The sequence below is a fragment of the Homo sapiens genome, chromosome X, assembly GCF_000001405.40.
Source record: "Homo sapiens chromosome X, GRCh38.p14 Primary Assembly".
NCBI lineage: Eukaryota > Metazoa > Chordata > Mammalia > Primates > Hominidae > Homo > Homo sapiens.
This window is the reverse complement of record NC_000023.11, coordinates 143,687,820-143,759,908: the sequence shown is the minus strand read 5'-3', so window position 1 is coordinate 143,759,908 and position 72,089 is coordinate 143,687,820. Positions and strand designations below refer to the sequence as shown.

General features: G+C 39.4%; 1 protein-coding gene across 1 annotated transcript, besides 1 other annotated feature; it reads left to right on the top strand.

Moving 5' to 3' along the window:
- Positions 33,328-33,829: an enhancer, noted in NCBI's record as "H3K4me1 hESC enhancer chrX:142809175-142809676 (GRCh37/hg19 assembly coordinates)". NCBI's record gives its function as "activates a minimal SCP1, AML or CMV promoter by ChIP-STARR-seq in primed H9 embryonic stem cells {active_cell/tissue: H9 hESC(primed)}" and the evidence as "EXISTENCE:reporter gene assay evidence [ECO:0000049][PMID:30033119]".
- SPANXN2 (SPANX family member N2) lies at positions 39,157-47,954 on the top strand. The gene is made up of 2 exons (NM_001009615.3): positions 39,157-39,318; positions 47,410-47,954. The coding sequence occupies exons 1-2, from the start codon at positions 39,241-39,243 to the stop codon at positions 47,872-47,874; spliced, it is 543 nt and encodes a 180-aa protein (NP_001009615.1). The 5' UTR covers positions 39,157-39,240; the 3' UTR covers positions 47,875-47,954.
- Positions 47,955-72,089: the final 24,135 nt, after the last annotated feature.

Here is a 72,089-nt window from a genome sequence, read left to right as displayed (position 1 = left end):
AGCTACAGCACTCTTTCTTGAGGAAAAAGTGCCTTGGCAGAGTTGATCCATCTACTCCTTATAGTCAGTGATTCTGCACCCTGCACCTGGGAACCAGGTCTAAAGTTGCACACTTCATTTTAGGGAAACAATGCTGTCATGGGGCTGTTCCATCTACCTCTCCCAGTCCCTACTGCACCCTGCCCCTTGGGGTCCAACCTAAGTTACACACCCCCTTCCTGGGAAATGGTGCCTCGGTTAAGTTGCTCCATATGCCCTTCAAAGTCACTGCTACACCCTGTCCATAGGGGCCTGAGCTGAAGCTACACACTTCCTCTAGAGAAATTTAAAAACAATAACAACAGCAACAACAATAAATAACCTGCCAGTTGCTGCTGCACCCTACCCTAACCTTGCTGGTGCTGAAACAATGCCAGTCATTCTGGGAAAACTTTGCCTTGGCTGTCCATTATAGTCACCCCCCTCTGTGCTTGAGCTAAAGAAGTATTCTGCCTCCTGGATACAAAACCATGGCCACCCAGAGCAGTCATCCCCTCCCACTGTCTAAGTTGAAGCAGCAACCTGACTCCCTTGAAAAAGTACCTTGGTCTCCAAAAGTGGTCACTCACCCTGGTACCTAAGCTGAAGCAATGCCCTGTATCCTAGGGAAATGGTGCCTTGGCTTCCAAGAGCAGTCACGCACACTGAGCCTGAGCTGAAGAAGAACATTTCCCTAGGGGAAGTGGTGCTTTGGCCTAGCTGAGCAACTATGCATCCGAGAGCTGAGGTGACATAGCATCCCACATCCCAGGGCAAAAAAAAAAGCAGTGGCTGAGCTAAAATACCCTGTCCCCCAAGCCAGACAACTCTAGTAACCTTCATCCCTGAAGCTGGACTAGGCCCCCGGAGTCTGAGCTTCTGAGAAACCTCTATCTGGGTAGAGGAGTAATCACTGTGCTACTCCGAGCTCCCGCAGGTGTAAACAATAGCTGTGCTCTGCCATTCTGAGGTTCTTGCTACCACTACACCTGGCCTCACAGAGAGTCTAGGATATAGCAGCACCCCACCATTCCAGGGACTACAGTTACCACTAGCAGTGCCCCATCCCTGAGGACCTGAGTTTCCACTGGGCTCTATTGGCTCAGGTTCCCAAATTGCAACCACACCCTGATCCCCAGGTCCAAACATCCAGAATGCCCATTTATCCTTGGAGGCAGACCAGTGCTGTGCCCTGCCGCAAGTGACGGATTTGCAGCAATAACCCAGCCCTGTGGACTAGGAATACAAACGGACTGAAACCAAAAATTGGTCCTTAGTAGTAGCATGTTGAAAGATTCCTGCTATAAAAGCTACTATTAATCTAACTGGAATTCCCTTATATATGACTTGATCCTTTTTTCCAGTTCTTCTTAGAATTCACTCTTTGTCTTTAATTTTTGACAACTTTATTATAGTGAATCTCAGAGAGAACGTTTTTGGATTGAATCTATTTGGGAACTTTTGAGCTTCCTGGGTGTGCAGCATCTAGGAGTAAACTAAAAGTGGAATTTATAATTAGAAGAAAAGCAGAACACAAAAATTTGAAAAATATGTAGATTGGCCATGTGGTAGAGAAGAGAAGAAGATTCTCAGGTAATAAATCCAAGGATTTTGTGGATCAACAACTTGCTAAAGAGATTAGCACAAATAAGAGGGAGCCAGGTGCTGATAGGCAAGACAATGATAAAAAGTCCCTAAAGGCATTTCAGAAATCTTCAAGTTCACCCCTCCCATCAGAGGCGCAGAGGCGTTAAGAGGACAGAATGGTTTTGGCGTCCAGGCCTGGGGCTGCTATCGCCTTGGATTGCCTTGGGAAGCTGCTCCCTACATCCTCACCGCTCCAGCACCAGCCATGGTTTAAACGGTCCCAGGTACTGCTGGTGCCCCTGCTCTAGAGAATGCACACGGTAAACCTTGGCAGCTTCCACCAGATGTTAAGTCTGCAGGTGACCAGGATGAAAGAGGCTTGGTGGCTTCCAATTATATTCAGTTAGTCATCAGAAAACTTGAGACTTTGGGAGAGTGAGAAAGCAGCATCAGCTCTCCTACCTGGTATTGGGAAGTGAAGAGTTTGAACGCAAACTTAAATGTATTCTAAGTTTGCTTCTTCTATGAAGTAGCTTCTTGTATTGAGAGGTGAAAACGTGCTAGCAGCCCTCGCTCGCTCTCGGCGCCTCCTCGGCCCCGGTGTCCGCTCTGGCCGCGCTGGAGGAGCCCTTCAGCCTGTCGCTGCGCTATGAGGGCCCCTCTCTGGGGCTGGCCAAGGCCGGAGCTGGCTCCCTCTGCTGGCGGGGAGGTGTGAAGAGAGAGGCGTGGGCGGGAGCCGGGCGGGGCTGCGCGCCGAGGCCGGCCGGCGCGGTTTCCAGGTGAGCGCGGGCTCAGCAAGCCCCGCACTCGGCCAGGCTGGCGCCTGCTGGGCTTGATCGGAGTCTGAATCCGGTGCGTGGACCACCGTTCCCTCTTCCCGGGATCATTGGCCATGATAGCAGGTCTCCGTCTCTTTCTCGCTTCCCCTCTTGATTGTCTGGGACGAGCTCACTTTGGGCTGCGGGAGTGCCCGGATGAGATAGGCACGTGGATATGGTAAGTAAGGCTCTGAGGAGTCAATTTTGAAGCATGAGTTTTTTACTAGGATGCCCCCAGAATACTACTGCCCCCTTTCCCCTATTTTATACACTGAAAACTATATTTTAAGATTAAATGGAGTGCGAATGCACTAAGAAAGTTCATTGAGGCACAAACCAATATCAGTTCTTAGGTAAAAAATGCTAAAAATTGTTGTGGTTCATATGGACTATTGATTTCATCAGCAGAAAAAATACAGTTTCATTCATTTGAAAAATCACATTCAGTGCTCCATGGCAAGAGTATTACAACAAATTCTCTTCAAATTCTCCATGTTTGGTGTTCATAACCCACAGGGTCAAGATAGTTAAAGTTGGAGCAGTCCCTTTGTCAGGGAATAGAAAAAACTTTGGGAGGAAGTCCAATAGAGTTAAAGAGTCCAGTGATTAGAAAACAGGAAGCTGCCCTCTCAAGAATGCATATGCACCAATAGGGTCTAGCCATCAGGTATAAACAGAAATCTAGTTTAGACGGATAGTCAGTACCAGAGAATTCTGGCATTATGCAGCCGGTATCACAGACATTATTGAGCCAGAGGGCTAAGTCACAACAGCCACACTTCTGGAAGGATTAAGTGATACAAAGTGAAACTCTAATTCCTAATTCTAAATCCTATAAAGCTTGAAGGAAAGCAAACAAGTGAGGAACATACAAACGGGGAGAAAAACCATGGATCCAATTACTGAGTATAAGATAACAGTTTTATTTCCAAGGTGAACAGGCAGGATCACAAAGTTTGAGCTTTAGTAAAAAGGAAAATGTCCTTTCAAGAATACAAATGTACCGCACTTTGGGAGGCCGACACGGGCGGATCATAAGGTCAGGAGATCGAGACCATCCTGGCTAACACGTTGAAACCCCGTCTCTACTAAAAATACAAAAAATAATTACCCGGGCGTGGTGGCGGGTGCCTGTAGTCCCAGCTACTCGGGAGGCTGAGGCAGGAGAATGGCGTGAACCCGGGAGGCGGAGCGTGCGGTGAGCTGAGATCACACCGCTGCACTCCAGCCCTGGCGACAGAGCAAGACTCCGTCTCAAAAAAAAAAAAAAACTGCAAATGTACCAAGAGTGTCAGACTCAGAAAGAATGGTAATATAATGCCATTTCCTGCTAATTCAGAAGTTCAGACTTCATTGGTAAGTTTAAGTTCAAGACATTTTGTATGTTTTTCTTCCTTTATCCAGAATACATGTGATTAAAGTTTATATAGATTACGATCTCCACAAGCAACTTAGTTTAAGGCTCCTCATTTTTCCACCATTAGTAGCTAAAAAAGTGGTTCTCACATAATTTATCTGAGATGAAAGTTAACCTCCACCATGAAAAATTTTCCAAGATGTCTCATTGTAAGACAAGAAAATAACATTGCTCTTAGAAAATGAGGCCAAGAGACAGTAAAATCAGCACACAGTGGTTCACAGAAGAGATTTTAAAGTGAGTCATTTTGAAGTGAATCTGACCCCCAGGTCCTTAGACTTGACTGAAGATATTAACACATTTATAAAGAGAGTGCCCCTGCCAAGAAAGTGTAAAAATGAGACAATCTCTGACACTGAGTCTGAAGCCCAGACACTGGACTATAGCGAATTCATTAAAGTTATTTCTCTCAATAGGGCTTCTATTGGAAACACTGAAATATATATTGAGCTTTTCATAATCACACACACACACACACACACACACACACACACACACACTCCTACTTGACACAGGAGTAGTATACTTTATCAGCAATGGTTCAGAAAGATTAGTTTAAAACTTGCATATTGGAATGTGTTTTGCCAAGGCTGACATCCACAACTCTTTTAACTTTGTGATGTTAGATACTCAGAATAATAGTCTTAGAGTCTTAAAAATAAAATTAGCTAAGTGAAAATATTGTTCAGAACCCTTTAGAATCATTTTCTGAAGTTTGCAGCTCATAGTTTTCCTCTAATTAAACTCTGCCTGTTCTATTCAGCTATTTAAATTACACAGAATTTGATGTTCTGTCAAATGCTCTTAAGGATAATGTAGAATTTCTCCCACTAATTTCCATCTTTCATTCAACAATTCTGTTCTGCTAACACAATGTGATGCCAGAGAAAGAGGTGCTTTCTTGTAGCTTTCTTAGCAAAGGGCAATGCATGAACAGAAAATGGATTGTAGGAAAAGTTACTGTGAAGACGTTCAGCAACCGTATTTCTTGTAACCCATCAATTTAAAAAACCCAAAGAGTTTGCTAGAAAGAGTGTGTACTTCTACAAACCTGAAACTACTCATTCAAAGACAGCTCTCATTTCTGAGCAGGAGGGTGCTTCTAAAATCATCAGAAGAGAGTACTCCCTGTAGCTTCCAGCTGAGAGAGACAACAGGCACTTAGCTTGCCATTAAGGGCCCTTGGTACAGTTTAGGGCCCTCAAAATAGTGACCTAGCAAACTGGAGAATGGATAGGTAGGAAAAGGTGAAATCTCGGCCATGCAAAACTAGTAATTAAAAAAATAAAAAGGAGATCTTGCACTGAAACGCACTGAAGAAGCGACACCTTGTGCTGAAGTGATATACTTCGTCTGTGATAAAGTCGAGGGCAAAAATAACTTTGAGAACAAGGATGGCATGAGAGTTTTTGTGAAGCCTCTCTCTACCAACAAGCATCACATCTCTTTTATAACTTTACCTTTTATTCTGTTTTCTTCTCCTTTCTGTTTCTTATTCCCTCTTCCTCTTCTTTAGCATTTTCCTTTCTACAACTTTCTGGCTTTCCTTCCTCTCTGTGAGTCAGCCTTGTCAAGTGACCTGAGGCACCAGACACAATGTAGCTTAGTTGGAGATAATCACACTAAAGTAACCACTGATCCATCCCTGAAATTGTGCATGACCCTTGGCAAACCTAATATGTGTGACTAAATGCATGACGGTAAACATGTGCAGACACGTTCACTGAGTCTTCTAGAAATGTTTGAATACTCTGTGCCCCATTTCAGGTTCATTTTCAGATGAAAAACGAGTGTCCCTGATTTCTGAATCAGTGCCCTTGCTGGAGCTGAGATCTCACTGGATATCCTGGTGTAAGAGCCTCACATTTCTGAATCAGGATTGTTGAGTTCTCCTATTTCTCTTTCTAACACTGTCTCCCTTAACCTTGGAGAAGTTTGTCTGTGGGCTCCAATTTTCTCATGTAAATTAAGGGAGTTGACAAGGAAGGAAAATAAGTTTCACCTTTTTAAGCAATCCCCACTGATTGGAAGACGTTGTTTGAGTCACTGTATTCTGAGTATCCTGGTTCAGTATGGTCACTGTCCTCTATCATGATTGCATTATAACACAACAGCTAGGTGCAGGGGTTAACAGCACTAGATTTGGAGTCAAACTTTTCTGGACCCAGTTATCAACTCTAACCATTATCATGCTACTTAACATCTCTAAGCCTGTAAAATAAGACGAATATTTCCTACATTACAGTTTTGCCATAAAGAATGCATTAGATAATTCATATAAAGTTCATAGCATAGCACCTTCACAGTGTAAGCCCACAGTATATATATATGTATATATAGCTAATTATCTTTATGGAAATCAGTTCACTTACAAGCAGAGGATTGTGGAGTGCTGCCTTGCCAGTACGATCTCTACACTGAATACTTTCTAAGGTGCTTTCCGTCTCTGGAGTTACACTTTCATGGGTACCAAAACAGCACAGATTGTGTGATTCAGCAAGTTTGATGGAATTTATGTTAAGAATCAGTGGGCTGTTGACAGCTTTCTTTAGTTAGCTATGTCAATTCAGTTTGTCATCCAACTTTTGGATTTCTTTTAACTAATTGTTTCTCCCCACACAGGAAACAATTAGAACCAGGAGGGACCATAAAAAAAAAAAAGGCGATTTTGTTCAACGAGCAGATTAACTTAACACAAAATTGATTTATATCAGCTTATTATAATTAACTGGTTATCTTTTTCTGTGTCTAATGAATCTAGTATTTTTATGGTTTTCAGTGAAGTTACCACTTCCATTTAAACATTTCTAACTCTCACTCTTCTGTGGATTCTGGTAAAATAATCATGTAACAATTTTTTTTTAATGAGTGCTTGTGTGTCAGGCATTTTCATAGCCATTAGAGATACAAAATCATATAAGGCATTGCTCTTGGAGCATCACTTCCCTTCCAAGAAAGTCAATATTAGGTGAAAGTGTCCATGCTCTCTCTTTGCCTAACATTGATACACTGGATGCTCCCAGTTGAAATGGTGGCATCCTGAGATGGTGAACCATCCATTTAGCTGTGAACTACCCTATCCACCCTGTCTTACTCCCTATTTGTGTTGAGCATGCAGAGTGAGCAAATTATAAGCCATAGTTGTAATATATCACTAAAATTTTTGATTTTGTTACTTCAGCATAGTATCAATTACATTTATCCTTTTTTATAGAAAGGCTTTCCACCACATAAGGATCATACTCTGTCCTATGCATATGAATTACCTTCTCTTCATTTAACCGAGCATTTGAGGTTGAAGAATATTTAAAACATCATTTATGTAACATGGGGCACAGGCTAAAACACCAAGAAAAATTTAGTCCAAATATCAAATTTGTTTCCATCTTATGTGTATTTTGTATACAACAGGGCTTTTTACATAATTATTCAGTTTACCTTCTAATGCTAGTGAATTTTGTGCACTATGTTTAGTGCATTTAATACAAAAGTGGGTGCATTTTGTGTTATGATAAATACATCCAATTCTTCAAATGCTTTCCAAAGAGAACATACTATTTTTACTTAGTCAGTTGTAGAGCTGAGTAATACCTGTGTTGATAATAGAGGACTTGGTTATGAGAAATTGACTTGGGAGTAGAACCAAGTATATAGATGATAACCAAATCCAAATCATTTCTCTATAGTATGTTATTACATGTGTACTTATAAGCTACTTTTCCAGTATTATTAAAATAGTGTAATTATTCCTTCATAATTAGAAAATTTCTGAGTATTCAGAAACCTTGATCACCCTTTTGCAAAGAAAGAACATAAATGTATAAATAATTTGTAAACAGTAATAAATTTATAGACATATCTATCATTTTTATATATTAACAAGTTAATAAGTTCATAGTCCATGTTGATTTCCATGTGCTTTTAATTGATAAAACTCATTATTTCTTTAAGTATCAGGTGGAGATGTTCTCCATGAAATTATACTACAGGCTGAAATGGAAACATTCAGTAACATACCTGTATATTTTGCTTTTCAATACCACCATATGATTATTTAGATATATCTGTGCAATTGGTAACATTCAAAGTTCTCACATTCAACTCATGAAGCTTATAATCTTGTTGTGCACACATAAAAGGAAACTAGAAAGCAATTCACAACCTTATGCCTTTATTAAAACTGTTATTGCCTTGTATTAAGGTAAACCTCTCTTTACAAGTCTATCTCCATAAACAGTGTATGAGCTCCTTGAATTTTGCCTCATATCACTTCCTGCCTGCACTCCTGTTTCCACCTCGCCCAGTGTGTTATCTCACCCTGCATCCAGTCATCTTCAACACTTCAGTGGTCTTCCGTTAACAACATATGTAATATCCAAGTTCCTAATCATACCATTCAAATTCCTCCAGGACCTGGTCCTTGGTACTCCCCTACTTTTCTTTCTCCAACCAAACACCTTATGTGAGGTTTATAAAAGTGTGGTCTACAAATTTATCTTATGGGATTCAGTTAAGATATTACTTCCTCAGAGAATCTTTTTACAACTCCCCTTGTCCCTTCTTCATGTTTTCCCAGTTGCTAACAACAATTCTTGGTTTGATAGTATGAGGAAATGAGCAGAATCATGCCTTATTTACCATTTGATAGCTGTAGCCTTTGAAAACAGACAGCCAATGTTGTATTGAAGACAGATCACACCAGCTTCTGAGAGCCAATTGTATTCGTATCTTCCTGATTCTTTACAGAGTGACATCATTTTGGTGGATTGAAAGAAGTCAGGGTGACTGAAAATGCCACGCAAATTGGTTACATGATACATATCACATTTTTTCTTTCCAGAAAGCTTGTCATTTCAAGATACCAACATACCGCTGCAAAATGTTTGACTACATCAGTAACGTGATAAATCGTGAAAATATGTCATTAATTCAAACAAATGAAATAGCTCAATTACATCAAAATTTGAAAATGAAATTATTATTTTCTTAATTAAAATATGATGCTTTCCAAGTCACAGTTTCACAAATGGTTGGAGGAAAATTTGTATATTTTTTCAGTAATAGTTGCCTAAGAATTTGAGTAATTTTGTGTATAACAACTATGGTAATTTTGTTAATTTAGTCATCTTGATAACTGTATCAGATTAGTTGTGCAGAAATCTCATAAATGTCAACATGTACTTTCGTGAGAGAAGGTTGTTATGACAAATGTGAAAATACATTCATTTAGTCCTACCAAAAAGCAGTCAGTCTGTACCCAACCACCTATTTTTGAAGTTTGCTCCAAAGAGAAGTTTCAAGCCAATAGCCCTTCTACCAGATAGCAGTTTGCATAGATCTTGAAGTACTCAAATCTCCAGCTGTGCTGCTATGAAAATACCAGACTGGGACTGCTCTGATCAGGAGTTTTAGAGAAAATAGTTTTCTCTCTATCAATTTCCATGATATATAAATAGTGTCATAACAGGATTCAGATAAAATGCTTGAATGCAAACTATCAAATATATAAGAATCCTTCTAGTGAAACTCAACTGTTAAATATTTGCTATGATGTAGTTTAATAATTCCCAAACATTAATTGATGTTGGCCGGTCGAGATGCATCAGAATCACCTGAACAGCTGGTTACAAATACATATTATTTATGTATCCCATAACGAGAAGGTATATATATATATATGTATATATATATATATATATATATATATATATACATATATATATATAAATAAAATTGTATTTTGACATGTTCTCTAGACGCTTCCAGTATATTGATTGAAAGCACTAGTGTAGTTTTTGACACAATGTCCTCTCCCACAAATATTTTGTTCTAGTTTTCAAGTTTGTCTTTCTTCTATTTTAAAACATATGCTCTCATATCCGAGTAATGACCATGAAGAGATGCCAGAATTCATCAGTAACATCAACAAATAGCAAAAACAATGTTTTCAGTATAGAATACAAAGTATTGTGCTTACACGTGAAAAATGAGCGGGGAAATTGAAGCAATTATCTCAATAATTTGGCTTGCCTTTCACTTGATAAAATGTTCTTTCTGATGACCTGTCCACATAATAGAGGGATGGGTGCTGTGATAATTGACTTCTCCAGGTAATTTCCTCAATTCTTCTTTTTGAATATACAAGTTATTCTTTAATAGAATAAACAAAATCTGAGGCATTGGCTTTTGGTCATTATTGCTCTACAAAAAGCTTTGCTTATTTCCATATGATAAAACTACCTCTTGATTGTTTAAAAGCTAGAGACAAACTAGAATGTATTGACAGAATGGCAACTTAGTCTCTCAAAATATATGTGAGTACATAAACAAAAGTAAACCTGCTTTGTTAATTGATAGATTCATTTTCATATATACCCTTCTTTTCCTGAAAAAGATTTTACTTACCTCCGTTGAGTTTGCCTTTGTATTCACCTCAAAGACTGCATGGAGACTTTAAGGACAGCAGATGGACAGCATCACAGCTATAAGCCAATACTCTGCTCATCTTAGTAATGTATCATTCATTTAGAAAATACACACTTGTTTTAGAAACACAGGGTGTGTTTTCTTTAGTATCCATGAGTACATAACCATTCTCACTTTTCTATTTGGTTACACATTTTTTTAATGGAAAGCCAGAGGTTTCTGTGTTCCAAAACCATAGAATTGTTACATTACTCTGTTGTTGAATGCCTCTGAATGTCATTATAACAACATGTAATTTTCGTCTTAATTCATAAAACATTTTAAAAATTTATGCTAACACTTGGAAACCTGGGGAGTACCCTACTTCTGAAAACAAAAATAGTAACACTTAACAATACTACCAGTACTTAATACAGGGATTGCTTTGACTGTGTGTGTGGGGGAGGTTGAAGGTTGGATCTGCGTTATTGACTTTATCATCTTGGTTCTAATGTCTTGTCCAGAACCACTCATTTAATTACTATTTTGAAACACTCATAACACAACATGGCTATAACTGTACATCTGTTGGGCTTTACTTGAAATTATTATGAAGACCAGTTATAATACATGATCTGGTCTTCTTTTCTAAGTGGTGTCATTAATCCAAATTAAAATGCTTAGTTAATGTACTTTCTGCCATACATGGGAATTAATATATCTTTTATTGACAGTGTAGATGATTTGGGATGATAGGATCAGGGTAGATTACATTATATTTATTTTCACAAAACTAAAAGGTTAAAATAATATTACAAATACGTTGGAGCTTAAAGCGTCTCTATTAGACAGTCATATCAATACACGACATTAGAATGGAAAGAGCCCCAATGCAGAAGTTAAGAGCCTTGAGTTCTAATTTAGATTCAGTTACTATCAAGCTGTGTGACTTTGGAGAATTTACTTAACCCCTCTGGACATCAGTTTTCTTGATTATGATATAAGGATATTGAATTGGATATTCTCTAGAATCTTATCAAACTCTAGTGATTTCTATGGGAGAAAGTGAAATCACCAGCATGACAGTTTGAGGCCACAGAGGGCTAGAAACATGACAGCAAATATTTTCACAGGTTTATGTTAAAACATGCTGGAAATAATTGTTGAACAGGACATTATAGTGTTAGCTGTGTTCTACAGTTTCAACTGACAAAGCCCTTAGAATAAGAGCAAATGTATCTAGAAAGAAAAAACATAAAAGCAGAATTAGTTGAAAAATACTTATTTTAAGTTGATTAGGCACAAAAATACCACTGCAATCCAATTTGGATTTAGTTTACTAAAATAATTGTAATGTGATTCAGTCTAAAGTGGTGGCTCTTGCTGGACAAAGTCAAAGGTTAAAAAAAATGATACGACTTTAAAATAGGTCAAGAACTATGAAATGTATGGTTCTCATCTTAGACTGTGAAAGTGTGAAAAATGAGTCGGAATATAAATACAGAAAATGCGTATATAATTTGAAGGAGAGACTCAGCTGAGAAACATGAGATGTAGATTCAGAATGTAGCTCATCTTTGAGATTTAAATACTCACAATAAATTTCCACTAATTGGGAATAATACAATGGAGAAGCATTTAATACAAAGAGTCCTTTTAGAAAAATAAATACTTAGGCAGTGCTACAGAATGACTTCCATTCAGCACAAACGCATACAATAATTCATCAGTTCGCTTCCCTTCATAGATGGATCATCTTTCTGCTAGGTGAGATTGGTTAGAGCGGGAGAAACCTAATTCATTCAAAATGTCACTGGCCAGGTTAAAGACCTTCATACATTTATTCTGTCAGAGAAAACTGCTGGTGAATAAATGAAAGATAGGGAGTAAGCAGAGTAAAAATAACGAAAAAAATAAAGCATAATAAAACAAGTTTGTAATTTATAGCTGTATACAAATAAAAGATATTATTTTCCCTGCGATAGTTTGCTGAGAATGATGGTTTCCAGCTTCATCCATGTCCCTACAAAGGACATGAACTCATCATTTTTTATGGCTGCATAGTATTCCATGGTGTATATGTGCCACATTTTCTTAATCCAGTCTATCATTGATGGACATTTGGGTTGGTTCCAAGTCTTCGCTATTGTGAATGGGGCCGCAATAAACATACATGTGCATGTGTTTTTATAGCAGCATGATTTAATAGCATTAGGAGATATATCTAATGTTAAATGACAAGTACATGCGTGCAGCACACCAACATGGCACATGTATACATATGTAACAAACCTGCACATTGAGCACATGTACCCTAAAACTTAAAGTATAATAAAAATAAATAAATAAATAAAGACGTTATTTAAAAAGACCTTCATAGATCCCTTTGATAAGAAGATCCACCCTAATTTCAGGAAACGAAAAATTGTGAATCTCAGAAATAAAGTGACTGGCTTACTTGTTTTCCCCTCTTCCCAAGCTCATAGATTCTATTCAATGTTTTCATTTTATTGAATTATTTTTGATGAGATACGGGTCAGTCTTGACACTCTGGATGTGATTGAGCCCGAACTCACCAGAGTCTAAATGATATTGATCTTTGAACCACATTATTCTACCTTTAAATAATTTTTATCACCGTTTTTAGCCACCATCTTTGATGGTTTATGGTAGATTGGAATTGAAAACCTTCCTCTGCCACTAAATAGTCTTATGACCTTGGAAGATCGCTGTCCTAGGTCCTCAGTTCCCTCAAGTATAAAATGAACATTCATAAGATGCCGTTCAGATGCACAGCTCAATGGATTTTATCTCCTCTCATGTGGATCAGCTGTAGGCTTTTTTCTGTGTATTTACACTTCTGTAATCCTTTAGAGGATCCAGTATGGATTTATTCATGAGCAACATCCCAAAAGAAGCATGGTGTTCTAAATGAAAAAAAAAAAATCCAGCTATTCAAATTATCCACTATTTAATCATTTTCTCATTTAATAAACATTTACTGAGGCCCTACTAATTGTCATTGAGATAGTAGGTTTCAAGTCTAATGTAGGAACAAATAAGAAAATAAACAATTATAATAAAACATGACAAGGGCATGGTAGAGATACAGATCCTGAAGAACAGGTACTGCAGGAGCATAGAAATGAAGAAGCCAGACAATTTGGAAGTTTTCCAATTAGATACAATTTAAGGCTTTTTTTAAATAACCTATATCAATAATATATAAATTTCCATTTTAAAAAATCCGCAACCAACTGGATGAAGGGTGACTTTTATAGACTTATTTAAATGGAAAATTACATACACACATACACAAAAACACACACATTAATGTGGTAAGGCTACTGTGAATATTCAGCAACGTAACTGGAATCAATATATCATATATCTTTGAAAGTATCAATCATAAACAAACCAGAATGCACTAACCAGAAGCAATGACAAGAGGAGAGAAAAGAGAGCATGGCTGCACTATCTCAGAACCACGCTGAATATGCACTTTGAAAGGTATACTGATAATTCATTAAAACCACAAAGAGAATCTTACATTACGTTTGCTGGATTTGACTACCTTGCCTCATGATGTGACTAATTACCTGTCAAATTCAAATCTAAAATTATAAAAGACAAATTATAGAGTACCTCTAAAGAAAAAAATGTGGGGAAATTTCCACAGATCTTCCCCCACCCTCATTTGAATAACTAATAAACAAACACATTTGTAGATCAAGTTAAAGAAAGGAATGAGAACTGAATCTTTCAACAATTTCTACAGAAGTGAATGGAATGAAGAACTGAGATAATTAAGTAAACAATCTGGGAATAGAGACCTAGAAAGGCAGAATGAGTTTGGGTCTAGGTCACCTGGATGAGTGATCTATGTAATCACACTGCTTCAACAAATGCTCAGTTTTCTATTTTACTTTCCAGTTAATTTCATAGTCCAAAAATATAACCAAGACAGGGTCCTCATCATAAAAGTAAAGTGTTATATTAAAACAATTTATTCAGATGCTTTCAGGTCACAGTGACTATCCGGGACATCTTTAGACAAAAAATATTTTGTTTCCTTTACTTTCGTTAAAACATAGTTGTAATGTGTAGCTGATTCCTCTGATTCTCCACATCACGTCTGCTCAGCCCACATCTTATTTCACCTGCAGCTTCAGTGGACAATTTCATGTGAGCTCAGACTCACCTCATGCTGGCAGCACCTCACCTCAAAAGTTTGCCACAACATCTCTCTGCTTTCTTCCCAGGGCCTTCTCCAATAGCACAGGAATAAGAACATTCTTTCCACATATCAGAAATGGGAGATGATTAGCCTGAAGAGTAATTTTTAACCAGTGAGGGACAAGAGATGTTATATAGCCTCTGTTCATCAGGTGGAAAATTCTGGCAGTCATTCTGTGCACTTTTCAGGAAGTCTCAACACAATTGAGCCCCTATTGCCCACAGTGAAGGTCTCAGTTATATACCTTAGATTGGCATATTTGTTTTTCCACCTTCCTATCTTCCTCTCTCTGCTCCCTTACTCCTGCTCCTGGTGACTCCCAGATAAACTACCTGCACTTTGGTCTTTATCTTGGGCTCAGCATTCAGCAGAATTTAAGCTAAGATGGTGTGATAAATTGTTTTGTGTTCATCAGAATTTCTTCTTCCTGAGTTTAAATGAAAACAATATTTCTCAGTCTCCTGGAAGTAATGGTAAGGTACCTGTGACAGATTTCTGACTAGTGGAATGTCAACAGAAGTAACCTAAGCTGTTTTTATAAACCTCAAAGTATAAGGAGAGCAAGTTCAACATTGAAGGTCACTCACCATTCCTGTAGCACCCTGCTTTTCTCAACACTAGCTCGAGCACTTAGTATACTCTACAGAAATTGTTGCTTTGTTTATCTTTCCCCTTACTCAAACATCACTAGATTGTTAGATTTTCACACAGAGCCTGTCACAGAGGAAATTTTTAGTAAATGTTTTTGAATGCATAAATAAAGCCTAATGTCTGAGCAAAAGCTCACCAAAAATCTTAAGTCACTAAGAAGTTGCAAAAATTAAATCCCCTTACTTTACCCTATATCCATTCTCTTGATTATTTAGCCTTTCTCTATAAGCCTTTCTTATCAACAAGTATTTTTGCTCAAGTCTTTTTCCAAAACCAAACCAAACAAAAACCTTCCTGGATTCTTTTTTATAGCATCCAGGTTACAGGTTATCCTTCTTAGTCAATTTCACAGCCAGATGTCTTTAATGAGCTGTCTAAATTCAACATCTATGCCTCCTCACTTCCTACTCACTCTTCAACTTACTTCATTTTGGCTTCTGTCTGCACAAGTCTGTTGAAACTCATAAATGTCACTGAAGAATTCTATGACTCTGAAGTGAAAGAATATTGTACAATCTTCATCTTGACTTCTTAGCAGCAGCCTTCACAGTTGGCTATTCCCTTCTCCTCAAAACAGTGTTTTAACTTGATTCCTGTGATATCGCACTCATTTAAATTTCCTCCTTTCTAGTTGCCTTTTTCAGTCTGTTTTGGGGGCTCATCTTCCTCTCTATGTTCCTTGAAATAAGTATTTCTCTAGACTTTTTCATTTTCTCTTGGCACACTAGTATTATATGGCCTCACCTGTCATTTGTGCACTGATTATTCCCAAATTCATAACCATATTTCTGATTGCTCTACCCATTTACAGATATCTATTATCGTTCCATCTGCTGGATATATATATAGATAGATAGATAGATATAGATATAGATATAGATATAGATATAGATATAGATATAGATATAGATAGATATAGATATAGATATAGATTTTTTTTTTTTGAGAGAGAGAATCTTGCTCTGTCGCCAGGCTGGAGTGCAGTGGTGCGATCTCGGCTCACTGCAACCTCCACCTCCCGGGTTCAGGAGATTCTCCTGCCTCAGCCTCCCAAGTAGCTGGGACTACAGGCATGAGCCACCACGCCCAGTTACTTTTTGTATTTTTAGTAGAGACAGGGTTTCATCATGTTGGCCAGGATGATCTTGATATCTTGACGTCGTGATCCGGCTGCCTCGGCCTCCCAAAGTGCTGGGATTACAGGCATGAGCCACTGCACCCAGCCTGATATATAGTTTTAAATATTCCACAAACACTTCATGTGAACATATCAAAAAATGAACCCATTGTTTGTGCACTCAGACCTTAATCTACCACTCCATCTGAGTCTCCTGTCTCAGCAGATGGCAGATGAATGCCTAGTAAACAAAAGTAGAAAACTGATAAAACCCTATCCCTTTCTCTTCCAGTATCATAGGATCACTACATACTATCAATGCTGTTCCCTAGGTGTCTCTCAAAATCTATCTTTTCTTCACGTTCCCAGCAGACATCTCCTCATATTAGGTCATTATCATCTCTTACAAAGAATTCCATAATATTATACCTGGCTACTATGCCTACCTCTCATTATATTTCACTTATCTCTTCATAAGTCTGCCTTCTCCACTAGACTGAGTGCTCTTAGATAACAAATAATTTCCTTATGCATTTTTACAATTTAGAACTTGTTACAATAGGCACTTGAAACATGTTAGTTGAATAGATGAATAAAATAATGAATGGATTAAGGCTACTCTGTATTTTTCTCTAATTATTACATGTATGTATATATACTGCTTCTTTATATTCTTAGCAGCCTTATGTTCTTGAAGTTTCAAGATCTGAAAAATTTTGCCCTAGGGATTACTATCCAAAAATAGATAAGGAAGTTATACAACCTAATACCAAATAGATAAACAAATGATCTTGTCTAAAAATAAGCAAAGAGCCCAAATAGATATGTTTCCAAAAAGACATGCATAAGACCAATAGGTATATGAAAAGATGTTCAACATCACTAATCATCATGGAAATGAAAATCAAAACCACCTCACACCTGTAAGGAGGACTATATGAAAAAGACAAGAGATAAAAAGTGTTTGTGAGGGTATAAAGGGAACTTTTGCACACTGTTGGTGGGAATGTAAATTGGTATAGCTGTTACGGAAAACAGTATGACGATTACTCAAAAAATTAAAAATATAACTACCATATTATCTAGAAATCACACTTACGGGTATATATATGAAAGAAAGGAAATCAGTATATTGAAGACATATCTGCATTCCCATGTTTATTGTAGCATTATTCACACTAGCCAAGATAGAAAAACAAACTGAATGTCCATCCATGGATAAATGGACAGAGGAAATGTGGTATATCTACACAGTGAAATATCATTCAGCTATGAAAAAGAATGAAATCCTGCCTTTTGCATCAACATGGATGAATCTTGAGAGCATTATTGTAAGTGAAATAAATCAGATAGAGAATGACAAATACTATGTGACCTTATATGTAGAAACTAAAAATGTCAAACTCATGAAAACAGAGAGTAGAATGGTGGTTCGCAGGGGATATGGGTTGGGGGAACAGGGAGAAAGTTTGGTCAACATGTACAAACTTTCAAATGTGAGATGAATGAGTTCTGGGGGTCTAATTTATAGCATGGTTACTATAGTCAATAATACTGCATTATATACTTGAGATTTGTCTAGAGAGTCGACACTAAATGTTTTCACCACACACACACACACACACACACACAAAATGGTAAGTATGTGAGGCAATGGATGTGTTAGCTAACTTGATTGTGGTAATCATTTCACAATATATACATATATATAATCATCATCGTTTATGTCTTAAAGAGATACCAATTTTGTCAACCACTGCTCAATAAAGCTAGCGAAAAAATTTGTCTGCAACACACAAAATGACCTACATAATTTCTTGAGAACTGATGAATAATCTGGGCTTTCAAAATATCTTTTTAAAGACAATCACATCATCCCATTTTAAAAAAATCTATTGGTTCAAATAAACATAAATTTTAAGAAACCAAATATATTTCAGCTACCTTGAGAGTATGGGATCAGCCAGCTAGAAAAAAGAAAAATGATGAGTTAATTCTGTCAAACAACTTGAGAGTTTTTTGTTTTCTTTTAACAAAATATGCTAATTTGTTCAAATAAACCAGTTATGTTGGTACTGTCTAGCACAATATATTTGCTAGATGTCTAGTTCTTTTTTATTATTTTCCAATACTTCCGAAGTTTTGCCTTGCTTGCATGTAATCAATACATTATGAAGGTATTTTTTATTAAAGTCACTCAAGTCTTAATTATTTAATTTTATAATAATTTAATACATCGTGGACTTAACTCTCTTTTTAGGCTCTGTATGCAGAAAAATGCAATCTTATTTATAATGTTAAAGAAAAATATTAAGTGATAGTAAACTGCTTAGAGGAATAAATGCTTCCAAGGACTTTAGCAAAATCAACTTGAATACAAACAATGAGTCAGTTACAAATTATTATTATATATTAATTAAAATGAAACTCATTAAATGTTCTGTTAAACTATGCTTTACTATTATTTAAATTAATTACAGCAAGAAATTTATATAAACAAATTCTAAATACTGAAGACTTTTCACCAATTTAGACTGTCTCTCTAATGGGTCTGATTTAACAATGCTTTATTGTGTTTGAAAAAAATACTTTGAAAAAAAAAGGCACTCTTTATTCTGTGCACTACAGATTTTTATCTTCAGAACAGTTGGATTTTCTATATATAGATATGTGTATACATTTACTTCTATGGAAATACTCAGGCATTTCTACTTAACCTATTTTCAGTTTAGTCTGCATCATATATACCAGAGAGACAAACATTTGACCTCTTGTTCATAGGACTATTTTTATTAATAAGAAGTAACTGATTTAAATGAAATTTTCCCTTGTCTTCAGGTAACTTGCAAACATATTTCTTCCTCACAGTTAAATAAAAGAGACAATGAATGTGCCCTGGACACTTAAAGTATTTGGTTATTCTAAAGTAAGGTGACACTCTTAAAATTTAGATGACTCTTTCTCTATAGTAAGACTTTCATTCTAATAGGTTCAGATCTGATAACATTTGTACATGGATTCACATAAAAATCATTATTAAATATCAACTATATTGAGTAGTTTTGAACATTGTCTACAAGCCACATCTGCATAGTCTGGGGATTGTAGACTTTCTGCCAATAGTTGCTATTTAATTTGACCTTGGAAGAGTTCCAGCACATTAAGCATGACATTTATTTAAGTGTTAAATTTATACTATGCTTTTCTGATCAAAAGTTCAAGGAACCAAGTGCAGTGACATGATTTGCTATTATAAAACTAGTCTCATTAAAATTGTGATAACATGATACACATTTTTTTTTCTGTAGTGTCTTTGTCTGGCTTCGGCGTCATGGCAATGCCAGCCTCCTAAAATGAGTTTGCAAAAATTACTTCTACTTCAATTTTGGGGGAAGAGTTTGAGAATAATTGATGTTAGTTCTTCTTTAAATGGTTGGTAGAATCCAGCAATGAAGCTGTGTAGTACTGTGCTTCTTTGGTAGGAGATTTTTATGGCTGATTCAATCTCCTTACTCATTATTGGTTTATTCAGATTTTTTTTATTTCTCCATAATTCAGTCTTTGAAGTGTTATGGGTCTAGGAATTTATCGATTTCTTCAAGGTTATTCAATTTGTTGGTATATAATTGTTAGTATTAGTTTCTTATGATCCTTTGTATTTCAGTGGCATCAGTTGTAATGTCTCCACTTACATTTCTAATCATGTTTATTTGGATAGTCTCTGTTTCTCCTAGTCTAGATGAAGGTTTATACAAACCTTTATCTTTTATCTTTTTACCTTCCCCAAAAAAACTAACAGTTTTGTTGTTTTTTTCTATTGTTTTTCTAGTCTCTACTGTCTGCTCTGATCTTTGTAAATTGCTTCCTTCTGCTAACACTAGGCTTAATTTAGTCTCTTTTCCAACTCTTTGAGGTGTAACATTAGATTACTTATGATCTTTATTTGTTAATACAGGCTTTTATCACTATAAATTTCCCTCTTAAGATAGCTTTAGCTTTTGCTGTATCCCATAGTTACGGTGCAATGTGTTTCCATTTTCATGTTTCACAGAATTGTCTAGTTTCCATTTTCATTTTGTCTGTGACCTATTGATTGTGTAGGAACATGTCGTTCAATTTGCCATATTTTTCTATTTTCCAATATTTCTTCTGGTTTTGAGTTCTAGTTTCATTTCATTGTGATCTGAAAAGATACTTGATGTGATTTCCATCTTTAAATTTTTTAATATTTGTTTTGTTGCCTAACATATAATTTACCCTGGAGAATATCCAATGAGCACTTCAGAATAATATGTATTCTGCTACTGTTGGATGGAATGTTCTATATGTGTCTGTTAGGTCCATTTTGTCTAACATATAACTCAAGACAAATGTTTAATTATTACTTTTCTGTCTAGATGACCTAAAAGTGGGGTATTGTAGTCTCCTACCGTTATAGTATTGCAGGCTATCTCTCCTTTCTGATCATTTAATAACTGCTATATGTATTTAGGTGATCCAATATTCGATGTAGATATACTTACAATTGCTATGTACTCTTGATGAATTAGCCGCTTTATCATTACATAATGACCTTCTTTGTCTCTTTTTATAGTTTTCAACTTAAAGTCTATTTTGTCTGATATAAACATAGTGACTCTTTTCTGGTTTCTATTTGCATGGAATATATCAATCCCTTTAATTTCAGTCTATGTGTGTTCTACTACAAAGGTAAATAAGCAGAATATGGTTGGATCTAGTTTTTCAAAAAATTTATTCAGGCACTTTTATGTCTTCTTTTGCCTTTTGTAAAATGCCAAAGTCATGTTCTCTTTTATTTTATTCTTTTTTTAAATTTTATGTTAAGTTCTGTGTTCATGTGCACAACGTGCAGGTTACACAGGTAAACATGTGTCATGGTGGTTTGCTGCACCTATCAACCCATCACCTAGGTATTCAGACCCACATGCATTAGCTATTTATCCTGATGCTCTCCCTCTTGCCACCCCTCCAACAGGCCCCACTGTGTGTTGTTTCCCTTCCTGTGTCCATGTGTTCTCAGTTCAGCTCCCACTTATAGGTGAGAACATGTGGTGTTTGGTTTTCTGTTCCTGTGTTAGTTTGCTGATGATAATGGCTTCCAGCTCTCCCCATCCTCCTGCAAAGGAAATGATATTATTCCTTTTTATGGCTGCATAGTATTCCATGGTGTATATGTACCACATTTTCTTTATCCAGTCTATCATTCATGGACATTTGTGTTTATTCCGTGTCTTTGCTATTGTGAATAGTGCTGCAATGAACATAAGTGTGCATGTATCTTTAGATCAGAATGACTTATATTCCTTTGGGTATATACACAGTAGTGGGATTGCTGGGTCAAATGGTATTTCTGGTCCTATGTCTTTTTATAGGCAAATGTAATTCATTTGCATTCAAGGTAATTATTGTTAGGTGAGGACTTGCTACAGAAATTTTATAATTTGTTTTCTGATTGTTTTGTAGGTCACTTATTTCTTTCTTCCTCTCTTGCTCTCTTCCCTGTGGCTTAATAAATTTCTGTATTCTTTGAATGCTTTCTTTTTGTATTTTGTGCAACTACTATAGGTTTTTCCTTTGTAGTTACCATAAGGCTTACATAAAATATATTTTTAACGTTTAAGTTCAGGGCTACATGATCAGGTTTGTGTCATGGGGTTTGTTGTTCAGATTATTTTATCACTGGTATTAAGCCTAGTACCCATTAGTTATATTTCCTGATCCTCTCCCTCCTCCTACCCTCCACCCTACGAAAGACCCTGTGTGTATTCTTGCACTCTATGTGTTCATGTGTTTATAACAGGCTACTTTAAGCTGATAATAACTTTCCTTTAATTGCACACAAAACTTCACATTTTCACTACCTCTCTAACCTTTTATAACATGATGTCAACATTTACACTTACTTTTGTAATTTGTATGTCTTAACAATTTACTGTAGCTATAGTAGTTACTTTTAGGTTTTTCTTTTAATCCTCCTAGTAGGGATAAAATTGCTTTTAGAATTAGAGAATTTTGAGTGTAACTATGTATTACTTACATCAATGAATTTTTTCAAATGCTTTTGTCACTAATTAGCAGCCTTTCATTTAGATTAAATAACTCCCTTTAGTAATTTTAATCAAGGGGGCCTACTGGTGACAAACTTTCTTCACTTTTGTTTGTCTGGGAAAGTTTTAATTTTATCCTCATTTCTGAATGACAGCTGTGTCTGCAAAGTATTCCTGGTGGGCAGTTCCTTCTTTTGTTCCCTTCAGCACTTTGGATATATCGCTCTACTAACTCCTGGGAATTATCTGCTGATAAATTCCCTGAAAGTTTTATTGGGGTTACTTTAAATGTGATGTGTTTTTTATCTGCTGCTAATTTCAGTGTTCTTCACCTTTGATTTTTGGTAATTTGATTATAATGCCACTTGGTGCATCTTTTGGGCTAAATTTGATTGGTGACATCTGAGCTTCCTGTACCTGGATGCTGTCATCATTCCCCAGATTTGGGAAATTTTCAGCCATTATATACTTAAATATCCTTTCTAGGCCTTTTCTTCTCCTTCAATACCTCTTATTATGCAAAAGGCAGTTCAACTGATAGTATCTCATAATTCCCATAGGCTTTCTTTATTATTATATTGTGTTTCTCCTCTGATTGAATAATTTCAGATGTTCTGTTTTCAAGCTCATTGATTCTTCTTCTGTTTGATCAAGTCTGCTGTTCAAGCTTTCTATTGATATTTTTTTAGTTCAGCTACTGTATTCGTTATCGTTAGGATTTCTATTTGTATTTTTTATTGTTTCTAATATGTTGCCAAACTTTTCATTTTGTTCATGAATTGTTTTCCAAATTTTTTTTTAGTTTTCTACCATTACTTTTTATAGTTCCATGAACTTCCTTAAGATTATTCTGAATTCTTCGTCAATCATCTAATAAATCTTCATTGCTCCTGGGTCCATTTTTAGAGCTTTATTAATTTGTTTTGGTGGTGTGATATTTCCCTGATTTTTCATTATTATTGTGTCCTTATGTTGAAGCCTGCACATTTGAGAAAACGGCTGACTCTTCCAGCCTTTGCGGGTGCCCGTTGGTGGTGATAGATATTTACTATTTAGTCTGTCCTGGGTTTCTGTATGAGTTGGCAGTAATGCCTAACAGGCAGACCTTCGTGTCAGATTCTCTAGATGGGCTGGACCACCTCCTATGGTCTGAGGTTGAATGGTAATGCTGGCTGTATTCCATGGTCTGGTGAAATCAGTGACTATACTCTGCCACCAAATGATGTTATTGCCAGTGATCTGTAATTTTCTCTGATCAGGTAAGGTTGAAGGCCGTCATCCCTGGCTCAATGGTACTGTTATTTGGAATCTGTAGCTGAGCAGGTATGTGTGGTGGACTTCAAGACTGGTTGAAGTCTTTGGGGTTACTACTCAGCCACATGGGGTGGGAAAACCCAGAGGCTGTGGTCCGTGGATATGTTTAGACTTGGGCTTGCCTCCTGGCCTAGGGTAGGCTTCAGTATAGCACTGAAATTTGGTGAAGTCACCACTCTGCAGCTGGGGTTGGGTGAAGCCAGATGCTTTCTCTGTGGGTGATTGCTGACCTTCAGTTGCTTCCCAGTCTGAAAAAGATTGAATGTAAGCATTGGAACTTGGTTGGATTACCTATTCACTGCTAAGATTAAACATGGTCGCATGCTCACCGCACATGTAATCACTGACCTGCAAATGCTTTCTAACCTGGGGAAGAATTAACATGAGCCTCGGAGCTTAGATTACCTCTTCACTACTAGGGTTGAGTGGGGTCCAGATGCTCCCTCTATGGGTAATCGCCAACGTACACTTGCCTCTCAACCTGAGGAATACTTATCAAGAGCACCTAGGTTGTGTGGAGAACCTCGCTAGGGATTCAAACCTGTAAGACCAATGGACCACGTTTCCAGCAGCATGATGCTGTTGGTTAGCTTCTCTAGTGTGGTGCTTTTCTTGGCCAGAAGGCATAGCAATCATCTGGATCCACACACTGGTAACTGTGTGTCTCACCGGCATTCTTTATTTCTAACTGAACCCGGGTGATCTAGCACTGCTGGTACTCCTAATGTTGCTTGTGGGTTGAGACATGAGTGACCCTCCTTTGAAGGGCCTCAGCATGGTAGCGAAGCTTCATGGGCACCTCCAACTCACTTTTCCCACTGTAGAAACCATAGGACCAGGCAAGTTCTTTTTGTGTGGTGCTGTGCTAGCTAGGAAGAGGGGCAGTCTGATCAAAAATAACTATTTCTCTTATAATTTCATTGTGGCTTTTCTCAGTTTTGCATCCAAGTGGCTCAGTCTCATTGCCACATTCTGGGATATTTGGGATGGGATTCTTGCCTGTGGGTAGTTGATAGTTGAATTTCTGTGCTGGGGAGTAAAGCGCAAGAACTCCTATTTTTCCAATTTTCTGACATTACTGATCTTATTTTGCTTTTCCTTTAATTTTATATACATTGAATAATACATTATGTAGTCTTTTTAACTTCTTTCATGTAGCATAATTTTTATAAGATATATTTATGTTGTTGAGTTCACCAGTCATTTATCACTTTCAATATAGAGTATTTTTGCATTGTATGAATGAATATACCACATTTTGCTTATCCTTTCCCCAACTGATGAAAATGGCCTCTTCCAGTTTTTGGTGATTATGAATACATTCACTCCCACCATTCATATAGAGGTTTTTGTGTAAATACAAATTTTAATTTTCTTTACCAGGGAGTGGAATTGCTGTTGGGCCATGTGTTAAGACTATATTTAACTTTATAAGAAAATGCAAAACTGTGTTCTAAAGTGGTTGTCCATTCTGCATCCCCACCAGCAATCTATGAGAGATCTCTTCACTTTGCATCCATACAAGCATTTGTTATTGCCAGGTCTTTTATTTGTAACCATTCTAGTACATATTGCTGATATATAATTGAGGTTGTTTTAATTTGTATTTCCTTAATTAGGTAGTAGTATTTTTGCCCAGAAATGTGTATTCCATTTCTTTTGTCAGGCTGTTGTTAATACATGGTGTTGAGTCAATCTAGTCAGTAGCTGAGCTCAAAATGCTTGAAGGATTTTCTTGGTATTCCTGTTCCACCCTCAGCTTTTGGCAAGCCTCGTATGCCTGTGCAACAGAGTGTTCTCTCTCCGCATGCTTGCATTGTCTCAGCAGTAGACTGCTTTTCCTTGTTACTCAGTAAGAGGCTTGTGCTGTTGGCAGGGGAGGTCCTCATTCTTCAATTGCATCCTCAGTTTTTAACACTGTGCACATGAGCCTCAGAGATGGGGATTTCATAGTGCTCCTGCCTTCTTTACTGGTGACAGTCAATCTCTATCTTTCTGTCATATCAGTCAGTGTATTGGATGGAAGAAAGTTTTCTGCCCCTTTTCCAGTGGTAGCTAATCTCCTAGGATTGAGAATGTTTTCTACTCTTTTCCCAAAGGCAGATGAAACTTGTGTCTACCTTTCTTCCAGAAATCACAGGACTTTGTCCTGGGACAGTAGGATTTCCTCCCCTTCTTCCTGTAGCAGGTGGCTTATGATTGGGATGTGAACAAAGTCCAGGAAAGTAGGCAAGATTTTCTGCCTCTCTCCCAGTGGCAGCTTATCACCACCTATTTGCCTGCAACACAGATAAAGGGCATCCTGTTAGGTCTTACTGCTTTCAACTTTTCTTATGAGCAGCTAGTGAAGGCCCAGGAAAAAACATATTATGAGTGAGGACAGACTCTCATTTTGTCTGAGTCTTTCAAGTGCTCTAGATTAATTAGTAGCCCACAGTAGATTTTTAAGAATCAATTAAAATTCAAGTTATTTTCTATTTACCTGCTTTTTGTGGGCCACCCCTTTCTCCCATGCTCTCTAAAAGATAAAATAGTGTATGTTCTTTGCCTCTCTTCAAAGGCAAAGGGGCTTGTCATTCTTTGGAATTTAGTTCATCTGGTTGCTTTGAAACCTTTGCAAACGGAGCAACTCAGAAATAGTTATGGTTTTGTAAATTAGCTGTTTTTTTATTATTGTTAGGATAGAAGCAACACACTCTTGCAGCTTTCTACATCCTAAGTGGAAATATAACTTCTTTCAATCCATGCTTTTTGTATTTGGTCACTCAGCTCGCACTATATTTCTTGGGACAGACCATGCTACCTTGCAGGTCACTGCTATGGCTACTGTCATGCTGGGCAAAAGACACTCTATAGCCGTCTCAAGTCCTCAATATACTACTGGCTCTTGCTCCTAACTGAACATGTTAACTCTGAGAAGTTTATGAGAACTCTGATGTAAATGGGACTTAATATGGACCTTGAAAGTAAGAAAGAATGGGGATATACTGTCCAAAGGGTATATGTAATGAAAAAAAAGGTAAGCTTTCTTCTCACTTTTTCATCCTCTTTATATCTGAGACATGTCAGCATTGATCCAACTATGGCATAACCTTTTTAGGGCACTTCCATCTGATGAGGAGCACTCCTCTCTCCACATGGTCTTTTTCCATTTTATGGCTATGTCTTCATCCAAAATAACTGGCAGTGTAACAACTCCTGTGAGGTAATTTGCATGTGTCCGGAAGGAAACATTGCCAGAGAATCGCCCTCTGGCAAAGCCTTGGGTTATACAAATCATAGATTTATAGCCTGCCAAATATCAACAGGCTTTAGCAGTGGGCTTGAAAAGATGGTGTTTTCCTGTGATTTCCAGCCCATGATTTGTACTAGTCTAAAAACCCATTCCACTTTGAATAAATCCTCCTCTCCCAGTTGAGCTAATTGATACCTGATGATTCTCCAATTATAAAGTGCATTCCTTTGTCTTCTATGAACACATAGACATGTCTAGAAAAACTGATTTCTTAGGCCTTATCAATTGAAAACATCTCAATGTGAATGAGTATATCATGACCCTTCCTGAGATTCAGGTAAGAGAGAAGAGGTGCAGAATAAAACATGTGCTTACTGGCATTCTATTTGGGTGGGGTATGGGCAGACCTTATGAACATAGAATAAAGAAAGGAGAACAGAAAGAAGAAAATAAACTCATTGAATATGCATTTCTTGTATTTGACCATATGCCCAACCTAGCTGGTCATAAATTACTATGAGGAAGAAATGTTCTAAGTAGACAAGTATCTTGTTAACAAAGAAATGATGAGCCAGTCATTACCTTGCTAAAGATGACAAGGTTTCTATTTACCCCACTGCTCTAAAAAGAACTCAAGAGAAGAACTTGATGTGAAGTACTGAGCAGACACCTTCTGCTCTCCACATCTCAGTTTCCTCATCTGAGAAATGATGACATTAAATTTGAATATTTCTCAGGACCCTTCCATATGTACTGTGATAAGTTTCTAATTTGTGGTGCTATTTCATTTTGGTGATATGAAAGTTATTACCGTGGATACATAATATGGAACTGACATTTTAGACTGTTTTTCTAGCTTTGCATTTGCCAGTTAGACAGCCGTGTATCAGTGGCATTGATTAGATATTTCATTGCCTTTCCTTCCGTGATTATTGCTCATCTTCCAAGTAAAATTTATTTTAAAACACCAAGGCAATGGTCTTGGAAATGAAATAAAGATGAATTGTAATTCTTTATGAAAAAAATGGGTTTTATTTCAGACCTGGTTTCTCATCATCTCTTTTGGCACATGCTACAAGGCACTGTGAAGAAAAACTACGCATAGCCTGAGTAAAGAAACATCTCATATTCTTTTTACACTCAACCTCCTTGCCAAGAATAAGAAAAACACATGTGATACAGATGGAATCCTGCACTTTCTATAATAATTTTAATTATAATATCTTAATAAACAGGTTGTATCAAGTCGCAAATATATCTTAAGTATATATTTACCATATAAATATATCGATCTGTCTACTTATCTAATCTTTTATTGACTTTCTTTACTTGCACAGTCACCATCAGGAATTTATTTGATGTAAAATTTACTGTAAAATCAAGATCTGAGCTTCCAATACTGGGAAGCCTTCAATTGGAGAGTTAGGAGCTATGCTAGGCATGTTACAAACATCATCCCACGTAGTATCCAAAACAACCAAATGAGTTCATTATTACTGTACCCACATGTCAAATAAGTTATCCAAAGTGCACATAGGTAGGTGAATAAAACATGATTTGAAAATGGCTTTGTCTGATTCCAAAGTGAATGTTTGTTCCCTGCTTCCTCTCAGTTTTAATTGGCAGTGTATTTTCGAATCTTTTAAATGTGTTTTTTTTTCTGATAACAAAAGTAACACATAAGTGTGGTGGGCAGAATTCTAAAGGTGCCTTCCCTCCCCAAGATTCTCATCACTGGTTATTCAATCAAACATGAACTGAGGTACTACTATGATGGGTTTCTACACATACAATTCAAGTTTCAAGTAAATTGACTTCAATAGATGGAGATTATCTGAGTGGACCTGACCTGATCAGGTGAACCCTTTAAAAGCACTGAGTTTCTCTGGCTGCTCATAGAAGTGGAAGACAGAGAGATTTGAATCATGAGGGAGATTCAATGTGAGAAATCCTGCTGCTCACTGTTGAGACCAGACCTACAAGAAGGCCCATAACAAGGGACTGTGAGAAGCCTGTAGGAGATGAGCCTGATACTCCAGCTGAGAAATGGGATTCCAATCCTATAACCATAACAAACTGATGTAACGTAAGTCCCATCTGAGCAGAAGCTTTAAATGTTACTGTGTGGTTCAGATTAAGCTCATAGTTCACGCTCTTCCTTTTTAGGACAAGAATAGGAACGCCTAACACAGGGGCTGTTCCTTTAGCCAAGGTCCCGGAATCAGAACATATATGGAACTAAATCAGAAGTAAGGAAAACTAAGCAGAGTCACAGTAGCTACCAGTGCCCTGAAACTTATAACATGTAATGCAATTTCAAAGTAGATGTTTTTTGTAAGTCATTGAGATTTGGGGGCTGTTATTGAGAAGAAATACAGGCACAATACACTGTTTTCATCCTGCTTTTTCACTTAGTATTTTGTAATATATCAGTTATCTATTGCCACTTAAAAATGTCAGCACAAACTTAGTTGATTGAAAGAATACATACTTATCATCACACAGTTTTTAGGGATCGGGAGTTTGATAACAGCTTAACTGGATCCTCTCTTTCAGCATCTCACAAAGCTGCAGTCAAGATGTTAGCCAATGGTGTGGTCTTATCTGAGGCTCAACCAGAGGAGAATTTCCTCTCAAGCTCCAGTGGTTGCTGGCAGCATTCCATTTTTTGCAGGCTATCAGACTAAGGGCCAAAATTTCTCAATGGCCATCTGCTGAAGATACCCTTCACTTTTTTGCCATGTGGCTTTCTCTATAGGAAAATCTCATGTCAATTTGCTTTATCAAATCCAGAAAGGGAATTTATGTCCTCTAGTAAGATTGGTGCTATGAACTGTGGAGCATTATCACAATAAAGATATTCTGTCACATGTGCTGTATTTTATTGATTATATGAAAGCCATAGTTACTAACCATACTCAAGGGGAAAGATTATACAAAGGCGTAAACTCCAGGAGGAAGGGATCATGAGGGACCACCTTACAGCCTGTTCACCGCAGATAGAATTTCTCATGTTACTAAGCATTCTTCAAAAAGGATGCTTTCTGCATTTATTAAAATGTTCATGTATATTTTTCTTTATTTTGTGATTGTCATAAAATATGACAAATGGTTTTTCTAGGGTTCACAAAATATATAAATTTTAGTGTTTACACAAGACCTCATATGAATGGATAATAATGTAATTAATCAGTGTATTGTTCAATAATTAGATGGTTTACTACTTTTAATTATTTGAATTATTCTGATAATTGTGTACATCCATTTTTTCCACATATTTACTTATTTTCTTTATATTGCTAGATGACTACTAAATCAAAGAATATGACTTCTTTTAATGGCCTTAATGAATACTGTCACAATAATTTCCAGAAATGTATAACAATTTACAATTCAAATGCCCATCAGTAATGCACTGTCTTACCGTAACTCAGCATGTGTGTGTCTCTTCACTAACAATAGGATTCTATACCACAAAATTGCTAAAGATTCTGCCAAAAGTCCCCTAGACCTAATAAATGACTTTGGTAAAGTTTCAGGTTACAAAAGCAATGTACAAAAATTAGCAGCATTTAGTTTTTTTCTTTTTTTTTAAATTTTACTTTAAGTTTTGGGATACATATGCAGAACATGCAGGTTTGTTACACAGATATATGTGTGCCATGGTGCTGCTGCACCTATTGACCCATCTTCTAAGTTCCCTCCCCTCACCCTCCACCCCTCAACAGGCCCCAGTGTGTGTTGTTCCCCTCTCTGTGTCCATGTGTTCTCATTGTTCAACTCCCACTTATGAGTGAGAACATGCGGTGCTTGGTTTTCTATTCCTGTGTTAGTTTTCTGAGAATGATCATTTTCAGCTTCTGATTTTTTGAGATACGTTCTATCAATACCTAGTTTATTGAGAGTTTTTAGCATGAAGGGGTGTTGAATTTTATTGAAGGCCTTTTCTGCATCTATTGAGATCATCATGTGGTTTTTGTCATTGGTTCTCTTTATGTGATGAACTACGTTCATTGATTTGAGTATGTTGAACCAGCCTTGCATCCCAGGGATGAGGCTGACTTGACCGTGGTGGATAAGCTTTTTAATGTGCTGCTGGAATCAGTTTGCCGATATTTTATTGAGAATTTTCACATCAATGTTTATCAGGGATATTGGCCTGAAATTTTCCTTTTTAATTGTGTCTCTGCCAAGTTTTGGTAACAGGATGATGCTGGACTCATAAAATGTGTTAGGGAGAAGTCCCTCTTTTTCTATTGTTTGGAATAGTTTCAGAAGGAATGGTACCAGCTCCTCTTTGTATCTCTGGTAGAATTCGGCTGTGAATCTGTCTGGTCTTAGGCTTTTTTTGCTTGGTAGGCTATTAATTACTGCCTCAATTTCAGAACTTGTTATTGGTCTATTCAAGGATTCGACTTCTTCCTGGTTTCATCTTGGGAGGGTGTATGTGTCTAGGACTTTAACCATTTCTTCTAGATTTTCTAGTTTGTTTGCATAGAGGTGTTTATAGTATTCTCTGATGTTAGTTTGTATTTCTGGGGGATCAGTGGTGATATTCCCTTTATCACTTTTTATTGCGTCTATTTGATTCTTCTCTTTTCTTCTTTATTAGTCTGGCTAGTGGTCTACCTAGTTTGTTAATCTTTTCAAAAAACCAGCTCCTGGATCCCTTGATTTTTTGAAGGGATTTTCATGTCTCTATCTCCTTCAATTCTGCTCTGATCTTAGTTATTTCTTCTCTTCTGCTAGATTTTGAATATGTTTGCTCTTGCTTCTCTAGTTCTTTTAATTGTGATGTTAGGGTGTCAATTTTAGATCTTTCCTGCTTTCTCCTGTGGGCATTTAGTGCTGTAAATTTCCCTCTAAACACTGCTTTAGCTGTGTCCCCAGGATCCTGCTACCGGTAGTGTCTTTGTTCTCATTGGTTTCAAATAACTTATTTATTTCTGCCTTCATTTCGTTATTTACCCAGTAATCATTTAGGAGAAGGTTGTTCAGTTTCCATGTAGTTGTGCGGTTTTGAGTGAGTTTCTTAATCATGAGTTCTAATTTGATTGCACTGTAGTCTGAGAGATGGTTTGTTTTGATTTCTGTTCTTTTGCATTTGCTGAGGAATGTTTTACTTCCAATTTTATGGTCGATTTTAGAATACGTGTGATGTGGTGCTGAGAAGAATGTATATTCTGTTGATTTGGGGTGGAGAGTTCTGTAGATGACTATTAGATATGCTTGGTCCAGAGCTGAGTTCAAGTCCTGAATATCCTTGTTAATTTTCTGTCTCATTGATCTGTCTAATATTGACAGTGGGGTGTTAAAGTCCCCCTCTACTATTGTTTAGGAGTCTAAGTCTCTTTGTAGATCTCTAAGAACTTGCTTTATGAATCTGGGTGCTCCTGTATCAAGTGCATATATAATTAGGATAGTTAGTCCTTCTTGTTCCATTGATCCCTTGACCATTATGTAATGCCCTTCTTTGTCTTTTTTTTGTCTTTGTTGGTTTATAGTCTGTGTTATCAGAGACTAGGATTGCAACCCCTGTTTTTTTTTTCTGCTTTCCATTTGCTTGGTAAATATTCCTCCATCCCTTCATTTTCAGCCTATGTGTGTCTTTGCACGTGAGATGGGTCTACTGAATACAGCACACTGATGGGTCTTGACTCTTTATCCAATTTGCCAGTCTGTGTCTTTTAATTGGTTCATTTAGCCCATTTATATTTAAGGTTAATATTGTTATGTGTGAATTTGATCCCGTCATTATGATGCTTGCTGGTTACTTTGACCGTTAGTTGATGCAGTTTCTTCATAGTGCTAATGGACTTTACAATTTGGTATGTTTTTGCAGTGGCTGGTACCAGTTTTTCCTTTCCATATGTAGTGCTTCCTTCAAGAGCTCTTGTAAGGCAGGCCTGGTGGTGACAAACTCTCTCAGCCTTTGCTTATCTGTAAAGAATTTCATTTCTCCTTCACTTATGAAGCTTAGCTTGGCTGGATATGAAATTCTGGGTTGAAAATTCTTTTCTTTAAGAATGTTGAATATTGGCCCCCACTCTCTTCTGGCTTGTAGGATTTCTGAAGGGAGATCCACTATTAGTCTGATGGGCTTCCCTTTGTGGGTAACCCCATCTTTCTCTCTGGCTGCCCATAACATTTTTTTCCTTAAATTCTACCTTGGTGAATCTGTTGATTATGTGTCTCAGGGTTGCTCTTCTTGAGGACTATCTTTGTGGTGTTCTCTGTATTTCCAGAATTTGAATGCTGGCCCATCTTGCTGAGAGGTGACAGCATGCTGGCAGCCCTCACTCGCTCTCGACACCTCCTCAGCCTCGGCGCCCACTCTGGCCATGCTTGAGGAGCCCTTCAGCCCACGGCTGCACTGTGGGAGCCCCTCTCTGGGCTGGCCGAGGCCAGAGCCGGCTCCCTCTGCTTGTGGGTAGGTGTGGAGGGAGAGGCGCGGGTAGGAACCAGGGCTGCACATGGCACTCGCGGGCCAGCGCAAGTTCCAGGTGGGTGCAGGCTCGGCAGGCCCTGCACTTGGATCGGCCCCGGGCAGTGAGGGGTGTAGTACCTGGGCCAGCAGCTGTGGAGGGTGCACCAGGTCCCCCAGCACTGCCGGCCCGCACCACGCTCAAATTCTCACCAGGCCTCAGCCACCTCCCTGCGGGGCAGGACTTGGGACCTGCAGCCCACCATGCCCGAGCCTCCCCCCACCCACCCCATGGACTCCCGCATGGCCAGAGCCTCCCCAACGGGCACCACCCCCTGCTCCGCGGCACCTGGTCACATCCACTGCCCAAGGGCTGAGGAGTGCGGGTGCATGGTGTGGGACTGGCGGGCAGCTCTGCCCACGGCCCTAGCGTGGGATCCACTAGGTGAAGCCAGCGGGGCTCCTGAGTCAGGTGGGGACTTGGAGGAGTTTTATGTCTAGCTGGAGAATTGTATATGCACCAATCAGCACTCTGTGTCTAGCTTGGGGTTTGTGGATGCACCAATCAGCACTCTGTATCTAGCTAATCTGGTGGGGACTTGGAGAACTTTTATGTCTAGCTAAAGGATTGTAAAAGCACCAATCAGCACTCTGTGTCTAGCTCAAGGTTTGTAAACACATCAATCAGTGCTCTGTGTCTAGCTAATCTAGTGGGGACTTGGAGAACTTTTATGTCTAGCTGAAGGATTGTAAATGCACCAATCAGCACTCTGTGTCTAGCTCAAGGTTTGTAAACACACCAATCAGCACCCTGTGTCTAGCTCAAGGTTTGTAAACGCACAAATCAGTGCTCTGTGTCTAGCTCATCTAGTGGGGACTTTTGTGGTGATTGTAAATGCACCAATCAGTGCTCTGTGTCTAGCTAATCTAGTGGGGACTTGGAGAACTTTTGTGTCTAGCTAAAGGTTTGTAAATGCACCAATCAGCACCCTGTCAAAACGGACCAATCAGCTCTCTGTAAAATGGACCAATCAGCAGGATGTGGGTGGGGCCAGATAAGGGAATAAAAGCAGGCTGCCCCAGTCAGCAGTGGCAACCCACTCAGGTCCCCTTCCACGCTGTGGAAGCTTTGTTATTTCGCTCTTCACAATAAATCTTGCTGCTGCTCACTCTTTGGGTCCACCCTGCCTTTATGAGCTGTAACACTCACTGCGAAGGTCTGCAGCTTCACTCCTAAAGCCAGGGAGACCACGAACCCACCAGGAGGGATGAACAACTCCGGACGGGAGGAACGAACAACTCCAGACGTGCTGCCTTTAAGAGCTGTAACACTCGCCACCAACGTCTGCAGCTTCACTCCTGAAGTCAGCGAGACCACGAACCCACCAGAAGGAAGAAACTCCAGACGCATCTGAACATCTGAAGGCACAAACTCCGGACACACCATCTTTAAAAACTGTAACACTCACCGCGAGGGTCTGCAGCTTCATTCTTGAAGTCAGCGAGACCAAGAACCCACTAATTCTGGACACATTGCTAGGCTGTGGAAGTTCTGCTGGATAATATCCTGAGAGTGTTTTCCAACTTGGTTCCATTCTCCCTGTCACTTTTAGGTACACCAATCAAATGTAGGTTTGGTCTTTTCACATAGTCCCATATTTCTTGGAGGCTTTGTTCATTCCTTTTCATTCTTTTTTCTCTAATCTTGTCTTCACACTTTATTTCATTAAGTTAATCTTCAATGTCTGATATGCTTTCTTCTGCTTGATCAATTCGGCTATTGATATTTGTGTATGATTCACAAAGTTCTTGCTCTGTGTTTTTCAGGTCCATCAGGTCATTTATGTTCTTCTCTAAACTGATTATTCTAGTTGTCAATTCCTCTAACCTTTTTTCAAGGTTCTTAGCTTCCTTGCATTGGGTTAGAACATGCTTTTTTAGCTCGGAGGAGTTTATTATGACCCACCTTCTGAAGCCTACTTCTGTCAATTTGTCAAACTCATTCTCCATCCAGTTTTGTTCTCTTGCTGGGGAGTTGTGATCCTTTGGAGAAGAAAAGGTGTTCTGGTTTTTGGAAGTTTCAGCTTTTTTGCCCTGGCTTTTCCTCATCTTCATGGATTTATCTATTATTGGTCTTTGATGTTGGTGACCTTCAGATGGGGTTTTTGTGTGGATGTCCTTTTTGTTGATGTTGATGCTATTCCTTTCTGTTTGTTTTCTTCTAACAGTCAGGCCCCTGTGCTGCAGGTCTGCTGGAGTTTGCTGGAGGTCCACTCCAGACCCTGTTTGCCTGGGTATCACCAGCAGAGGCTGCAGAACAGCAAATATTGCCGCCTCTTCCTTCTTCTGGAAGCTTCGTTCCAGAGGGGCACCCACCACATGCCAGCCGGAGCTCTCCTGTATGAAGTGTCTATAAATCCCTCCTTGGAGGTGTCTCCCAGTCAGGAGGCATGGTGGTCAGGGACCCACTTGAGGAGGCAGTCTGTCCCTTAGCAGAGCTCGAGCATTGTGCTGGGAGATCCATTGCTCTCTTCAGATCCAGTAGGCAGGAACGTTTAAGTCCGCTGTATCTGCGCCCACAGCCACCCCTTCCCCCAAGTGCTCGGTCCCAGGTACATGGAGTTTTATCTATAAGCCCCTGACTGGGGCTGCTGCCTTTCTTTCAGAGATGCCCTGCTCAGAGAGGAGGAATCTAAAGAGGCAGTCTGGCTACAGCAGCTTTACCGAGCTGGGGTAGGGTCCGCCCAGTTGAAACTTCCCTGCAGCTTTGTTGACACTGTGAGGGGAAAGCCACCTACTCAACCCTCTTAATGGTGGACACCCTTCTGCCCACCAAGCTGGAGCATCCCAGGTCGACTTCAAACTGCTGTGCTGGCAGTGAGAATTTCAAGCCAGTGGATCTTCGCTTGCTGAGCTCCATGGAGGTGGGATCTGCTGAGCTAGACTACTTGGCTCCCTGGCTTCAGCCACCTTTCCAGGGGAGTGAACGGTTCTGTCTCGCTAGCATTCCAGGCGCCACTGGGGTATGAAAAAAAAAACTCCTGCAGCTAGCTTGGTGTCTGCCCAAACGGCTGCCCAGTTTTGTGCTTGAAACCCAGGGCCCTGGTGGCATAGGCACCCGAGGGAATTTCCTGGTCTGCAGATTGCAAAGACCATGTGAAAAGCATAGTATCTGAGCCAGAGTGCACTGTTCCTCACAGCACAGTCCCTCACAGCTTCCATTGGCTAGGGGTGGGAGTTCCCTGACCGCTTGTACTTCCCAGCTGAGGTGACACCCCACCCTCCTTTGGCTTGCCCTCTGTAGCCTGCACCCACTGCCTAACCAGTCTCAGTGAGATGAGCCAGGTACCTCACTTGGAAATGCAGAAATCACCTGCCTTCTGCATTGATCTCGCTGGGAGCTGCAGACCGGAGCTGTTCCTATTTGGCCATCTTGCCAGCCACTCCCTTTAATTGTTTATTATTCATTTGGGTTGAAAATATAATTACTGAAGTTTTCAATAGGAGTTATTCTATAAAGTACGTTGTAATCTTTCAATAGAAATATGCACTAAATGTTTTCTTAACATTTGGATTAATTTTCCTTGGATAGTGATATACCCATTGAAACATTTTTGGTAAACAAATTTAGAAAACAATTTTAAAAGGTAGTAAGATGATTGAAAGCTGTTATTTTCAAAAATTGTAATCAGTTTCTGACTTACTGTGTTTGATGTGGCATATGCCTTTTGGTTTTCTGTTTGTTTTGTTTTCCATAACATGATATGACAGGGTGTTATTCTCACTGTTGATTGCAGGCAAGAGTACAAAAAATTATTAGAAGTTAGCTTGTGAGCATTTAATAAATGGAATTGTTGAACTATAGACAATGTCTGGGGTTCACTAAAAATGTATACCTTAATAAGAATCTTCTTTTGATTTGTTAATGTTTAGATGACAGTCATGAGAATGCAATAAATGCCTTGTGTCTGGAGGTCAGCGGGGTATCTTTCTAGGCCTTTCTTGTTTTTATGGTGTATAAAATAAAGTTATGTGAGCTTGATGAACACTGGAACAAAATTCCAGGGTCTACTTCTCGTTTGTCTTATTTTTAGATTTTTTTTTTCATTATCAGGTTTTGTGACTTCTTATAGAGAATGAGACAAGTGTCAGTCAACCTGTGGGAGAAATCCTGGGCCATGCCTTCTCTATTTTCAGTCCTCTTTCTTACTGTCTTTTAAAATATTTTTAGATTTTTATTTTGAAACAATTATAAATTCACAAGAAGTTTCAAAGATACGTACATGGAGGCCTTTTGTACCCTTCAACCAGTCTCTCCCAATAGTAAAATCTTCAATACACTACCACATTACACTATCAAAACTAGAACATTGACAGTGATGCAATCCAGAGCTTTTTAAGATTCAACACTTTTCTTTTGACTATTCTAGGCACTTTATATTTCCATAGGAATATTATAATTATCTTGTCAATTTCTATTAAAAAGGCTTTTTAGAATTTTGATTAGAATTTAGTTGAATCCACAGATGAAATTGGAAATAACTGCCATTTTACAATATTGAATCTTCCAACCGAAAATCAAAGTATAGATCTCAATTTTTTTCTTATGTCATTAATTTATCATTGTAAATTTTTGTAGTTTTAAGTGTACAAGTCATTTACATCTTTGGTCAGATTTATCCCTAAGCCTTTAATATTTTTAGTGATATTTTAAATTGCACTGTTCTTAGTTTCAACTTTCAGTTGTTGAAATTAACTTCCAGTCCACCCTAGGACTACCATTGGCTAAAACATTGTCTCTTCTAATATAGAAACTTCTCATATGTAACTGCTAATATATAAACATACAATTGATTTGTGTGTTGATCTCTTACTTTGCAATTTTGCTAACCTCAATTAATGTAGAACCATTTTTTTAGATTGACTTTTCTACATATACTCTCAGGTAGTCTTTGACAAAAGATACTTTTACTTCTCCCTTTCCAATCTGAATGCATTTTTTTTTCTTTTACACTGGACACAATCTCCAGTACAAAGTATAACTGTGCCCATACTGGTGCACATGTGGGTCTTAGATTGTAGCATCCTGCAGGTAAATACTCAGAACAACTTCCAGCACTTGAATATCCACTCCTTCCCCCACCCACATACTGGCAGAATTCATGTTGGGATACTACATTTACTATGAACATAGACCCCTGATTTGAAACAAGACTAGGATACATGGTAAAGAAAGTTTATTCACCAAAGTTTTGACAGACTGAAGGCCATTATTTCAGATTGGAGATAGGAAACTTAAAAGAACTACATGGACATTGGGTAAAAGAACATGGGTTGAAATTTGCCTGGCAGTAGCCTAAAAGTAAATGGTCTTCAAGGTGCATGTGAAGGAACTGTAGGAGGGAAATGGGATAATTCACATCTCCACCAATAATTAAATGTAGCCACACTAGCTTGGAGGGATTTGAGGTGAGACATCTAAAATACTAAGTCATGGTGAGGGCTGGAAGACAAAAGAATGAATGACTTCATAGGAATGACTGTGGGGAAGGGCTTGAAGGAATCATCCTCTCACTTCCATGTGAACCATGAACATTAAACATGGAGAAATGAGCAGCAGCAGATTAGTTTGGGATGCATCTTCAGGGGATGCTGAAACAACAACAGCATTTGGTTTCCTCTACACCCCTGTCATCCGTCCCCCACAAGCCCAGGGAGTGGTCAGCAGTGGTGCTTTGTGATGTCTAAGCCACCCTAGGACTGCCATTGGCTGGGACACTGCCTGTATGATCAAACAAAGCTCAAGAGTGTGGCTTTGCCTTGCCACCAGGAAGGTATACATAGGGAGGGCCAGAGCTCTGGGACATCCTCCTGGCAAGCTTCAATATAGCTGTGGAAGTCTGCAGTCTACAAGAGCCTACTATAGACATTCTACAACCAAGCAGAATCATGGAACAGCCGACTTCAAGCACCAATGGGGAGAAGAGGAAGAGCCCCTGTGAATCCAATAACAAAAAAAATGATGAGGTAAGATTGTTAGGTTTTGAAGGGAAGGTGAGGGTGAAAGAAAGACACACAGAGAAGGGACGGCTCAAACAGCAACACAGGAATACTGCAGACACCTGTGGAAGTGGGGGACCCGCTTAATGCCAGAACCCACCGCCGCTTACAGGCTGGGGTGCTTATAGGTATGGGTGGGAGGGGCCGGGGCAGTATGGCTTGCTGCCCGGCAGGATATTGATAAGATGTTTTTATGATCAGGCTGTTTGGTCCTTTTTCCAGTGGGATGTCATTGTGGTGTTTCTTGGAACTTTGCCCAGCAAGATACCATAGGAAAGTTTCTTTAGTTGGACCTGTGTCCGCCTTGTGTTACGACGATTAGGCAAGATTTTTCTCATGGCCCGAACCCCCGTGGAATGTTTCACTTTGATCAAGGTCTGCAAAATAGCAGGGTGCTTACTAAATGGTGGTTTGGACTCACATTCTTGCCTTCTACTTTAGTATAAAAGGAAGAGGGGCATTGTTGATTATCTGGCTGCTTGCTGCCGAATAGGGGAGCTGTAATCAGGGTTTGGGTTTTGAAGCAGGGGGTGACGGACTTCAGAGTTGTTTTCCTGGAGGCACTGGTACCGGACTTGGCAGAGGAGAAGGATGGTATCAATGTGTTGCTGGGTGGCTGCCTGGAGAGGGGAGTTTAGCCTTCGGGAGATAAAGCAGGATATGAAGGTGAGTATACATCGGCCAAATGTACTATCAGGAGGAGGAAGATTAACGGCCCTAAGAAAGGGACCACCTGCTATCCCAGTGCTGAGTGCATCAGAGATGTTTAGTTCTGCTAACACTAGAATGAGATGTACAGCCTGCTTAGTGTGTGTGGAGGAAGATGAGACAGAAGCTACTAAAGGAACCTGGATGGTCTGCTTGTTAGGCAAAGTGTTAATGTTTAGATTGAAACACAAGGGTGCATGTTCCTGACCAATTGGCCAGTAGGCAGAGATAAGAGTTTGTGCCGCAAAGGAAGAAGACACTAGGGGTGGACAGACAAAAGTTGTAGGTTATGGTGGCAAGTCATGAGAAGGTGGGGGTTGAATTCTGCACAAACCCTTTGTTTTAACTTTTATGTTTTTCCAAGTTGAATACCTGCCAGCAAGGGTAGCCCCTCTGAAGGCCTGATAGGAAATGTTGGTAGTGGAGGAGGTGAAGGCTGTTTGGTTTTGGAGAGAGAGCAGGAAATGGGTTTTTGTAACTAATAGCCATTGCGGTCCTGACAGCGCAGAAGGATACAGGTTGCAGTTGAGGGAATTGTTTGTGGATATTTTCCAGGGAGCGCCCTTGACTTGGATACATGGAGAGCGGCTCCGGCAGAAAGGGGAGGGGTTGATAAGAGGTATTTTCTGGAATCCGACTGGTAACATGTTTAGTTAAGAGGCTATGAGGTGAAGGAGGGTGACAGCCCTGTGTGTGACGGTGTGGGTGGATTTGATGGATTGGTGGGGGGGGAAAGGTGATTAGCCGAGCAAGATTATAAGCAGGTTTTGCGAATGAATTGGTCAATTAGGTGAAATGCAGGTTTATTTTGGACAGGGTTCATGTGGCCAGGTTAACAGGAAGGGCTGTGAACTACTGGATTTGTGTGGACAAACAAATTTAACAGTTGGAAGGAAGAGGGGAGTGTGACTGATTTAAGAGGCAGTGAGGCTGATGAAGGGGGCTCATCTGTTAGACGTTCGGGGTGGGGACTTAGAATATCCCACAGATAGAGAGGACAAAAGGAGAAAGAGGAGATTTGAGTAGGAGTGAAATTTTGGAAGGTGCCCTGAAGTCATATCTCCTTGATTAGTGTGACAAATTGGCCTGGACTATTCAGGGTCATGGGGAAGGGAAACCAGGAAAGATCTGAAATAAAGTAGGAGACAAAAGATTGGAAACTGGAGACAGAGAGTGTTATGGACTAAGGTGTTCTGGATTGGCAACTTCTGGAATTCTTGTTAAGTACAGTGAGGTTGGTCTTGTCAGGGAAGGAGAATAATTTGGGGGTGAACAAATTTCTAGATGTGGATCTGGTGCTCTTTTTAGTTTGAAATGTGCATTCAGTGTGCAAAGGATGTTAGCTTTGGCGCTGTGGGAGTAGTTAGCATCACCTGGTGAGAATTCCTCCACTTAGGTTGGAGAGCGGGGGAGGAGGAGTCTGTGATTCAGACCCAGCCCGCTGGTTGTAGGGACAGGGAGGAGTGTTTTGAGGATGGACTTTTAGGCTGGGTCAAGTAAGCATTTGCGTACTGTCTTATTAGATGTTGGGTGAGGTGTAACGCCGGCCAAGTATTCCATATAGAATGGGGGGAAAATACAGGGAGATTCTGGAGGATAAATGGAGCATTTGTACATGAATTTAAATGGGCTTAGGCTGAGCGCTTTTAGGAAATGACTCATAATCGCATGAGGAACAATGGGAGAAGTGAAGTCCAGGCCATTTTAACCTTTAAGGAGAGTTTGGTTAGTTGTTGTTTTTTATAAAATTTTTCCTGAAGATTCGGAGTGGTAAGGAATATGGAAAGCCCATTTAATGTTTAGAGCCTTTACCAGCTGTTGGTTAAACTGAAACAAATTGGCCCATTGTCTGACTGGATGCAAGAGGGGAGTTTAAACCGGTGGATAATATGGGTGGAGAGAATAGAAGCGATGGTGTGTGCCTTTTTGGTGGTGGTAGGAAAAGCTTTTATTCATCCAGAGAATGTATCTACTATTGTTAGAATGTATAGGAATCACTTTCTGGGGAGCATGTGAGTGATGTTGATTTGCTAGTCCTGCCCTAGTAAGTGTCCTCAGGTCTGGTGTGTGGGAAAGGAGATGGTTTGATAGCTTCCTGAGGGGAAGTTTGAGTGCAAAGGGAACATGCCTTAGTAATATCTCTGAGATGGGCAACCATGGTGGAAGAATGTCTAGAAGTTTTTAAAAGCTGGAGTAGGGGCAGTAACCGGCATGGAAATGGTTGTGCACATATGAAAGTACAGAAGGTTTTTTAAACTTGGGCAAGACACTTTATCAGTGAGATCGAACTATTTTTTCCTGAATGGCACCAGCCTGGGCAAGTGGGTTTTTTTCCTGCTGGGTATATACAGGGTGTATGCTGGGAAAAAAAATGAGCAATAACGATGGGGTTTTAAGGGCTGCCTGCCAGGCTGCCGAATTTGTTGAAAGGTTTTTCTCGGTTTTGGCATCTGTAGCCTTTCGGTGTCCCTTGCAATGGATAATGGTGGCCTTTGGTGGTGGTTTATCCACCCCCAACAGCTTATGTGTAAGTTTGCCATTTCTTATGGGGGTTCCTTTTGTAGTTAGGAAACCCTGTTCCTGCCAGATGAAGGCATGAGACTGTAGGACATGGTATGCATATTTGGAATGGGTGTAAATGTTGACCCTCTTTCCCTTTGCTAGGGTGAGGGCCCTGGTTAGGGCAACTAGCTTTGCCTGTTGAGAGGTAGCATGGGGTGTGAGAGCATTCGATTCTAGGAGTTTATCTTCAGCACTGATGGAATAGCCAGCTGCTGGACATGGCTGCCTAAAAGAGGTTCCATTAACTAACCGTGTATGTGTTCCCTGCAAAGGGGCATCTGAAATGTGTTGGAAGGGGGAGGAGAGGGAGTCTAAGAGGTCCAGACAGGAGTGAGAGAGCTTAGAGTCGGAAGTGTTTACAGGGAGAAGGGTGGCTGGGTAGAGAATTTTATGTCTCTGGAAGGTGATTAGAGGGTTACCTATGAATAAGGCATGCACCTGCTGTAAGCAGGATGGTGGGAGGGATAGAAGGGATTGGTGGTTTATGAGGTCCTGTAGATAATGGGAAGATGCAATAGTAATGTGTTGGTAGAGAGGGAGTTTCCGTGCATCTAAGGCCAGCAATGTGGCCATACCCAAGATTTTTAGTCAGAGTGACCAGCCTCGGATGACAGAGTCCAGTTGTTTTGAGAGGCGTGCAATGGCTTCTGGGGCGTTGCCATATGTTTGGCAGAGTAGTCCAAGGGCAAGGCGCTGGTCAGAATGTACATAGAAAGTAACAGGCTTGGTGAGGTTTGGCAGTCCCAGTGCCAGGGCCATTAAAAGGGCATTTTTAAGTTTTTAAGTTGGAGTTGATGGGGCAAGCTGGGTTCAGGGGTTTTAGGATGGGCCCATGTGAGGCTACGTATAGTGGCTTGGCCAGCAAGTCAAAGTTAGGAATTCACAGCCAGAAGTATCCCACAAGGCCCAAGAAGGAGGGGAGGTCCTTTTTTTTTATGTGGGGAAGGGGCATGTCCCAAATTGGCTCCTTTCATTGGGTTGGGATGGCTCGAGAATTAGGGGTTAGAACAAACCCAAGGTAAGTAACTTTGATTTGGGTACCTGAGATTTTGTGGGTTAGGCCCAATATACTTGATTATGAAGGAAGTTTAAAACCTGAGTGGTGTGTTGAATGGACAGGTTAAGAAAGGGGCTACAGAGAAGGAGGTCATTGACATACTGGAGGAGGGTACTAGGAGCAAGGGGAAGTTCAGCTAGGTCCTTGATGAGGGCCTGTCTGAACAGGTGGGGCCTATCCCGGAACCCCTCTAAGAGTACAGTCTAGGTGTAAGTCCATGTGTAAGTCCTGTAAGAGTACAGGACATGTGAGTATTAGGATTTGACCAAGTCAAAGCAAAAAGACTTTGGTAAGCCAGATTTAAGGGAATAGTGAAATAGTTGTCTTTTAGTTCAATACAAAGGAGTGTGTGGTAGATGGGGCAATACGGTAGAGTAGAGTATATTGGTTGAGGACCACTAGATGGATTGGTACCACGGCCTGGTTAACGACTTGGAGATCCTAGACAAAGGGGTAAGTCCCGTCTGTCTTTTGGAAAGCCAGAATAGGGGTGTTGTGGGGAGAGTTAACAGGCTTGAGAATATGAGCTTGTAAAAGTTTACAGATAATAGGTTTGAGACCCCCTAAGCAAGGCTGGATTAAGGGGATATTGAGACTGATGAAGGAAAATGGAGGGGTTTTGAAGGGTTATTTTAACTGGGATGTGATGTGTGGCTATTGTGGGTTTAGAAACATTCCAAGCTTTAGAATTAACAGAAGGTAACAGGGTGGATAATGAGGATGAGTGGGGGGAGAGGGAAGCGTTTGGGTGTCAGAGTAAAATAAAAGGGGTAGAATTGTAGGAGCCACATTGCATGGAGTTCTGGAATTTACTTAATATGTCCCATCCCAAGATAGGGGTAGGGGACTGAGGGATAACCAGGAAAGAGTGGGTGAAGGGGGCTGCTGAATAGGTTGTATAATAAAGGACCAGTCTGTGCCTAGAGGGGATTTTATTGATTCTCACAATAGAGATCGAAGAACAGAAAAAGGGTCTAGAATATTCTGGTCAAACTGAGTAACTAGTTGTCCTATTGAGTATCCAATAGGAAAGACATGGGCTTACTAGAGACTGACAGAATTACCCTGGGTTCCGAGGTGGTGATGGCAGTAGGGGCGGTGGACTCCAGGCCCCACCTGTCTTCAGGTACAGGTGGTGAAGCAGGATGAAGAGTTTCAGTGAGCACAGTCTGACTTCCAGTGTTGCTTGATACCACAGATGGGGCAAGATTTCCAGAGTGTCCTGGGATTAGGCTAGGCTTTTGCCCAGTGTCCCTGTTAGACGAACTTGTAACAGGCTCCTGGAGTTGACTGTTGCCAAGTTGAGGAATTCTGTAGGCCTTGGGAACCCTGTTGAGTGGCAGCTACCAGCATTTGGTATTTAGCCTGGTCCTTCTTTAGGTTTGGATTTTTTAGTTCTTCCTCTCTAATCTTATAGATCTTGAAGGCCACTTTGATTAAGTCTCTTTGGAAGGTTTGAGGGCCACCCTCCAGTTTTTTAAGTTTTTTTCAAATGTCTGGGTCTGACTGGGAGATAAAGTATAAATGGAGGTAGTTTTTGCCCTTATTGGTATTAGGGCTTAAGGTGGCATATTTAGTTGTGACTTTTGAAAGGCAGGAGAGGAAACGAGCAGGGACAGCTTTATTTATGCCAGCTAGAAGGCATGATATCATATGGCCTGATTTCTGTCTGTCTACTGAAGTTGCCTGATAATTCCAACTGGGGCCAGTTCTGGGGACAGCTAGGGTCCCTATTGGATTATGAGCAGCATCTTGTTGGTGGAGGGTGTTCTCATGGACCTGGGCACCCATAAAGATGTGTTCCCTGTCCTCCAGGGTGAGGGTAGAGGAGAGGATGACATATATGTCATGCCAGGTAAGGTCATAAGATTTAGGGAAGTACAAGAATTCCTTGTGGAAGGAGGTTGGATCCATTGAAAAGGAGTCAAGTCTCCTTTCAATATGGGAAAACTCAGCTAGAGAGAAGGGAACTTGAATTCAGATTATGCCTTTAGCCCTCGCAACCTCCTGCAAGGGAAGGACTTTGGAAGGCCTTTGGGCATGTGCCTGGTTCCTAGCGAAAGGGGGTTGGGTGTGAGACCTGGTTTGAGGTGGAGAAGGAAGGGGGATGGAGGGCGACAGTAAGGGGGTGGAGGAGCCGGATCCGAAGGAGAAGGTGGAGGGAATGGGAGAGGGCAGGAGGCTGAAGAACGGGTGTGTTGGCCAGGTTGAAATTCAGAGGAAGAAGACTTGTCCGGAGGAAGAGGCATTTTGGGGGGTTTCTCCTTGAGGAGGAAGATTTGAAAAGGTGAACAAGATTGGCAGAGAGAGAGAGAGAGAGAGAGAGAGAGAGAGAGAGTGAGGCATGAAAGGAGATAAGCAAAGCACTTCAGATTATTTACCATTGCATTGAAGAAAGTTTTTTAGATTATGTTGAATTTGGAAGTTGAATGTTTTGTTTTTTGGAAGAGGGGAGTGAATACTCTGGATGGGAGTGACTACCCCTGAGGAAAGTGAGTACCCTGGAAGGGAGTGAGTACCCCAGGGGTGAGCGAGTACTCCAGAGAGAAGTGAATACCCCATAGGGAAGTGAGTACTTGATTCCTCCTGGGAGAAGGGACCTGGAGAGTTGGGGCAGCCCCGTACTATTCATGCTCCCCAGAGGCCAGAGCAGCCAGAGTGGCAAACGTTTTGAAGGTGTACCCTAAGAAGGGAGGCTGCAGTCACCTGGTGACTGGGGAGACCTCTCACCCAGCACTGGAATTTTTTGGAGAACGGGCAGAAATAGAGAGGAATCTGGAAAGGAGGAAGAGGGAGACTCACCCACTAATTGAAGCCCAGTGTTGGATGTGATGTCCAGAAATGGGGGTGATCCTTGTTGCAGCTGCCCGGAAACAGGAAGGAACAAAAAATAAGGTGGCTTGTTTGATCACTATCTGGAGGTTAGCCCAGGTCTGGAGAAGACTAGAGAATAAGGAGAATGGGACTGGGAACAGGGAGTACACTCAGGATCTGGAAGCAGGCCCTGGTCTAGTTTGTGCTGCTTGCTGCTTTCCAGGTTGCAAGAGAAAACTTACCCATTAGAACCCAATCACCACTCCAGGTTTTGGCACCAAAATGTTAGGTTTTGAAGGGAAGGCAAGGATGAAAGAAAGACACACAGGGGGCAGCTCAAACAGCAACACAGGAATATGGCAGACACCTATGGAAGTGGAGGACAAGCTTAATGCCAGAGCCCACCGCCGCTTACAGGCTGGGGTACTTACAGGGATGGGCAGGAGGGATCTGGGCAATGTGGGATGCTATCCGGCAGGATATTGATAAGATGTTCTTATGATCAGGTGGTTTGGCCCTTTTTCCAGTGGAATATCATTGTGGCGTTCCTTAGAACTTTGCCAAGCAAGATATGATAGGAATGTTTCTTTAGTTGGGCCTTTGTCCGCCCTGTGGTCAGGTGGTTAGGCAGGATGTTTCTCACGGCCTGAGCCCCCATGGAGTGTCTCACTTTGACCAAGGTCTGCAAAATAGCAAAGAACTTGCGAAATCGTGCAGTTTGGACTAACAGATGACCCTACCCATGCTCCTCTTCTTCTTCCCCATAGATCACTACCCTATGATTCCACCTTGTTCTTCTCTGGCACAAACCCCTTCCTCAACCTGCATTCCTTCTCATAAAGCCCCCCTTGCTATCCAGTCTCTACCCTATTCACCCAAAATAATGACTTTCTGGCCTCTCCCTGTTTTCTTATCAGATGCAGGAGGCACCGAACAGGGTCTTAGCCCCCAAACAGAGCTTGCAAAAGACAAAAACAATAGAATATCTAACAATAATAGTGTATTACTACAGGAAGCATACGAAAATAAATTCAAATCAACTGGAGAAGGACCAGTCCCGAGAGAACTCCATCAATCCAGTCCAAGAGGAGGAGGACGAAGGCCTAGACTCAGCTGAAGGATCTTCACAGGAGGACGAAGACCTGGACTCATCTGAAGGATCTTCACAGGAGGACGAAGACCTGGACTCATCTGAAGGATCTTCACAGGAGGACGAAGACCTGGACTCATCTGAAGGATCTTCACAGGAGGACGAAGACCTGGACTCATCTGAAGGATCTTCACAGGAGGACGAAGACCTGGACCCACCTGAAGGATCTTCACAGGAGGACGAAGACCTAGACTCATCTGAAGGATCTTCACAGGAGGGTGGGGAGGACTAGTCAAACATGGAGAAACCAAATTGGACAAATCCTCACTACCAATGGCGATGATTACAATAAAATCAAGTTTGAGGAGCTGATGACCGTGTATATCTCTGCCTGTTGTCTGATGGTGGGAAGGAAGGGAAGGGAAGAGGTAGGCATTTGAGAAGGGAAGGATATGAGATCCTGTAGGGTTGGCGGACAGACCCACAGGTTGACAGTTTCCCAGACATTGTAAATAAGGCCTGGGGGAGGACTTATTCCTAGAGACAAATTTTCTTCTTAAAATTTTATCTAACAGGAGAGGAAGAAAAGGACTTGGTGTTTGGAGCATGTGAATATGTAGAAGGGCATTTAAAAAGATCTGTATTGGCCGGGCACGGTGGCTCATGCCTATAATCCCAGCACTTTGGGAGGCCGAAGCAGACGATCTCCTGAGGTCAGGAGTTCGAGACCAGCCTGTCCAACATGGCAAACCCCAGTCTCTACTAAAAAAAAAAAATACAAAAATTAGCTGGGAGTGGTGGCAGGTGCCTGTAATCCCAGCTACATGCGAGGCTGAGGCAGGAGAATCACTTGAACACAGGAGGCGGAAGTTGTAGTGAGCTGAGATCTGGCCACTGCACTCCAGTCTGGGGGATAGAGCGAGACTCTGTCTTCAAAAATAAATAAATAAAATAAAATACAAAGATCTGTATTGTATGTAGGTGACAGTGACACTCTTTCCAAAATGAAGACATCAAAATCACCACCTCCAGGCCACATACCTCATAGTGATTTGGGTTGCAACTCAACCAATACTGTAAGCAACTGAAGCCCCTCAAATGGACAAAAAACCTCACCCTACATAGAGTAAGACAGCATGTCACACACACCAAAATAATGGTGTTTGGAGGCCATGGTCCCAATACTAGGGCATTTCCTTGTTAAGAAACTAGTGGCCATTGTCTACTGCAGGCAATAAATGAAAGCATAGTCTACAGAGAATTTGAATATAATGATACAAGTAAAAGTTGGTATTTTTATTACCACTTCCATACACCAGCATTTCTATAGAATGTCAATGATTAAGAATTCTTCCCTTGAAAAAAATATTGCTTTTATTGAAGGGAATACAATAGAGTGGTTTGGCATCAATGTAGAGGGCTGAGTTATATATTCTTTGAGTTAATTGCTCAAGACCCTCTCCTATTTATTTACTCATTCACTCTCCTTTATTTCCATGACCCAGTTTTATTTCTCTTGTCTACATTGGCAATCATTGTAATGCGTTTGATGTGTATTCTTTTCTCTGTATGAGTGTTATTACATGTTTTTTATTGTTTGTGGACATTTGTTTTCAATTTATGTAGCCATTGTCAATATTTAATGTTTCACTCAGACCTGTTTTTAAGATGCATCTATTTATATATAATCTGTTCTTCCCTTGTAAATGGATATATCGGGTACATTTTTGTATTTTGTAACTTTTAGAAAGATATTTTGATATTTAATATCTGTACCCACCTTCTGGTCCATGTTTTGTTTAATTTATACCTAGTATTATATTTTCTTTCAAGTGACTGTAAATAGTATCATGTGTTTAATTTTGATTTCCACATGTTCAATGTTAGTATATAGAAGTGTGATGGATTTTTTATTTCTATTTTAAAGAAATTTTATTGTGTATATTTGAGGTTTACAACATGATATTATGGGATACATAAAGTAAAATGGTTACTATGGTGAAGCAGATTAGCATACCTCTCTTCTTAGTTTTTAAGTGTGTGACAATAGCAGCTAAAATCTACTTATTTAACAAAAATTCATGATGCAATTTCATCAGCTTTAGTCCCCCTGTACATTAGATCTCTATACTTGTTCATCCGTATTGTGGCAAATGCCAAGATCTCTTTTCTTTAAGTCTGAATAATATTTAGTTCTGTACAACTATAAATAACTACACACACACACACACACACACACACACACACACACACACACACCACATTTTAAAATCCATTCATCCATTGATGGGCATTTAAGTTGTTTCCATATCTTGGCTATTGTGAATAATGCTGTAATGAACGTGAGAGTGCATGTATCTACATGAGGCCGTGATTTCATCTCCTTTGGGTATCTACCCAGAAGAAGGATTGCTGGGTCATATGGTAGTTACGTTTTAATTTCTTTAGAAACCTCCACACTGTTTCACATAATGGTTATACCAATCTACATTTCCACCAAGAGTGTACTAGGTTTGTTTTTTCTTCACACTCTCATCAAAATTTGTTATGCATTGTTTAATTGATAATAGCCATCTTAACAAGTGTGAAGTGATATTCTGGTTTTAGTAGGCATTTCTCTTTTGATTAATGATGTTGAACATCTTTTAGTGTTATCTGTTAGCATGCCACTGTAAGAAATAATATGAAGAGATACCATACTGTATCTTTTACTCAATTTCCTCCAATTATAAGATCTTGCAAAAGTATAGTACGTCACAACCAGAAAACTGGCATTAGTATAGTCCATCTGTTCAGATCACCAATTTTACATGTGCTCATTTGTGTGTGTGTGTGTGTGTGTGTGTGTGTGTGTGTGTTTAGTTATATTCAGTTTTATCATATGCCTACATTTAAGGGACAACCACCATAATAATACAGAAGAGTTTCATCAACACAAGGATCTCTCATTTTTCCTGTAATAGCCACACCCAACTTTCCTCTCAAGTTCATAATCCCTAGTGACCACTATTCTCAGCCTATACAATTTTGTTATTTTGAGAATCTTATAGAAATGGAATGATTTGAACTTGAGAAATATGATTTAGGATATCTGGTAGGGGAAATTTCTAAAGATTTCTGAAGATTATGCATATTCAGTTATATGCATTCACAAAGAGATGGTTTGCTACTGGAACATACATTTGAAAGGGAAGCAGAGCATAAAAGTTTGAAAAATTAGCAGCCCGATGATGTGATAAAAGAGAAAACATCATTTTCTGGGGAGGAATTTAGCACACTACAGAAATTTGCATAAGTAATGAGGAGCCAAATGTTAATCACCAAGATAATGGGCAAAATGTCTTCAGGGCATGTCAGAGATCTTGGCTGCCGTCCCTCCCATAACAGGCCAGGAAGCCTAGGAGAAAAAATGGTTTCTCTGGGCCCAGGGCCCCCGCTGCTCTCTGCAGCCTCTGGACATGGCACCCTGCATTCCAGCTGCTTCAGCGCCAGTCGTGGCTAAAAGGGTGGCTTCCATATGTTGTTGGGCCTGCAGTGAACAAAAGTCAAGAATTGAGGTTTGGGAACCTCCGCCTAGATTTTAGAGGATGTATGAAAATGCCCGGATGTCCAGCCAGAAGTCGGCTGCCTTCTTTATAAAATTACAAAATTTCTGAGGCCTTGCCAGCCATGCAGAACTGTGTGTCAATAAAACCTCCTTTGTTTATAAATTACACAGGCTCAGGTAGTATCTTTATAGCCGTGTGAAAACACACTAATACAAATACTTAACTGGGAACCTAGTTCAGGTGAGTTGGGATATAGTGAGAAAACATAAAACTACTCAAAGCATAAAATAACTAGAATTAGATCTTTTTCCTGGATGTATAGCTCTATTTTTATCATTTGGATTACCCTTTGGCCATCTCACTTTACTGTAGTATGCTATGCATTCCTAGCAAGAGATCATGTATAGCTACTTACAAAAGAGATAACTTAAGCATACATATCCATGATTAAAATTGTAACTAAATTCATTATGAAATACATGAGAGGGAATCTAAATATTGCTATTGCTGGATTAAACAGGCAATGCATATTCTTAATAAACGTAACTGTGTTCTTTGATCTGTATCTTAGAGTCTGTAAAATATATTAATACTTCTACCTTAAAAATAATGCATTGTTTTGTGTAGTCATATAGCACTGGATGAGTGTCAACTGCGAACACACTTTCAGAAATACCAAAATCTCTCACCTGGCTTTCTAGAATATTCATAATCACCCTCCATTTTCTTTCTTGATCTTTCTACCAGGTTCTTTCCATTGCTCCCGTAAAGTAAAAAGTTTTAAAGACTTTCATGGAGTACAGACTTCTCCTATGCTCCATTTCTTTGACCTCCAGCTCACCCCAACACAGCTTACAGAAACATTATAAGAGGGAGAAGAAGCATAGTACATTGCAGTTAATGGCATGCACTTTGGAACCACTGTCTAGTTTGTGATTTGGGGCAAGTAATATAGCCCTGTATATGCTTCACTTTCCCCACCTCATAGAGTTATCAGGATAATTAAATTAAATTAATGATAACTTTTTTGTAAAGCACTTAGAACAATTTCAGGCACATAACAGGTATTACACAGAAAGTTTTAAAATCAACAAATAAGTCTCTCTAGGCTTAGCACAGACATTGCCACCTCCAAGAATCTTTGCATAATTTTGCTCTCACAAAACCAGGTTACATGCCCCTTCCCCTTAAATTCCTCCTCCGTGTGCTCTGGCTTCTCGTTATATTCATCACACTATAACGTAGTTGTCAATTGTTCTTAGGATTTCCCCATTGGAGTGATAGACAGGGAAGATGTTCTACAGCTGATAAATGGAAGTTTCCTTATGGCAGGAATTTTATCTTTTTTCCATCTATCAGATCCCCAGTGCCTAGGATAGTATCAAGTACACACACATGTAACTAAAAATTTTGTTGAATGAATTGTCTAAATTTTTCATCTGCTAAGATTCTTACTCCTTTTATACGCTCACCTATTATAGTACTTCACATTATAGATACACAATAATAATAATATTAATAGTAATTAATCAATATATACCTGTCATGAACTGCCTTGGTCTGTTTTGTGCTGATACAACTGAATATCTAAGACTGTGTAATTTATAAATACAAAAATGTTTCTCCCACAGTTCTGGAGGCTAGGAAGTTCAAGAGCAGGTCATGAGGATGTGATGAAGGTCTTCTTGCTCTACCCTCACATGGTGGAAGTGAAATTTTCTGATGACATAATCTTACATAATTACAAATTTGCTGATGACATAATGTTACATAAAAAAAACCTAGAGACTTTACCGGAAAACTGTTAGAATTAATAAGTGAATTGCGAAAAGTTGCAGGATACAAAATCAACATTAAAAATTAGTAGCATTTCTATGTATTAGTAACAAATAATCTGAAAAGAAAATTATGAAAACAATATGATTTAGGGTAGTAACAAAAAATTAAATACCTAGGTATAAACTCCACTAAAGAGGTAAAATACCTGGGTACTGAAAACTGTAAAACACTGATAAAAGAAATTTAAAAGACACAAATAAATGGAAAGATTTTCCCTGTTCATAAATACTATGAAAATGTCCATATTACTCAAAGCAATCTAAAGTCTTATTGAAATCTGTATCAAAATTCCAATGCTGTTTGTAACATGAATGAAAAAGAAATGTTATGAAATTTTTTGGGTATTCCTTTTCTGGTTGGAATCCTCTGTGGCCAGGGGTGCCTATGCTCAAGTTCTTGTCCTGTGTCCAGGAAGAATGAGGTATGCACACAAGTAGAAGGTGAGCAAGATGAAGAGGAGCTTTATTCTGTGTTAGAACAGCTCAGAGAAGACCTGCAGTGAGTAGCTCCTCTCTGTAGGCAGGTCATCCTGTCATCTCTGCAGCTCTCAGCAGAGTGGGGGCCTGAAGTGAATGGATCCTCTCTGCCAGCAGGGCATCTTGAAGAGTGTTCAGCTCTCAGCAGAGAGGAGGCGCTGGAGAGGGTAGCACTTCTTGGCAACTGACTGTCCCAGTGTCTGCTGCTCCCAGCAGAGAAGAGGCCTTGGAGAGGGTGCTCCTCTCCGCAAGTATGCCATCCCAACATCTGCAGCAATTAGCAGAGAGAAAACCCTGGAGAGGGTAGCTCTTCTCTCCAGCTGGTCACCTTCATGTCTGCTCTGCCTTGGCTAAGTCTGGGGTTTTTATGGTCTTCAGAGGGAGAAAGTGCATGCTGATTGGTTCATGGACAACCATGGGCGGGCCTGGGAAAAAGCACCACCAGTTCCCTCTCTGGTCTACAGTACTGGCAGAGGAGCCCACAGGCTTCAGGACTTTCTGGCCTGAAGGTGGGGCTTCACCGGGGACCTGCCGTCTTCTGCCCAGAGTCTGTCTGCCTCCCACTGCCATTCATGGTGCCCAGACTGTGCCAACTGGCACCTGCAGGCCAACACTGTGCTGCCCACTCCCCAGCTGCCTCGGCTTCCCTCCTATATACATCAGTGCCCAAAATTCAGAGGGGGCCAAGGTGGCAGGGGCCTAGTGTCAGCACTGCCTCAAGCGTGCTCTCACCCAGCTGGGCTGCAGTAGCACCAGAGCTCAGCCCCAACTTTGTTCCAAGATCAGAGTGGGCTCTGGTAGTGGGGAGAGGCCAAGCAACAGGAACAGGCACTTCTGAGCCTCGAGAGGTACGGGGACCTACCCAGGTCCCCAAGAGTACAGAGAATCCTGGGTCTGCAGCCAGATTTGGATGGCTACAGCTGCACCCAGGGACCTCCCACCAATACAACTTGAAAGGGGTGGGGCTCCCACTTGTACCCAGCTCCTGCAGGCTCTGTGGAGTGTGCATCCTCAGCCATACCTCTGTTATTGGAGCAGGTGTCAGCAACGGGGAGAAGCCAGGCAGCGGGAGAAGGCACTTCTGAGTGTGAGGGGTAGGAGACCATCCCAGGACCCCAATAGCACAAAGACACCCAAATCTAGAGCTGCAGTGAAGCTCCTGCCTGCTCTGTGGAGGAGGAGGCCCCAGCTCCATGGGGACAGGGCTCCTGCCTGCTTAATGGAGTGTATAGCTCTGGCTGCACCTCCCTGCTGCAGTGGCATCTTGGCAATGGCCACTCTAGATGGGCCACTGCTACCGTCAAAAATACTTCAATTACTATGGAACCACAAGAGACTCTACATAGCCAAAACAATCTTGGGCAAAAAGAACAATGCCAAAGGCAACACACTCCCTGATTTTAATATATATTACAAACCTACAATAAACAATGCAGCATGGTACTGGCACAAAGACAGACAGACAGACAGATAGACAGACAAATGGAACAAAATAGAAAACCCCCAAAATAAACTAAACTATTTATGGTCAACTGATTTTGACAAAGGTACCAGGAACATACAATGGGGAAAGAAGAGCCTCTTCAATAAATGGTACTGAGAAAACTGGATATACACATGCAGTGTAATGAAATTAGACCCTTTTCTCACACCATATATAAAATTAAATAAAAAATGAATTGAAGACTTTTTAAACATATAAATTCAGGGGTGTATTTGCAGACTGTGCATGTTTGTTACATAGTAAACATTTGTGATAGGGGATAGTTATACAGATTATTTTATCACCCAGGTATTAAGTCTAGTATCCATTAGTTAGTTAGCTTTCCTGATCCTTTCCCTTCTCTTATCTTCCATGCCCCGGTAGACCCCAGTGTTCTTTGTTCCCCTCTATGTGTCCATGTATTCTCATCATTTAGCTCCTACTTACAGGTGAGAACATGCTGTATTTGGTTTACTGTTCCTGCTTTAGTTTGCTAAGAGTAATTGCCTCCAGCTCTATCCATGTCCCTGAAAAGTACATGATCAAAGACATAAAGACAGAAATACCATTCAATCCAGCAATCTTATTATTGGGTATACACCCAAAGCAATATAAATCACTCTATTATAAAGATACAAATGTGCATGTTCATTGCAACACTATTCACAATATCAAAGACATGGAATCAATGTAAATACCCATCAATGATACACTGAATAAAGAAAGTACATACACACCATGAAATACTATGCAGCCATAAAAAATAAATACTTAAATAGAATACCTGAAACTCTAAAACTGCTTCTTAAAAAGCGTAAAGAAATAGCTCTGGCCGGGGATGGTGGCTCATGTCTGTAATCCCAGCACTTTTCGAGGCTGAGGCAGGTGTATCGCCTGAGGTCAGGAGTTCAAGACCAGCCTGGCCAACGGGATGAAACCCCGTCTCTACTAAAAACACAAAAAATTAGCTGGGCTTGGTGGCGGGTGCCTGTAATCTCAGCTACTTGGGAGGCTGAGGCAGGAGAACTGCTTGAACCCAGGAGGCGGAGGTTACAGTGAGCCAAGATCGTGCCATTGCACTCCAGCCTGGGCAATAAGAGTGAAACTCTGTCTCAGGGGGGAAAAAAAAGACATAGCTCCATGACCTTGCTCTTAGCCATGATTGTTTGGATATAATCCTGAAAACAAGCAATGAAAACAAAAGTAGACCAATAGAATGGCATCAAACTGAAATGCTTCTGCACAGCAAAAAGACAATTAACCAAATGGAAGGACAACCCACAGAATGGGAGAAATATTTGCAGACCATACATCTGATAAGGGGTTAATACCCAAAATATATATGAAACTCAAAAAACTCAATAGTAAGAAAACAAATAATGTCATTAAAAAGTGGGCAAAGAACCTAAACGGATATTTTGTAAAAGACATACAAATGGAAAATCAGCACATTAAAATACATAGAATTACCAATCATTAGGGAAATGCAAATTACAACTAAAGTGAAATATCTCTTCACACTGTTACAACGGCTTTAATACAAAAGATGAAAGATAACATGTTTTGGAAAGAATGCAGAGAAAAGGGAACTCATACACTGTTGGTGGATTGTAAATTAGTACACTCAGTATGGAAAACGGTATTGAAGTTCCTCTAACACCTAAAAATAGAACTACCCTATGACCCAGTTCTTCCACTTCTGGATATGTACTCAAAGAAACGGAAAGCAATACATCACAGTAATATCTGCACTCCCATGTCCAGTGCAGCATTATTCGCAGTAGTCAAGATATGGAAACAACCTAAGTGTACATCAATGGATGAATGAATAAAGAAAATGTGATATACATACACAACAAAATACTATTCAGCCTTAAAACAGGAGGGAATTACTTTTTATTTGTATATATTTAGGATGCAGTTTTGTTGCATGGATGTATTGAATAGTGGTGAAGTCTGGGCTTTTAGTGTAGCCATCACTTGAGTAGCGTACGTGGTATCCATTACACAATTACTCATCCATCACCCCTGTATTAGGCCATTCTTGCATTGCCATAAAAAATGCCTGAGACTGGGTAACTTATAAGAAAATAGGTTTAATTGGCTGACGGTTCTGCAGGCTGAACAGTAAGCATAGTGTCAACATCTGCTTCTAGGGACATGTCAGGAAACTTTCAATCATGACAGAAGGTGAAGGGTGAGCAGCTTTCTCATATAGTGAGAGCAAGAGCAAGAGAGAGTGCAGGGAGTGTACCACACATTAAAACAGCCATATCTCATGAGTACTCACTCGGTATTGCAATGGCAACATCAAACCATAAGTAATCTGCTCCCATGATCCAAACCCCTCCCACCAGGCCCGATATTCAACATTGGGGATAACATTTCATCATGAGATTGGGGTGGGAACATATGTCCAAACTATATCATTCTGCCCCGGCCCCTCCCAAATGTCACATCCTTCTTACATTGCAAAACATAATTATGACTTTTCAACTTTCCCCCAAATTTTAACTCATTCTCTCATTAACTCCAAAGTCCAAAGTTTCATTGGAGATGAGACAAATTTCTTCCACCTATAAGCCGGTAAAATCAAAACAAGTTATTTACTTCCAAGATAGAATGGAGGTGCTGGCATTGGGTAACCACTGACATTCCCAAAGGGATAAATCAACCTAAAGAAAGAGACTAGAGACACTATGACAATTCAAAACCCATTAAATCTTACAGCTCCAAAATAATCCTTGAGTCCATGTCTCACACCCAGGGCATACTACTGCAAGGGGCTGGCTCCCAAAGTCTTAGGCAGCTCCGTTTCAGCCCCTGTGTATCTGCAGAGTACAGCCCCCAAGGCTCCTCTTATGGGCTGGAGCAGAGTGGCTGTGGCTTTTCCAGGCCCAAGGTGCAAGCTGCTAGTGGATCTACCCATTCTAGAGTCTGAAGGATGGTAGTTTTCTTCTCACAGCTCCACTAGGCAGTTCTCCAGCGGAGACTCTATGTGGGGCCTCCAACCCCACATTTCCCCTCCACACTCTCCTGGTAGAAGTTCTCTGTGAGGGCTCTACCCCTGCAGCAGCGCTTTCCCAGGACACCCAGGCTTTTTCATACATCCTCTGAAATCTAGAAGGAGGCGACCAAGCCTCATTCACTCTTGCACTCGGTGCACCTGCAGGCTTAGCACCATGTGGAAGACACAAAAGCTTATGGTTCGCACCCTCTGAAGCAGTGGCCTGAGAAGTACCTGGGCCCCTTTGAGCGAAGACTAAAGCCAGAGTGGCTGGAATGTGGGAAGCAGTGTCCTAAGGCTATACAGGGCAGTGTTACCCTAGGTCTGGTCCCTGAAACCATTTTTTCCTCCTAGGCCTCAGGGCCTGTGATGGGAGGGGATGCTGCAAAGGTCTCTGAAATGACTTCTAGGCCTTTTTCCCATTTTGTTGGGTATTAGCACTTGGCTCCCTTTTAGTTATGTGAATTCCTCTAGCAAGTGGTTGCTCCACAAAGTGATTAAATTCCTCTCCTAAATAAACTTTTTCTTTCTCCAACATGTGGACAGGCTGCAAATTTTCCAAACTTTTATGCTCTGCTTTCTTTTAAAATATAAGCTCCAACTTTAACTCATTCCTTTGCTTCCACATGTGAGTTAGGTCATTCAAAGCAGCCAGGCCACATCTTGAATGCATTGCTGCTTAGAAATTTCTTCTGTCAGATATCTTAAATCATCACTCCGATGTTCAAACTTCCACATATCCATACAGCATGAACAGAAAGCAGGTAAGCTCTTTGCTAAGGCATAATATGTGTCACTTTTGCTCCAATTCCCAATGAATTCCTCATTTACATCTGAGACCTCATCAGCCTGGACTTCACTGTCCATATCAATATCAGAATTTTGGTCACAACCATTTAACCAGTGTCTATGAAATTCCAAACTTTCTTCTGAGACCTCCAAACTCTTCCAACTTCTGCCTGTTACCTAGTTCCAAGGCCACTTTCACATTTTCAGGTATCTTTATAGCCTCACCCATCTCCTCAGTATAAGTTTTCCATATTTGGCCATTCTTGCATTGCCATAAAGAAATACCTGAGACTATATAGTTTATAAGAAAATTAGTTTAATTGGCCGATGTTTCTACAGGTTGTACAGGAAGCATTGTGTTGGCATCTGCTTCTCAAGAGGTCTCAGCAAGCTTTCTTTCATGGTGGAAGGCAAAGGGGGAGCAGGCATCTCATGTGTTGGGAGCAGGAGCAAGACAGAGTGGGATGGAAGATGCCCCACACTTAAACAACCAGATCTCATGAGTACTCACTCACTATTGCAAGGACAGTGTCAAGCCATAAGGGGTCTGTCCTCATGACCAAACACATCTCAACAGGCCACACCTCAAACACTAGTGATTACATTTCAACATGAGATTTGGTCAGGAACAAATATCCAAACTGTATCAACATCCCTCCCACCATCCCACCCTTCCAAGTCTTTGATGTTTATTATTTCACTCTCTATGTCCATGTGCACACATTATTTAGCTACTATTTATGAATTAGATGATACGGTATCTGACTTTCTGTTTCTGAGTTATTTCATTTAGGAGAAAGGCTTCTAGTTTCATCCATGTTGTTGTAAAAGACATGATTTCATTATTTTTTATGGCTGAATAGTATTCCAAGGTATACATACACCACATTTTCTTTATTCAATTATCCACTGATGGACACTTAGGTTGATTCAATATGTTATCATGAATACTGCTGCAATAAACCGATGAGTGCAGGTATCTTTTTAAATAATGATTTATTTTCCTTTGGGTAGGTACCCCATAGTGAAATCACTGAATCAAATGGGTAGTCCAATTATGAGTTCATTGAAAAGTCTGCATACTGTTTTCCACAGAGCTTGTGCCAATTCACAGTCCAATGAACAGTGTATAAGCATTCCCTTTTCTCCACGATCTCACCAACATCTGCTATTTTTTGACTTTTCAATAATAACCACTCTGACTGGTGTAAGAGCATATTTCATTGTGGTTTTAATTTGCATTTCTCTGATGATTAACGATGGTAAGCCTTTTTTCTGTAATTTGTGACAACATGGATGAATATAGTGGGCATTACAGTAAGTGAAATAATCCAGGCACGGAAATATAAATATCACATGATCTCACTTCTATGTGAAATCTAATAAATTTGTACTCACAGAAATAGAGTGTGGAACAATGGTTATCAGAGGCTTGGGAGGGCTTCAGGAGGGAAAGAATGGGGAGTTTTTGACCAATGAGTACAAAGTTTCAGGTAGACGGGAGGAAAAGGTTTTGAAATCTATTGCACAGCACTGTGATTATAGTCAATAATAATGTATTATATATTTGAAAAATAACAAAGTAAACATAAAATATCTCACCATAAAAATAATAGGTAAGAGATGTGATGGGTGTGCTAGCTTGTTTAATCATGACACATTGTATACATATATCAAACATCACATTGTGCCCCCTAGATGCATATATTAATAATTATGATTTGCCAGTTAAACATAATATTAATAATATTTTTAAAAGTCAAAACAATAGTGATAGGAACTAGTTTTCAGTGTTGTCACAGTCCAGTAGGGGAATAGCAGGAAATTAACAGACATGAAGGAAATTTGGGGGCTGATGAAAATATTCTCTATCATAACTGTGGTGGCTACATGATATTTGTCAAAGGTCATCAAATTATATACACCAACAATAGGTGAATTTTACTGAAGGTAAACTATGCCTTAATAAGCCTGACTTTTAGGAAAGAAATAATCCAGAACAAAGAGTAAGGAAAGTAAAGATTGGACTCTAAATGGATAAACTTTTATGGGATGTAGAGATAGCAGAAAGGAGTCTGGAAGAATACCCTGGACTGTGGTTTAGGTAGTCACAGTAACTTCTTATGTAGTGCCATTGATTCCTGGTAAAAAACATTTTAGAAGCAGTTGACAGGGCCGACAGAATGGTCAGATAGAGTCATAGTATCTGAGAAGCACAGGGAAAATGTTTGCAATTTGACTCTGGCGGTTATGTGTGGCCACCAAACGATTCCCAGTACACTCTCAGTATTATACACTTTTAATTATTTTAACTAAGGACATGTAGTAAATATGTAACATAATCTAACGTTTATACATTCGCATAATCATCTTACAATACATGATTTAATCATCTTACAACTGATAATTGGATCATCTTACAATCATCTTCAATTAGCTTTGAAGTATATCTTACCTTAACAAATGAATAAATTGAGGCTATTAAATATTAAATAACTTTTGGATGGCTATACAGAGACTAAGTGCTGAAGCCATATGTATTTGACACCTCCGCTTGAGCTCCTTCTACCTTGCCCTTGAGTGTTCACACGAGGCTAAGAGAAGGCTGGGTACTTTTATAAAAATTCCCACAGTACTACCAGAGTATTTCAGGAGATAAAAAGACTTTATCAATTATTTAGTCTAACTTCTGTTTTTTACAGATGAGGTACTTAAATTTGAAAGTGTGTTAGCAACTTGGCCAAGGTTATAGGGGCACATGTTGAAACAGCTCACTTAGAACCTAGATCCAGTAACTCCCAATCAGTTACTTTCTTTTCTATTTCTGTCATTGGAAATCTAGGACCACTCAACAAAATGCTCATCAGACCAAGGAGATAAACTTGACTCTAATACACCCATAGAGCTGCTCCTCTTGCAAATATATATATATAGAAGTGCCTCTGCTCACCATGGGGGCAATGTTGGAAAGTACAACCAAACAAATACATAATGTAAAAAGAATTTCTATATTCACAATCTGCTAAGCATATGTCAATGAAGCTATCTTTACCGTCAAACCACCCCTACCCACCTAACAATTTTACTAAAAGTAATCTCTTATCAAGGATCCCAAAGGTGGAATGAAACTAGCCGCTAAAAAATGGTTAACTTTCTTCTAACAGGTTACCTACAGAATCTCCCAGAGAAACTGCTCATCATAATCCAATCTCTAAAAAGTAGGAAGATTTTTTTGTGAGATCAGTGTCATAAACAAATAAGACATTTATTGACTCTTACCACGAACCACACACTGTTCTAAGGTCTTTACATATATTACTTTTTAAAATCTTCATCATGATTCTATGAAGCTAACATAATTATTATGCTAATGTTATAATTGAGGAAACTAAGGTGAAGGCAATTTAAGTAACTTGCCCAAAGCTATACAGTGATAAGAGATGGAGAGCCAGTCAGGGACTTTAGATTTTGCATTCCTAGCCATCACACTACACCTGAAACCTTCTGATATATCTATGGTATGTTTGAAGGGAGGTTCAACTCAATTTTAAAATCAGTTATACCCATTTACATCTATTCTGAAATACATCCCCTTTTCATTCAGGTTTCCAGGTTTCCTATGGATATAATTAATATTGTTAATAGGATGTAGCTTGTGGAACAAGCTCCCCTTAGAAGAAAGAGTCAAGACATGAAAGTTAAAAAAGACTTTTATTTGATTTCTAGCTCTCTCACTTACTGAGCAATTTATTTAATTGTCTTAGCCTCAGTTCTTCAGCAACCAAACCAATATAATTTTATTGGCTTTAGGATTTCTATGCATGCCATTCAGAGTCCTAGTATGATTCACACTAAAAAGGAGTGATCGGGAAGTTTCAGTGAAGATATTATTTATAAGACATGGGAAACCAGCATGGCTTCTGATCAATAATGAGGAACCATTATCACTCCTCAGCTGGAAGGATCAAAGAAAAGGAGTTACAAGAACCCAAAGAAATTGTCTTTCACTGTGGATAGGATAAGGCTGCCGAAGTGGAGCTGGAAGCTTTAGTTGATGGGCACCCACAAGTTCTTGGTGACCATATGGGAGGAAGCCAGGAGAACAGTTTCCTGCCCTTTCTCTCCTCCCTTGCTACAATCTCCTGAGACTTTTTCTGAATCCAGCAGAAGCCAAAGGGAAAGAGAACCAAGCTGTTGCAGCCTATACAAATCAGCCCCCTGGGGTACCAGGAAAACAAGGGTGAAGAAAGGATCCACAGGACACACACTGATAACACTATAAGATGAACATTACATGAGAAAATGCTGTAATGCAGCATGGGCTTAAGAATTATTAATTTACTTTTTTCCTATAGTGGTCATTTTTTGTTTCTGCCAGCTCTGCATTGCATCCTCTTCTTTCAGTAAAATCACCTTTCCTTTAATAAACACACTAATCCCAGGATAGTAAGAGGGTTACATGTAAAAATATGTCAGTGCTTGAAACTTTTACTTTTAGGGAGAGATTCTGTAGCATAGTGGTTTAAACCAAGGGATTTAGAATGAAAGTGCCTGGATCTGAATCACAGTTCACTTACTAGCTGTGACCTTGGGTAAGTTTTAGGAGCTTGCTGAGCCTCAGTTCTCATTTCTGTATAAATGGAGCGTAATACTAATAGTGACTCAACAGGGTGATTTTGAAAATTAAATAAATCAATATATATATGTATATATATAAGTACATTATATAGTGACTATAAAAAATAGATGAGTCTGTATGCAAGACTTGCCTATTATTATTCCATGTGGTCTTGTTAATATTGACAATCAGGTAATCCACCCACTGCCTTTATGATTGAACCTCCCTTTGGATAGGTATGTGTCTCTGGCTGGGCCAATCTGACTTTTTCTCCTGAGAAGCTGAATTATGCACTGAATGATACAAGGTTAAAACAAACTGTTGATGCCGAAGTCACTCTGACAGCAAGGCCCTTAAGAAACTGCCAATTATTTCTCACTATTCAATCCCTGGAATTATCCTGGTTTTATACTTCCAGATTGGTCACTTATTCCTTTGATGTTTAAACAAATTTTTTACTTTTGATATTTTAAACAACTTTATGGAGATATAATTCTCATATACTACAGTTCACCCATTAAAGGCATACAATTTAATGTTTTTAGTACCTTCATAGAGTTGCACAACCATTGCCAAAATCTAATTTTGGAACACTTTCACCACTCCCAAAAGAAACACCTTACCTTCTTTGGTACTCACCCCTCATTCCCTTCAACCACCTCTCTCTAGTGCCTGACAATCATTAATCTACATTCTGTTCCTACAGATTTTAGACAAGGGTGCCAAGAAAATTCAATGATGAAAAGGTAATATTTTTAAAATACGGTGTTGAGACAACTAGATGTCCACATGCAAAAGAATGAATTTTGACCGGTACCTCACAGTCTATACAAAAATTAATTCAAAATGTTAAAATACCTAAATAAAGGAAGTGAAACTCTTAGAAGAAACATAAGTAAAAATTTTATTCCTGTGATTTGTGAATCCTTTCAACAATTTCCTTTTAGAGTTTGGGTTTGTCTAAAATTCTGTTTTGTTTTATTGTTATTGTTGTTTGCTTGCTTGCAAGCAGAGGACTCTAACATATAGCTCTCCAGCCGTTACTCCCTTGCAGTTAGAATATCATCCTACTGATAGGAGTAATATAGTGTTTTCTTCCTCAAAAGCATCCCCACTACCACTCACATTTCCACCCCAGATACATGAAGATGAATGTATGGCATGATTGAACTAGAACATGTTATCTCAGCTTATGTCTGATTGGATCTGAGAACACCATTATAGGTATCTTCACCTGCCAAGTGGCAACTGACTATTTTCTTGAGTAAAATACAACACTGCTAAGAATATTCATGAAAGTTTTTATTTTGCAATTTAACTGTAAGATTCTTGCCTAATACTTTGAGCAGGACTATTTTTCTACCTCTTAAGAAACAGACTGGACTCCCTGAGTTGTTGACCCTAGGTTATTAACCTTATTGAAAAGCTAAATTTAGGCTTAAACTCAAGAACATTTTTTCTAAGAGTTTTCCTGAGTCAGCAATACTAATCTTCATGGTATCTAACTAGTCAATCTCTGGCAGTGTTTTGGCATGTGTTCTTACAGGGCTAAATGAAGTTGCAATGAACTTAAAATAAAAGACAAATAAAAGTTAACAAGTTGTTCAGTTTGGCACCGTGACCATTAAACTCAATGTATGGAACTAGAGAAGGCTGCTGTGAATTATGGAATTAAGAGAACTTATCACAGAAGAATACTAGTGACTTGCTACTTAGTGATAGTCTATTTATTAGGCATTTCAATTTAACGTATATCGGCAATTTTAATTTTCTAAACAAATTGAATAAGAATATGAAAACCCTTTAAATAGTAAAACCATATATATCTCTCTGTGTCTGTGTGGTGGTGGAGGAGGAGGTGTTGGAGGAAGAAATCAATCTGATATTACCATCAGTAATATGGCATTCTTACTGTAAGAGGGTCAAGGATGAACATGTGTAGTCATAGATCTAAAACAAACTGGTCAAATGATGATGGTGTTTGCTGCTTTGCTGCTTGAATCATAAATGGTAACATTCTTTTACTTTGCACATTGCCACAGCTGTTCATTAAATCGCATAAAAGAAAATGCAAATTGCCTTCCCCATAAAGTAAATGCAAGAGTATTCTCAAGTTTGGACCATCTTGCTGAGAAAGTGTACAACAACTGCAGAACTCAAATAATAATAATAACAGTAACAAAACCTTCTGTTGTATAGGATGGAAGATGCAGTTTCAACAATTTGCAGGGTTCTTTTTTTCTCTGAGCAAGTCAATTGAACCACATGCTTGAGAAAACATATTTTTGTTATTGTAGAAAAATTATTACAGATTTTTCACATGAGAAAAGTACAGATAAAAAAACAGCAACGAGTGCACTGATATCCATCTAAAGAAGAGAATAAGCTTGCTGTTAAGTGTGGGCAATAAGACAGATAAGGATGTCAAGTAATGCATCAACATATGTGAGAAAAAAAGAAGAGTACGTAAAAATAGGAAGTTAACTAACCATCTCCTCTCCTGCTTTTTTCTCTTATATCTTTTGCTGCTCCTGCAATGAATTGTTTCTTTCTACCTAAGCATAAAATGCTAGTCTCTTGTTATCCAGTCCTACATACATTTATACTTTACTATACCTTCTTCTTGATGATTCCATTTAGTCCTACGGCTTCAATTATTATCTATTCCACATATACATAGCTTCCACATGTATAACTCCAGCTAAGACATTTCTTCTGAATTCTAGAACAAGTCTCCATTTGTCTCCTGAACGTGTCTACATGGGTACCTGAAAGGCATATCAAATTCAGCGTGTCTGAAACTAAACTCATGATCTTCTTTCCCCAACATGCTCTTCTGGCAACCCCATCTCAAAATGGCACCACCATTCATTTATCTGTGAAAGTCAGAAACCCAAGACTCATCCTTGATATTCCTAATTCATTCATATCCCACATGCCATTCATTAGTGGCAGAAGCACAATTTAAACCAATATAGTAACTTTCAGTTTAGTACAACCTCACTATTCCACAGAGTAATAAGGACCCCAGAGTCTAACAGGCAAACATTTAATAGATTTAATCTCATCAGACCTATTTTCTCTATATTTAGTCACCAGTATTTGTTCATAATGCATTCCCAGGGGGAGGGTAAGGGGACACATACTAAAGAAGAATTGTGAAAACTGGGCAATATTCCCAGAGAGCTAATTTAAAAATGTTAAAAGTTCTTAATCACCTTTCACTTTGAAACTTAATTTTTTATTATAATGTTATGGGATACTGAGTGAGACTTTTCCTAATTCTCCAGAATGATAACCTCCAGTCTACAGCTGAGGATAAAGAGGCTCTAAGAAACCTATATTCTTAAGATACCTGTCGAAAATTTTGGCCCAACACTTTCCTAAGGACTCACTAAAATTACCAAGTGGTAGCACATATTGTACTAGTACCTCCAACAATCATCCCCACATTTTCCCTTCCTCTAACTTATCAGTATATTTTTAAAAACTGCAGAAGAGAGAGCAAAATAATCAAAGTCAAGAACAATTGTTGCAGGCGGACTTGTGTGCAGGTATCACCCAACCAGAGTGTACTCTTGCCTTGGTGCTGAATCAGGATACTAGGGGCCTCTCGCTATGCCAGATAGGACCTTCATATTTGCTGGATCTTAGAGTTGAGAGGCTGAGTGGGAGGCTTCAGAGGAGCACTGATGTGAGAGACGGAGGGAGAGAGGTGATATAAAGTTATTGGCTATTTGCCAATGAATAAAGACGTATTTCAGTATTTCAACAATGTTTCTCAGTGAAGGGAAGATACTGGCATTGGGATATCACTATTCCCCAGGGACTGCCCATGCACTGCAGGACGTTTAATATCTCTTACTCCTGGAAATTAAATGCTGTTTCAGTCACTCCAAGACAATCAATATCCCTTCACACATTTTAATAGGCTCCCTGAGTGGCAGGGCAGTACTGCACACCTTGTGACCCACTTCCACATCCACCACACTAGGGAACTATACAACTAAATAAATCCAGGGAGCTTCTGAAAATCTAAAACATGAGCCAAAAAGGGAGGCAGCACTTTGATTCCTTTTTTGCAGAGAAACCTGATGGCCAAGACGAGTTAACAGAAAAGAAGCAATACAAACAGCAACAAAAATCATCACAGCCAAGAAGTAAAGAGAGACCTGTTAATACGTTCATTTGCTCCACTGTCTGTCCTCCTCAACACCCTGAAAGAATTAGGTCTTGAAAAATTAGGACAGAAGAAGTATCTACCTCAGATCCTGCCCTGCCACATCTAAACTAACAGCATTCCAGTTTAAGCTTGTGATGAAGGGAAAGGAAAAGAAAGAAAACTTTGGGGATTCAGGGGGAAGTATACTGCTTGAGTGATGGGGGCACCAAAATCTCACAAATCACCACTAAAGAAATTTGTCATGTAACCAAACACCACCTGTTTCCCAATAACCTATAGAAACAAAAAAAATATATAAAAAACAGACACATGATCATCAGATTCTCCAAGACCGAAGTGAAAAAAAAAAAAAAGTTAAATGCAGCAAGAGAGAAGGGACAGATCACCTACTAAGAGAATCTCATCAGGCTAACAAGATACCTGTCAGCAGAAACCCTACAAGCCAGAAGAGATTGGGTGCCTATATTCAACATTCTTTAAAAAAAAAAAAAAGAACAATTTTCTTTTCTTTTTTTTCTTTTTTTTTTTTTTTTTCCTGAGACAGAGTCTCACTCTGTCACCCAGGTTGGAGTGCAGTGGCTGGATTTGGCTCACTGCAAGCTCCACCTCCCGGGTTCTTGCCATTCTCCTGCCTCAGCCTCCCGAGTAGCTGGGACTACAGGTGCCCACCAACATGCCAGGCTAATTTTTTGTATTTTTAGTAGAGATGGGGTTTCACTGTGTTAGCCAGAATGGTCTCGATCTCCTGACCTCATGATCCTCCCACCTTGGCCTCCCAAAGTGCTGGGATTACAGGCGTGAGCCACCGCGCCCGGCCAAGAAAACAATTTTCAACGAAGATTTTCATATTCGGCCAAACTAAGCTACATAAGCAAATAACAAATAAAATCCTAGTGGGGCACATTGGCTAATGCATGTAATCCTGGCACTTTGGGAGGCCAAGGCAAGTGGATCACCCGGGGTCAGGAGTTCCAGACCAGCCTGACCAACATGGAGAAACCCTGCCTCTACTAAAAATACAAAATTAGCTGGGCGTGGTGGTGCATGCCTGTAATCCCAGCTACTTGGGAGGCTGAGGCAGGAGAATCGCTTGAACCTGGGAGGCAGAGGTTTCAGTGAGCCAAGATCATACCACTGCACTCCAGCCTGGGCAACAAGAGTGAAACTCCATCTCAAAAAAAAAAAAAAGATTCTTTTCATACATACAAGCAAATGCTAAGGGAATTCATTACTACCAGACCTGCCTTACAGTGCCTCACAAGAGATCCTGAAGGGAGTGCTGAATACCAAAAGGAAAAACTGTTACTGGTTACTACAAAAACACAATCAAGTACACAGACCTGTTATGCTATACAGCAGCCACACAAACATGTCTGCATAATAATCAGCTAATAACATGGTAACAGGATCAAATTCACATCAATACTCACCTTGAGTGTAAATGAGCTAAATGCCCCAATTAAAAGGCACAAAGTGGCAAGTTGGATAAAAAACCAAAACCTGACAGTACGCTGTCTTCAAGACACCCATCTCACATGCAATGATACCCATAGACTCAAAGTAAAGAGATGGAAAAAATCTATGAAGCAAACAAACGAACAAACAAAAACAGGAAAAAAAAGCAGAAGCTGCTATCAGTTTTAATTTTTTAGTGAGGGATGTTTTTTGTTTGTATCAGTTTTAATTTTTATTAGTGAGGTTATAGGAAACTGGGTATATTTTTGTTATTCTCACGGGAGCATTAAAAGATTGAAAAAGAGATTCAATCATTCTTAAGGTAAATTTGACATCATATTTCAACAAACCTGAAAGGTACAAGGTAGTTGAGATGATTTCTATCCGTAGGCATTTACCCCAAAGAAATGATCAGAGATGAGCATAAGCATTGTTGAAATATTGTTTAAACATTGATCCAAGAGTTATTCACGAGTGAAGAAATTTAGAAACATCTGAAATGGCACAAAGAATGATTGGGGTGAATATACAAATAGAGTTTGACCAAAAAGTAAGTGTGATATGGCTGTTAAAAGGTTTTTTATGGAGAATCATTTAAAGACATTGGGAGATATTCATAAGATTAAGCAGGAAAAAAAAAGCAAAATGTAAACCAGAATATACAGTATTATCCTAGATTTGCTTTAAAGTAAGTGTGTGTGTGTGTGTGTGTGTGTGTGTTACACATCAGAATATTAACAGTGGGGATGCAATTCTTACTATTTTTACATTTCACTGTCGTAGTAAAAAATAATGAATAAGTTTACAATAATGAATATTTATTACATATATAATTGGGAAAAATAAAGACGAAAATAGATTTCTTTCAGAAATCCAGAATTCATTAATTGAATGGTGGGACTGGGTACATCTGGATATGAGGAGATCTCTTATTTGGTAATGGTAAGGGTGTCTGGTGTACTGCAGCAAGAAAGAGAAACTGACAGATCTGGGTGTGAGAAGCAAGGAAAAAGTCAAAGATAAATTTCATACAAACAATAATATTAGCACTAACAGATAGTTAAGGAAATGAGAAGTTAGAGCAAATATGGGAAAAGATGATGATGTGCAAGATTTCATGTTCTACTAGTAACTGGTAATCTAACGTCTTGGTAACCAGCCATCGGACAGTGTAAAGATGGTCAGGCATAACAAAATCATGACTTGAGAAATGTTCATCAGGATGTTATAAACAATACGGAAGTAGAAGAGGTTTCAGGGACAGAAATTTAAGGATAAAAATAGAGATATAAGAACTACGCCTAAAGAATATGCTTCATTTAAGAGGTTTGTTAAGAGGAAACTATTAAAATAGTAGTTAGCGATAGGTGGAAAACCAAAACAGACTTTAAACTACCAAAGATCCAAAAAGACAGTAAAGGGCTCAGTTCAACATGAAGACCTAACTACCTTACTTACATACTCACTCAAGACAGGAGCACCCAGGTTCATAAAGCAAGTTCTTAGAGACCTACAAAAAGACTTAGAACCACACAGTAATAGTGGGAGACTTTAACACCCCAGTGACAATATTAGATAGATCATTGAGGCAGAAAATTAACAAAGATATTTGGGACCTTAACTCAACACTTGACCAAATGGACCTAATAGACATCTACAGAACTTTCCACCCCAAAACAACAGGATATACATTGTTCTCATCACCAAATGGCATGGACTCTAAAATCCACCACACAATTGGGCATGAAACAGTCCTCAGCAAATTCAAAAACCAGAAATCATACTAGCCATACTCTTGGACCGTATTGCAATAAAAATAGAAATCAATGCTAAGGAAATTGCTCAAAAGCATACAACTTAATGGAAATTAAACAACCTGCTCCTGAATGACTTTGGGGTAAATAATAAAATTAAGGCAGAAATCAATAAATTCTTTGAAATTAATGAGAAAAAATATACAACATACCATAATCTCTAGGACATAGCCAAAGCAGTGTTAAGAGGGAATTTTACAGCACTAAATGCCCACATCAAAAAGTTAGGAAGATCTCAAATTAACAACCTAACATCCCACCTAGAGGAACTAGAGCAACAAGAGCTAACTGCAAGCTAGTAAAAGACAAAAAAAAAAAAAAAATTTGGAGCTGAAGTGAGGGAAATTGAGACACAAAAATCATACAATAGATTTAATTTTAATAACAAAAAGTGACCAGAGAGTTATGTAATCTGTCCAGGACTTCATTAAATGACGAGAAACGGAGATTCAATAAGTGTGGTTGAAGGCAATGCCTAGAGAAAAAATTAAAAATTATTTTATGTTTATTATCTCAACAAGTCCAGATGCCACAAAATACTGATTGTAATGCACCTTTATCGTCTCATGAATTCCCTTAATTCAGCTCTTTTCCTTCAGATTTGAATATAAAGCTATTAGAACAACATCTAAATAAAGCTAACAATTCGTATCATTTGAGAGACTAACTTTTTCTCCCTCAATTATACAGGCAAATCTGATTTTATTGCTTTTTACTTTTATTTAGCTTTGAAGATATTGCATTTTTTATTTTACAAATTAAAAGTTTGTGGCAATCCTGCGTTGAGAAAGTCTATCGGCACCATTTTTCCAACAGCATGTGCTCACTTTGTGTCGCTGTGTCACATTTTGGTAATCCTTGCAATATTTTAAACTTTTTCATTAGTGTTATAACAGTTAGGGTGATATGTGATCAATGATCCTTAATTTTACCATTGTAATTGTTTCAGGGTACCACAAACCATGGCCATATAAGATGGCAAACTTAATAGATACATTTTCTGAGTGTTCTCACTGCTCCACTTCATCTCTTTCCCCCTCCTCTGACCTCCCCATTCCCTGAGACATAACAATATTGAAATTAGGCCAGCTAATAACTCCACAATGGCCTCTAAGTGTTCAGGTAAAAGGAGGAGTCACATGTCTCCCATTTTAAATCAAAAGCTAGAAATGATTAAGTTTAGTGGGCAAGGCTTACCAAAAGCTTAGATAGGCTGAAAGTTAGGCCTCCTGTGCCAAACAATTATCCAAGTTGTGAATGCAAAGGAAAAGTTCTTGAAAGACACTAAAAGCACT

Coding starts and splice junctions, on each gene's coding strand:
- SPANXN2 (NM_001009615.3), top strand. CDS start 39,241: ATGGAACAGCCGACTTCAAGCACCAATGGGGAGAAGAGGAAGAGCCCC. Junction 39,319..47,409: donor ATAACAAAAAAAATGATGAG/GTAAGATTGTTA, acceptor TTTTCTTATCAG/ATGCAGGAGGCACCGAACAG.